This window comes from Amaranthus tricolor, chromosome 3 (genome assembly GCF_026212465.1).
Source record: "Amaranthus tricolor cultivar Red isolate AtriRed21 chromosome 3, ASM2621246v1, whole genome shotgun sequence".
NCBI classification, from domain to species: Eukaryota; Viridiplantae; Streptophyta; class Magnoliopsida; order Caryophyllales; family Amaranthaceae; genus Amaranthus; species Amaranthus tricolor.
Window position 1 is genome coordinate 36,142,120 of NC_080049.1, and position 70,865 is coordinate 36,212,984.

At 32.5% G+C, this 70,865-nt stretch overlaps 7 protein-coding genes across 23 annotated transcripts in view; 5 read left to right on the forward strand and 2 right to left on the reverse strand.

Moving 5' to 3' along the window:
• Window positions 1-8,687: 8,687 nt before the first annotated feature.
• On the forward strand, window positions 8,688-26,287 carry LOC130807527 (phosphatidylinositol 3-kinase, root isoform). 12 transcript variants are annotated; one of them, XM_057672762.1, is made up of 18 exons: window positions 8,688-8,866; window positions 9,174-9,310; window positions 9,968-10,064; window positions 16,814-16,907; window positions 17,474-17,632; window positions 17,846-18,055; window positions 19,132-19,307; window positions 19,816-19,963; window positions 20,104-20,199; window positions 20,443-20,578; window positions 20,660-20,781; window positions 21,756-21,950; window positions 22,113-22,283; window positions 23,412-23,549; window positions 23,715-23,869; window positions 24,796-24,939; window positions 25,075-25,222; window positions 25,312-26,287. In XM_057672762.1, exons 2-18 carry the CDS (start codon window positions 9,199-9,201, stop codon window positions 25,447-25,449), a joined length of 2,439 nt encoding a protein of 812 aa, XP_057528745.1. In that variant the 5' UTR covers window positions 8,688-8,866; window positions 9,174-9,198; the 3' UTR covers window positions 25,450-26,287. The 12 variants fall into 12 exon arrangements, with proteins under 12 accessions (XP_057528745.1, XP_057528744.1, XP_057528742.1 ...); XM_057672761.1 differs by having other exon boundaries at window positions 8,688-8,794; XM_057672759.1 differs by having other exon boundaries at window positions 8,693-8,794; window positions 9,959-10,064.
• A 1,810-nt stretch (window positions 26,288-28,097) lies between these two features.
• Window positions 28,098-31,881, forward strand: LOC130807530 (ADP-ribosylation factor 2-like). 2 transcript variants are annotated; one of them, XM_057672777.1, is made up of 7 exons: window positions 28,098-28,208; window positions 29,181-29,364; window positions 30,381-30,451; window positions 30,792-30,911; window positions 31,126-31,244; window positions 31,326-31,407; window positions 31,511-31,881. In XM_057672777.1, the coding sequence occupies exons 2-7, from the start codon at window positions 29,217-29,219 to the stop codon at window positions 31,514-31,516; spliced, it is 546 nt and encodes a 181-aa protein (XP_057528760.1). In that variant the 5' UTR covers window positions 28,098-28,208; window positions 29,181-29,216; the 3' UTR covers window positions 31,517-31,881. The 2 variants fall into 2 exon arrangements, with proteins under 2 accessions (XP_057528760.1, XP_057528759.1); XM_057672776.1 differs by having other exon boundaries at window positions 28,107-28,280.
• Window positions 31,882-33,071: 1,190 nt separating this feature from the next.
• On the forward strand, window positions 33,072-39,987 carry LOC130807528 (pantothenate kinase 2). The gene is made up of 10 exons (XM_057672771.1): window positions 33,072-33,667; window positions 35,452-35,661; window positions 36,114-36,163; window positions 36,455-36,571; window positions 37,047-37,166; window positions 37,319-37,413; window positions 37,657-37,750; window positions 38,429-38,560; window positions 38,763-38,875; window positions 39,501-39,987. Exons 1-10 carry the CDS (start codon window positions 33,511-33,513, stop codon window positions 39,748-39,750), a joined length of 1,338 nt encoding a protein of 445 aa, XP_057528754.1. The 5' UTR covers window positions 33,072-33,510; the 3' UTR covers window positions 39,751-39,987.
• LOC130807529 (uncharacterized) lies at window positions 39,844-43,365 on the reverse strand. Of its 4 annotated transcripts, none has more exons than XM_057672773.1 (6): window positions 43,002-43,365; window positions 42,362-42,499; window positions 41,649-41,813; window positions 40,946-41,068; window positions 40,623-40,766; window positions 39,844-40,509 (listed from the first exon to the last, which is right to left on the reverse strand). In XM_057672773.1, the coding sequence occupies exons 2-6, from the start codon at window positions 42,491-42,493 to the stop codon at window positions 40,072-40,074; spliced, it is 1,002 nt and encodes a 333-aa protein (XP_057528756.1). In that variant the 5' UTR covers window positions 42,494-42,499; window positions 43,002-43,365; the 3' UTR covers window positions 39,844-40,071. The 4 variants fall into 4 exon arrangements, with proteins under 4 accessions (XP_057528756.1, XP_057528758.1, XP_057528757.1 ...); XM_057672775.1 differs by lacking the exon at window positions 43,002-43,365 and adding an exon at window positions 42,798-42,963; XM_057672774.1 differs by lacking the exon at window positions 43,002-43,365 and adding an exon at window positions 42,631-42,963.
• Window positions 43,366-47,671: 4,306 nt separating this feature from the next.
• Window positions 47,672-49,786, reverse strand: LOC130807532 (glucan endo-1,3-beta-glucosidase-like). The gene is made up of 2 exons (XM_057672778.1): window positions 49,712-49,786; window positions 47,672-48,700 (listed from the first exon to the last, which is right to left on the reverse strand). The coding sequence occupies exons 1-2, from the start codon at window positions 49,779-49,781 to the stop codon at window positions 47,733-47,735; spliced, it is 1,038 nt and encodes a 345-aa protein (XP_057528761.1). The 5' UTR covers window positions 49,782-49,786; the 3' UTR covers window positions 47,672-47,732.
• An 8,080-nt stretch (window positions 49,787-57,866) lies between these two features.
• LOC130807533 (uncharacterized) lies at window positions 57,867-58,926 on the forward strand. Its single transcript, XM_057672779.1, has one exon. It carries the CDS (start codon window positions 58,001-58,003, stop codon window positions 58,679-58,681), a length of 681 nt encoding a protein of 226 aa, XP_057528762.1. The 5' UTR covers window positions 57,867-58,000; the 3' UTR covers window positions 58,682-58,926.
• Window positions 58,927-64,521: 5,595 nt separating this feature from the next.
• Window positions 64,522-70,865, forward strand: part of LOC130807534 (transcription factor bHLH90) — an 8,518-nt gene continuing 2,174 nt past the window's right edge. The window contains exons 1-8 of one of the 2 annotated variants that reach the window (XM_057672781.1): window positions 64,522-64,760; window positions 65,201-65,389; window positions 65,498-65,555; window positions 66,378-66,446; window positions 66,563-67,048; window positions 67,261-67,470; window positions 67,589-67,765; window positions 67,926-67,970. In XM_057672781.1, coding sequence (XP_057528764.1) covers window positions 65,214-65,389; window positions 65,498-65,555; window positions 66,378-66,446; window positions 66,563-67,048; window positions 67,261-67,470; window positions 67,589-67,765; window positions 67,926-67,970 — 1,221 coding nt within the window. In that variant the 5' untranslated portion in view covers window positions 64,522-64,760; window positions 65,201-65,213. Of the gene's footprint in view, window positions 64,761-64,799; window positions 65,076-65,200; window positions 65,390-65,497; window positions 65,556-66,377; window positions 66,447-66,562; window positions 67,049-67,260; window positions 67,471-67,588; window positions 67,766-67,925; window positions 67,971-70,865 lie in introns of those variants that run through there. The other variant, XM_057672780.1, reaches the window with a different exon arrangement.

The window sequence follows — 70,865 nt, forward strand, 5'->3', positions numbered from 1 at the left end:
AGCTTGGATATCATTTTCTTTTGGGTAATTGAAGATCTACTTCTTTGAAGCTTGGAACCTTGAAGACTTTCTCTTTTGGAGCTTATTTCCTTAAGTTCTTATTATCCTATTATTATTCTCTTACTTGGTTTAGCACCACCTTCGGAGGAAAATGGTACACATTTTCTTAACTCTCTCGTTATGTGATATTTATTTATGGTTATTCGATAATATAAAAGCATGATCAACATGATCTTATTTTAGTCATTTAAACTTTATATGGTAATATTAAAGTCATATCCAGTTTAGTGATATTTTTGTCAAAACAATAATACTTTTGGGACACTCGAAAAAAGAGTCATATATATGGAAATTTTTGATTAATATGATAATACAAATATATATGAATTTTACTAGTTAAATAAACTTATGTGTTTAAAATGATTCCATATCATCTTGGTGTTTTGATAAATTTTTAATCGATTTATTGGTAAAATAGTCAAACAAATTTGTTAAAATGCTTAGCATTGTTTTTCTCTAAAACTCATTTCATATAGATTTTGGACCCTTAATAATTTGTCGGATTATGTTATTTTTATAGTGATGATAGATCCGTTTTACTAGTTTACTAGTTATTTGATAAAATATGTTATTAAGTACTTAGAAATATTACCCTTGACTGTTATGATTATTTATGACACAATAATGACTTAGTTTAGCCTCAGGAATCTTAGTATAGCTACGAAAATTTGTTATTTAATTAATATTAATTTATTAGATACTAGTAATTTGTTTCTATTAAAAGGGTAGAATTGTCAAAAATTTGACTAGTGGAAGTTTGACTTATAAGAATGTAAACTATTTCGGTTTAGAGTCTTGTTTGATATTGCATGATATTGATTGTATGACTCTGATAGTAAGGTAACGTCGAACCATGGACCGACATGTAAAATCCCGGCGTCCGTGTTAGCCGGCACGTAAAATGCGGTGTCAGACAGGGGGTCCGAGAAAAACTCATCCTGTGAAGTCTCGAGCATAACAGTATTGAGAGGAGTGACGACTCCCACTACAGTTAGGGTTTAGGACTATGGTCCTCACCTAACCAGACCCTTACATATATCAGTTGTCATTATTGTTGTGATCTTGTGATGTGCTATGATGGTAAAGCTATGAGGCTTAATTGAACTTGATTAAATAAGCATTAAGGTTACCAAGTATTTAGTAGCAGTAATGAACTTCTGCAAGTATTAAGAATGTAACTTAATGGCTTAGTAAAGGTCAATAATGAGTAATAACCTTCTATATTGTGCTTGATGATTATTTTGTAAGCATGATTTAACTATCGCATCATAAGCTTGTTGAGAAAATTTTACTCGGCTTTATCGCTGACCGATTTAATCGGCTGTCATCCGTATTATGGATGACAGTATTTTGCAGGAAAAATTAGCTCAGGTTTCGATCCAGGCCGCAACTTTAATTATTCTATCGAGGACTTAGCTTCAATGATTTTACTTGATGACTATATTGTACTTATGTTTTTTTATCGTATTTAAGTAAACCTTATTTTATATTTTCTCAGTTGTAAGATATATTTTTACTTATGTTTTGAACATTTTTTTATTTCAAATGGTTTTTAGCAGTTCGGCGTTTTACACTTCCGCATTATTTATCTTAAGTATAATTATTAATGTTAATTATGTAACGAGAGTGCCGCTCCTGCTACAGTTATAACTATTGGTGTTTAGGTTATTTGCTGTAAGGGTTTATATTATGTACTGTAGGTGTTTAGGTTATTTACAGTAAGTATTTTTGTTATGTGCTGTAAGTATTTTTATTATGTGTTGTAGGTGTTTAGGTTATTTGTTGTATGTATTTATGTTATGTGTTGTAGGAATTTATATTATATGTTGTATGTGTTTGTTATTTGGAGTGAGAATTTATATTATGTGTTGTAGGTGTGTAACAGGAGCCGCAATCTCGATACATAATTAACATTTAATAATAATGTTTAATACAAAAATATTGCGGAAGTTTTAAAATGTCAAATTGTTAAAAACTTTAAACTATAAAAACTGAAACTGTTTAAAATAAAAGTAAAATATTACATGTGATAAGAAATATTGTTTGCTCAAAATAAAAAAAAAAGATATATCAACATCAAGTCATCAATAAATGTACAAAAAGCAGCTAAGTTATTGATAAATAGTACTTGTTGCGGCCTGGATTGGAACCTAAAACTAAATCCTGCAAAATGTTGCCATCCATGATATGGATGGCAGCCGATTGAATCAGTCGGCATTTAACGCCGAGCATAATTTCCTATCCAGCTTAAAAAACGAAAAATTATATGCTACATTTAAAAAATAATAATTTAAGTACGAACTTATAATTAATTAACACTACTGTATACTTTTACTATATTTCTTTTCTGTTCCATACTTTTAAGTTATTAAGATACCATTCTCAATCCTGACAAAAGTATGTTACTGCCACTTATACAATTCGGTAATCTTAACACTTAAGTAATTAAGTTCATTTTGTTAATACTCATAACCATACCATGCATCATAACATCACCACTAATCAATTTTATCACTGATCAACAAGCACAACAACATGACACCTGATATATGTAAGGGCCTGGTTAGGTGAGGACCGTAGTCCTAAACCCTAACTGTAGTGAGAGTCATCACCCCTCCAATACAATGATTATGCTCGAGCTCTATAGGATAGGTAGCGAACCCCATGTCTTATACCATATCAATATTATCTTACTATCAGGGTCATTCAATCAATACTCATTCACACAAGTACATCACATTTTTATTACTACAAGTTGACTTTGAATAACCTAGGTGGTAACTTCATTTATTTAATATAATTCTTAATCATAATGTTTAATTTACCTTTATGTCTTTATATGTTCATTACTTAATTTTTACACATTAAATTTTATTTATAACTTTATTTTAATAGCTTACAAAATTCACACTAATAACTTAATATTCTACTAATAGTCTCCAAATTAATATTTTCCACAAGTAGCTACTAAAATCTATTTCTCTTAAAAAAAAGTTCCCAAAACAAAAATTTTCAACTTTAAAATAAATGAAACTTTATTTTCTTCACAAAATCAAACATTCTAATTAAAATTCAAGTAAAACTGCATTATTTGCATAAGTTTCCAAAATTCAACAAGTCCACCAAAAATAATTATTTCAAGTTTGGAAAAACAAGTAAACTTATTAGATTTGCAAAAATCAACATTATAGTAATAAAACAAATAAAACTTATAATTTCACAAAAATCAATATTTCACACATAGTTTAAATGCAAGTTTACAAAAAATACTTTTACATCTTATTATATAAATTTTGGTTAACTAGTTAGCAAATAAAATGTTTTGCACTAAATAATAATTAAATGTCACAAAAGTTATTATTTTTTTATTTATGAAATCTCATATATTCAAGAAAATCACTTCACTATTTAATAACTTATAAAACTTTCTCAAAAATAATTTTCAAGATTGTATTTTAATATTATCACAAAATAGCTTGTAATAATATAAAAAAGTATATCAAACTCTTTTTCTTTTTAATATGATAATGGTCGAATTGGCCTATGAGTATTTTGGGGCCTTTTTCACCAAAAAATAACTTCATTAAATTTATTATAGTAAATCGTAGATTTAAATAATCAACACAATAACGTTAAAAATTTATTATAAATTTAAGGATAAACTTTAATATCAAAATAAAGTATAATAACAACATTCTTAGTATAACCATACATACTTAATAATAATAAAAAAAATATATTTATAAAATAACTTACCACCTTATAAATTAGTTTGAAGGCTAACATAAACATATTAATAAAAATTCTAACATAATTTTTTTGATATAACAACATTCCTATTGTAACACATAACTCATAAGCATACCAGCACTAGTTTATAACATAAATCATACTTAATGTCATAAGAATATAATTTTGTTTACCCAATTTCCTAAACTTGTTAAAAGATTACTAAATTAACATACTAAAAATACTTTTAGCATAAACATACTTGATAAAATCTTAATTATAATTTCACCAAACTAACCTCTTACTTAAATGTACACAAAATATTTCATACTTTGCATATTATAAAGTAAATGTAAAGTAAAATTCCACATAAAAAGTAGGGTAAGAAGTTATATCATATTAGCACCAAGGATTAGTACTAAGTACTAAGTACTAATTAGAAAAGTAATAAGAAATAAGACCTTCCAAGGTAGATAATAATGCTCCAAAGATAAGTAATCCAAAATCCCAAAATGATGATAATCCCATAAGCTCCCAAAATAAATAAATCTAGACTCCAAAAACAATGATACATTAAGTACCCGATGTAATAATTCAATAATGCTCCAAAATGATGATAATTTAAGCTACACAAAGAATGTTTTAAGTTCCATTTTCTTGAATTTCTTCAAGTAATAACAAAGGTATAAAGTTAGTAAGATGTTAATGAAGTGAAGATATAAGAAAGAATGGTAGAAAGATTTGATGATAGGGTGCAAGTGATCTCATGGATAAGTGGGGTATTTATAATGGGTTAGGGCAACTATATAGTTCATTATATTGTATGAATTAGAGCGTTAGGAGTATAGAAAAAGATTAACTTGTGTAAGTGATTTAGAGTGTGCAAACAAATGTGTAATAGTTGGAGTATGTAAGTGAATGTGTAAAAGTTTAGAGTGTAGAAGAAGGTTAACTTACGTAAGAAAATGGTGATAGCTTGTGTAAGTGATGAACATCATGGGTTAATGTATAAAGGATTTTGGTTCATCAAAATTTTATTCCAATTTATACAAGTGAACATGTTTTAGAATAATGGGTAAGTTTGATTATGAAAATATGATAGTTTACTTAGAAATTTTTGGTTAAAACTATACTTAAAGTCAATAATAAAAATATGGTTAATTTTTAGGTATAAAATAATTAAATCAAAGTTTTAAGGTTAAAAAGATAAGTAGTGAATTAGTTTAAGGAAATGAAATTAAAACATGACGTTTTTACAAAACCGTAAATATAATATTAAAATTAAACTTTTTATAGTATAAAATAATAAAATAATATTTTGGTGTTTATAAAGAAATTTAAGAATATATATATATATATATATATATATATATATATATATATATATATATATATATATATATATGTATGTATATATATATATATATATATGTATGTATATATATATATATATGTATGTATATATATATATATATATGTATGTATATATATATATATATATGTATATATGTATGTATATATATATATATATATGTATGTATATATATATATATATATGTATGTATGTATATATATATATATATATATGTATATATATATATATATATATATATATATATATATATATATATATATATATATATATATATATATAAGTTTAATATTTTGAAGAAATTACAAAATCGAAAAAAGGTATAGGAATTAAAGGTGATTTGAATTAGATAACTAAAGGATTAGGAATTAGAATTGAAAAATTGGAATAATTGATCGGAAGATTAAAATTAACAATTTTGAACATGTTACAAGGTGTTTTAGTGTTTATATGTCTCCTTCAATACACGGAATACCTACTAAAAATTATAGAAGGTATTTTGTAAAATGTGTGCATGTAGTAAGTATTTATTTAATGAATTGGGTTGGGCTTTGAGAGTCGTCTCTCAAGAGACCTATTGTAAAATCCTAAAAGGTACTCCCTCCTATTCATAGAGAATGAAACATTTGAGTTTTGCACCAAAACCAAGGAGGGGTGCGGGACCATTTAAAAGTGGGTGGAAAACTCTCTTTTTTCATAAAGAGCATTGATATTTATGTGTTATTCCGATCTTGGAATTTCCAGTCAGTTAGACGGCGGGTGTTGTCGTGGGTTGGCCGGTTGGGTTGCTGTTGGAAATTGGGTGGTATGTGTTTGGGTTTGTGTTTCGCGGGTTGTTTGGAGTTTGATGGGGATGGTAAGATGGTGTTAGGATATTTTTGTGGGTCACTGGGTGTGGGTTGTGTTTTGGGTAGGTATTAATTTTCTGAGGGTAATTAGGTAAATTCCGGCCATGCCCATTTGAATTGTATAATTAGACCTGGGAAAACGGTCGGTCGGTCGGGTTTTGGATCGGATCAATTTCGGTCGGGTCATTTTCTGGTCGGGTCAGTTTCGGATCAGGTCAGTTTCAGGTCGGATCACTCTGGGTTTCGGGTAGGTTCGGATTGACCCAACGGGTTACCATAAAACATTAGAATATCCAATCGACTAATTCAACATAAAAAAAATCATTAAAATGTCTAAAAAAAATCATTAGAGAAATTACATGTACGATTTTCAAAAAATAGTTGGTATGTCAGGTTCATTTATGTGCAAGAAAAATAGGGGAATTAATACTTATTTTGAAAGACTTGTAAGATACGCGCTTTATAAAAGTTATTTTGTTTATTATAATTGTAACGTTAGATAAAAATGACGTTAAAATTATCTTCACAATTTTCATGTTGGAAAGATATACAACTAAGTACTTATTTCGTTTTATAAGATACGCGTTTTATAATTTAGGGTAGCGACATTCGTTTTTTGAAAAGCTCATTCAAACGTGCGAAACGTTCGTATAAATTATATTGATTTGCTTACTGAAATGTAGAAGAATTAAAAACTTATTTGACTGATTTAACAAGATACATGTATTCAATTAAGATGATTATAACGTCCTATTTTTAAAGAAAAATAATTACGATGGCTAAAAAGACGTTAAATACGTGTTTTTTGAGATCTATTGATGAGTTTTAGGGTTCAAGTGATATACTCAATATGTTGAGATACTTTGAAAACTAAAATTTTATTTGAAATGAATTCTAACATTGAAATTACTCTAAAAATTGATATTAAATCTGTCAAAACGGGTCGATTTTCGGTCGGGTAATTATCGGGTCAGTCATGTTTCGGATTAAGTCGCTTTCGGGTCGGTCGGGTTCGGATTTTTCCGGGTCGGGTCCCGAGTTCATTTTCGGGTCGGATCAAATTTTCCCATGTCTATGTATAATAACCCTAAGGCACATAGTTTCTCCTCAATCTTCACGGCCCAATCTAAGGCCTCATCCATATTTGCTGGGTCCATAAGCCTCAATTCGGTTTGTATTTTCCATTCCAAAACCTTAATGAAATTTGCCGGCAAACATGATTCACTTACCTCTTCTTCTAGATTGGAAGCAAATTGGATGAAAATCTTTTCATACTCTTCGACGCCTCCCTCCTGCTTCACACTCATCCACTGCTCCATGAGAGAGCCTCCTTTGCGTCGCCTAAAGTGCCTCAGCAGCATTCTCTTCAGCATTCTCCAATTAGTGATGGTTCATCGTTTATTCTCCCATTGAAACCAGGCTAAAGCATCGCCTTCCAATCCCAAGCTTGCTGCTCCCATCTCACCATGATGTTTCCCGGCGTTACGCTCCATGGATTGTCAAAACTCCTCCAACAAACTCAAATTTTCAACTTCCCTCTGTCAGTTTTGCTCTACCTCAGACCTTTCTCTGTTACTAGTTGAGTGATTTTTTGGGCTTTTTTAATTGTGGGTGTTCGTCTTGGCATTGATCATTTTCACCTCAGCCATGAGTATGGTGATTGTTGCTATCAGACCTTTTTTCCCTTTAGTACACTCTTCCAGCTTCTTGTTTGCTCCATTATTGCCTTGGATTGAGATTCCTCAAAGTATCTTTTCATCTCATTAAATTTCTCCTCCACCGTCTCCTTTAAATCGGAATTTCACTTTGCAAGGCAGCCAAATCTTCCTCCAAACTATCTAAACGAGTCGCTTGTGTCGGAGCCATGATCGGCTTGGTCTGATACCACTGTTATGGTGGTGGTCAGCAGCCAAGTACTCGGCAAAAGTCAAAAAAGAAGAAGAAGAATTAGATCAGATTATAGAAGAATTAAGAGAAAAGAACAGTAAGCGTGGAATGCTTGTATTATGCATTAGAGAACGTGGCGCTCCCTCGAGCTCTTCGAGTGGCCCGATAACTCCTACGGTACAAGAACCAGATGATATTACAAGCATGAAGGAAATCTAATTCCCCCTCCACTATATATAACATGTAGAATGTAAAATAGATATCATATAGAGTACAAGATAAAGATAGCAATATCCTAAAATAATGCTAACTTTTCACAATTTTCCAACAATAATTTCATTTATTAATTAATCGTGAATAATCTAATTTTTATGCGGTATTTGTCTAGAGTAAACTTGTATAACATGATGACTTGCTATAATAGGTAATTAAAAAAAAAACAAACTAAAAATGAATTTAAATTTGGAGAAAAATTTTAAAAATTAACATAAAAAGTCTAAATAATAAAAAAAATCATAAATTTTTTTCACATTTTTTCGACATTTTATTTTTATTTATCTTTTTTATAAAAAATAAAACTTGCTATAGCAAGTTATCCGGTTATCAAATTTACCCTAAGAAAATACCCTTAAAATTGAAATTATTAAACCATCAATACGTAGAATAAAAATATAGATATATTGAATTATTCTAGATAATTTTTTCTATTATTAAACTGGTTAAAAAAATTAAGAGAGAATTTGATTTAAGAAGAATAAACCAAAAAAAATATTTATTTATCAAATTAAAAAGTTCTTTCGTTTCTCTATCTCTTTTATTTATATTCTACGCTATCTCTCTCTGCTCTTTACTTCTCTTTCTACCTCTGTATTTCTCTCTGCTCTTCAAAGAATCACATGTGAGTTTCCGAGCTCCGATTCTTCAAGATTTCATTTTCGATCTCGCTTGCAATTTCGCATTGTGATTTGATGTATGTTAACCTGATTTTGTTTACGCATTGAATTTTCTTCACTGCATCTCTCTCTTCAAACTTATTTTCGTGATCTTCGCCGGTAATCCACCACCGCCGATAAAGTTTGATTAATATTGCTGTCGCGTTAGATTCTGTCTATTTTCGACAAATTCAATTGTGGAATTGACAATATGATAGACTTTTTGACGAATTTGAAGTTATATTCAATTGTTGAAGTTTTCTCTGAATTCAATCTTCGCCGTTTACGGTTTGTATAGTATAAATTTCACTCCATGATTTACATGATTTGAATTTTATGTTTTAGGTTTACTGAACGATATTAGCAAGGGATGAGTGGAAACGAGTTCAGATTCTTCCTGTCGTGTGATATTAATCTTCCGGTTACCTTTCGGATTGATCGATTGGAGGGTACGTTACAACCTCTTAAATCCCTAAATTCAGGTACTGCAGCCTAATTATTTTTTTTTTTTTTTTGGGTATGATCAATTTTTTCACGCAATCATTGTTGTTATTTGTTTATTTTGTGTAACTTAAAGGGTTTTATTTCACTTGTCGGAAATTTGTTAACAAGGATGATGTTTGGAAATAAATTGCAATTTCATCAAACAAAATTTGAACTTTATGTTAATTTATAGATTTTTTAAAATTTTGGTAATCTTTCAGTAGTAACCCAATTCTTGAATTATAGTCTAAATTGTTCTGTACATGCGAGGAAAGTATTATAACCACATCATTAAAATGTAAATTTTGACCAGTGTTAATTTACAACTTAGTTTTGATAAATTATCCCTAAATGACCTGACTTTGTGTGTTTCGGTTGATTAGCGTCTTTAGCGAATTAGGTAGCATTTTTCATGACTTCCTCTTGCTGCTCTGTTGCAAAGCATTTTCATGATTCATTGATCATATAATGTATCAACTTTATTACCACAATCATGAGCAAAAATAAATCCCTAGCTTCAAGCGAATTCCCTAATCTTTTATACTATAGAAGGATTAGGGAATTTGGTTGAAGCTAGTGTTTTTTTCGTGTTGTTGGTGTTTGTGGTAATAATTGCGAATTCTTCTTGTGCGTTTTTTTATTATAAGATGGTGTAGACATTGGTTATGCCGCAGAGGAAAGGAGGGGAGAGCTCTTTGTTGAATGTACCTTGTATATTGATGGCGCTCCTTTTGGACTCCCTATGCAAACCAGGTTTGACTCTCTCAACAATCTCATCAAACAAATATAAGTTGTTCAACCCATTTCCACAAATATGAAGAATTGGTTGATTTGACACTGGGAATGTGAAGCTTTGCTTCATACTGTAGGCTTCTATTGATACTATGAAAATAATTAATAATGGTATGTTTATATGAAGTGATGTTCAATGTTTCATCAATATTGTAGAATGAATGAGTTATAACATTGTAGTTGTAAAATCACATTTGTTACTTGTTACACCCTTATTTATGAAGATTGTCTTTTCAAACTCAATTCCTTTATGAAACTCACCTGCTAGAAGCCTATTTAAGAAAATTTGATCCTACTACTTCTTCCTTAGTGCACAAATTATTGCATATTTAGGAAGCTTTAGCATTTGCCAAAGAATTGTAACAAAATTGTCTTACTTAGTTGCTTATTCTTGATAGACCTGCGACATAAAATATCAATTGAAACAAGTCAAACATTGTAAATTGCTGCAGTAGATAGCCTTGCCAAAAATGCCTGTCTTTGGCTGTCATGGATGGTGATCAGCCCAAGCCCACTATTAAGTACACATACTCAAGGAAAAGGAAGAATACGAATTAACAAAATTCTGTTATGCATTTCAATTACTCTTTTTAACAGAAAAGATGCTGTTTGTAGTTTGTTACAAAGTGTTGAGCTGTACTTTTGGATACATTCTAGAATACAGTACATGTTATATATAGTGGAGGGGGAATTAGATTTCCTTCATGCTTGTAATATCATCTGGGTCTTGTACCGTAGGAGTTATCGGGCCACTCGAAGAGCTCGAGGGAGCGCCACGTTCTCTAATGCATAATACAAGCATTCCACTCTTACTGTTCTTTTTTCTTAATTCTTCTATAATCTGATCTAATTCTTCTTCTTCTTCTTCTTCTTCTTCTTTTCTGACTTTTGCTGAGTACTTGGCTGCTGACCACCACCATAACAGTGGTATCAGACCAAGCCGATCATGGCTCCGACACAAGCGACTCGTTTAGATAGTTTGGAGGAAGATTTGGCTGCCTTGCAAAGTAAAATTCCGGATTTAAAGGAGACGGTGGAGGAGAAATTTAATGAGATGAAAAGATACATTGAGGAATCTCAATCCAAGGCAATAATGGAGCAAAACACGCAGTTGGAAGAGTGTACTAAAGGGAAAAAAGATCTGATAGCAACAATCACCATACTCATGGCTGAGGTGAAAATGATCAATGCCAAGACGAACACCCACAATGAAGAAAGCCCAAAAAATCACTCAACTAGTAACAGAGAAAGGTCTGAGGTAGAGCAAAACTGATAGAGGGAAGTTGAAAATTTGAGTTTGTTGGAGGAGTTTTGACAATCCATGGAGCGTAACGCCGGGAAACATCATGGTGAGATGGGAGCAGCAAGCTTGGGATTGGAAGGCGATGCTTTAGCCCGGTTTCAATGAAAGAATAAACGATGAACCATCACTAATTGGAGAATGTTGCTGAGGCACTTTAGGCGACGCAAAGGAGGCTCTCTCATGGAGCAGTGGATGAGTGTGAAGTAGGAGGGAGGCGTCGAAGAGTATGAAAAGATTTTCATCCAATTTGCTTCCAATCTAGAAGAAGAGGTAAGTGAATCATATTTGCTGGCAAATTTCATTAAGGTTTTGGAATGGAAAATACAAACCGAATTGAGGCTTATGGACCCAACAAATATGGATGAGGCCTTAGATTGGGCCGTGAAGATTGAGGAGAAACTATGTGCCTTAGGGTTATTATACAATTCAAATGGGCATGGTCGGAATTTACCTAATTACCCTCAGAAAATTAATACCTACCCAAAACACAACCCACACCCAGTGACCCACAAAAATATCCTAACCCCATCTTACCATCTCCATCAAACTCCAAACAACCCGCGAAACACAAACCCAAACACATACCACCCAATTTCCAACCGCAACCCAACCCACGACACCACCCGCCGTCTAACTGACTGGGAATTCCAAGATCGGAAGTTGAAGGGCCTTTGTTTTAGATGTGATGAGAAGTGGCGCGTGGGGAACATGTGCAAGAAGAAAGAATTGAGTGTTCTGATTGTGGGAGATGGCGAAGAGGAGGAAGGAGAGATTGAGGAGGAAGATAAACAGGGGGACGACAAAGAATTGGGGCCAGTGGGTATTTCACTCAATTCTGTGGTGGGTATTGATAACTCTAGATTTATGAAACTTGAGGGAAAAATTAAGGGAAGCAAGGTAGTGGTGATGATAGATCTAGGAGCTACCAATAATTTCATATCACCAAAAATTGTTCTACAGTTGGGTATTCGGGTGGAGCCCACCGAATAGTTTGGAGTGACACTGGGAACGGGGGAAACTCGCAACGAGAAGGGGTGGTGTAGAGAAGTGGATTTGGATTTAGGGGCCATTTGTATCAATGAAAATTTTTTACCACTCGAACTTGGACACGCAGATGTAATTTTGAGTATCGAATGGTTGGCAAAGTTGGGTACTATATCCACCAATTGGAAAAATCCCTTAATGCAGTTTTTGTGGAATGGGAGTAAGGTGATATTGCGAGGTGATCCATCCTTAGAACGATCCAAGGTCACACTAAAATCCATGATGAAAGTGATCAGGAAAACAAGAGGAGGGGTGTTAATAGAGTTGACTAGCTTGACAGGAGAGGAAAATGAAGTAACAGGAGCATTGGACATGCCGATGAATATTCCAGAGGTATTGCAACTAGTTACACAGCAATTTGCTAGAGTATTTAAGATGCCATATGGGCTACCTCCCTTGCGTTCTAAACAACATCAAATTACACTAAAAAGTGGGTCTAACCCAGTTAGTGTACGACCTTACTGATACCCGCACATCCAAAAGGCAGAAATTGAGAGACTAGTGGCGGATATGTTGCACGCTGGCATAATACAACCCTCTCGAAGTCCTTTCTCCAGTCCTGTTTTACTAGTGAAAAAGAAAGATGGTTCGTGGCGATTTTGTATTGACTATAGAGCTTTGAAAAAGGAAACGGTAGCGGACAAATTTCCAATTCCAGTCATTGAAGAGTTACTAGATGAACTATGTGGTGCAATGGTGTTTTCGAAATTGGATTTGAAATTCGGATATCATCTAATTCGGATGAAGGAGGAGGATGTATATAAAACCGCATTTCGGATGCACGACGACCATTACGCGTTTCTCGTCATGCCCTTCGGGCTTACCAATGCCCCGCAACCTTTCAATCTTTGATGAACGAGATTTTTAAACCGTTTCTCCTTCGGTTTGTGTTAGTTTTCTTTGATGATATTTTGATACACAGCTCCTCTTTGGAAGAACATGCTCAGCATTTGTCGAAGGTTTTGGGGTTGCTGGAACAACATCAGTTGTACGCCAACGCCAAGAAATGCGTGATTGGGCAAACTCAGGTGGCATATTTAGGCCATATTGTTTCTGGAGCCGGTGTAGCCGTGGACCCAGAGAAGGTTCAAGCAATGCAAGAATGGCCGACACCAAAGACTTTGAAGGAGCTTTGGGGTTTTTTGGGGCTCACAGGATACTACCGCCGATTCATTCATCGCTAGGCTCAATTGGCTGCTCCTTTAACGAACCAGCTCAAAAAAGACAATTTACGCTGGAATGACATGGCCACAACAGCTTTTGAGCAATTGAAATCGGTAATGCTTACTGCCCCAGTTTTAGCTATTCCAATTTTTTCTATTCCTTTTGTGGTGGAAGCGGATGCTTCGGGGAAAGGATTAGGAATTGTCCTTTCACAAAATAAGCATCCATCGCTTATTTTAGCAAGGCATTAGGTGTGCGGAGGGAAGTCAAGTCCATCTACGAGAAGGAATTAATGGCCATTGTCCTGGCAGTTCAAAAATGGAGACATTACTTGATTGGGCGACATTTTTTGGTTTAGACTAATAAGCGAAGTTTACGATTTATTGTGGAATAGCAGGAAATTGGAGCGGAGTACCAAAAATGGGTCAGTAAGTTACTTGGGTACGACTCCGAGGTGCAGTTTAGATTGGGGATTACCAACAAAGCTGTTGACGCCTTGTCACGCCACCCACACATTTTCCAGGCACACTTTAATGCCATAGTATCAACTTGCTGGGTTGATTGGGAGTCACTATGAGGCGAAGTTAGGAAGGATAAGATGTTGGGAAGGATATGCGCTGCCTTACATGACACTGGAGAAGGGGTGGCTGGATTCACATTACATCATGGGTGCTTATTGTACAAAGGAAGAGTAGCTATCCCTGCTACCTCCCCCTTGGTGGAGAAATTACTGCTGGAATATCATACAACGGCGATAGGAGGCCACAACGGCGAATATAAAACCTATCGCAGATTAGCCGAAGACTGGTTTTGGGAGGCATGAGGAGAACAATAACTCAATTCGTTCGAAAATGTACAGTTTGTCCACAACAGAAGGTGTCCCATCAACAGCCCGCTGGCCTTCTCCAACCCTTACCGATCCCTACTCAGGTTTGGGCGGATATCACGATGGATTTTGTGGAGGTCTTACAAAAGTCTGGAGGATATGATACTGTGTTAGTGGTTTTAGATGCTTAACGAAGTTTTCTCACTTTATTGGGCTGAAACATCCCTTTAATGCCATTTTCGTAGCGACTGTTTTCGTTCGTGAAGTGGTTCGCTTACACGGGTTTCCATCCTCCATTATTTCCAATCGGGATAAGATTTTCATGAGTCACTTTTGGTCTGAGCTTTTCCGTTTGCAAGGTATTGTTTTGTCACGAAGCACCGCTTACCACCCTCAAACGGATGGCCAAAGCGAAATAGTGAACCAAGCATTGGAGACCTATCTACGTTGCTTTATCAATGGGCAACCCAAACAATGGGTAAGTGGCTTCATTGGGCGGAGCACTGCTACAATACCACTCCACACATGTCCATCAATATGGCTCCTTTCAAGGCTATTTACGGTCGTTCCCCACCTTCATTAATACGCTTGGGCTATAACACCACTCCAGTTGATAGCTTGGATCAATTGTTGCGGGAGCGTGATGCAATCCTTGATGATTTACCTTTCACTTACTTCGAGCTCAACACCGTATGAAGAAATGGGTGGATAGGAAGAGACGTGAAGTTTCCTTTGAGGTGGGGGATTTGTTGTATCTAAAGCTTCAACCATAGCGCCAACAATCCTTGGCTCGAAACCTTGCGATAAACTCTCTGCACGTTTCTTTGGACCTTATGAAATTGAAGCTCGAGTGGGGGCTGTTGCTTATAAATTACTCCTTCCAGCTGAAAGCAAAATTCACCCCGTTTTTCATGTCTCTTAGCTCAAATTGGCTCGTGGAGCGACCTTCAATCCAACTGCACTACCTACCCAACTATCATCAGCATTAGAGTTGTAGTTGAACCTGCAGGATTGTTGGGAATTCGCAAAACTCCATCTCAACCTATGACAGCTGCACATTTCCTGATACAGTGGCAAGGCGCCTACCTGCTTCAGACGCCAACTGGGAGCACTATAGCAACATTGCAGCATTATTTCATGACTTCCACCTTGAGGACAAGGTGTCTCTCGTTGGGGCGGGTATTGTCGTGGATGGTGATCAGCCCAAGCCCACTATTGAGTATACCTACTCAAGGAAAAGGAAGAGTACGAATTAACAAAATTCTGTTATACATTTCAATTACTCTTTTTAACATAAAAGATGCTGTTTGTAGTTTGTTACAAAGTGCTGAGCTGTACTTTTAGATACATTCTAGAATACAGTACATGTTATATTTAGTGGAGGGGGAATTAGATTTCCTTCATGCTTGTAATATCATTCCGGTCTTCTACCGTAGGAGTTATCGGGCCACTCGAAGAGCTCGAGGGAGAGGGAGCACCACGTTCTCTAATACATAATACAATCATTCCACTCTTACTTTTCTTTTCTCTTAATTCTTCTATAATCTGATCTAATTCTTCTTCTTCTTCTTCTTTTCTGACTTTTGCTGAGTACTTGGCTGCTGAACACCACCATAACAACTCATCTGTGTGATAATTGACAGCAAGCATGCTATATTGGGAGCTGGTGCCTGGTAGCTGTGCATTGCGCTCCTGGCTCCATTTGTCACACGTGTCTATGTTGTGTTGCCTTTTCAGTTTTTTATTATTTGCATCGAGTTGCGGAACCTCGCATCTTCTACCAGTCGAGATCCACGTACATGTAGGATTTATTGCCCCAACATTTCTGGTACGCTTGTAAAGACAAGACAATGAGTTTCTGGTCTGATGTGGAATATTATGTGCATCACTCTGCTGGTGTTTCATAAAAGGGATTCCAAAATGACCTTGTAGGTTTTCCTTATTCAGTGTTCCACTAATTTTCTAAGATGTAGTCTCAAGTTTTTTGTTGCTAGCCTCTGTGAAGAATAAAATCTTTCTCTCACTCTCTTACTGCAAGTTTATAATGAGTTATTTTCTTAAATAATGACTTAAACTGCAAGTTGCTCTTGCTCTATGCTCATGGTTCTTAACAAATGTATAGAATGAGAGTTGGAAATTTCTTATTCTTTCCCATATACCTCTTTTATTTTAGGTTCTAGACTTTTATTGATCTACATTGAGATTCCTCTCAGTTATTAAACAAGTTTGAAACTCTTTCGTGTTATTGTTAATTGAATACAAATCAGTGTGGCATTCTGTTTGATGTTTACACGTTACAAATTGTCTCATGTTAGTTTATATTTTTGTGAGTTGATTTGTGATTCACTAATGAGTTTTAATATATTCTTGCAGGCTGGAATCAGGGCAGTCTTTTTCCTGGAGTGAGTTGATTACCTTGAGTACCAAATATCGAGACCTCACTGCTCACTCACAACTTTTGTTTACGGTAATAAGGATTTCCCTTTTTTAACTTCAACTTCTGTATTCCTTTTTGCTGTATCAATGCACTCTGTTGGTGAACATCTCTTACACTCTGTATGTTTTGGGCTTCACCAGAGCCACAAATTGATAATTTCTGCTTCATACCGTGTAGTTAGTTCATTTTTACCTTCAAGTCAAAACTCAAAAGATAATATACATAAAAAATTCAAGCACGACAGATTATTATCTGAGATCAACCTTTCACGTGTTGCTGTGTACAAAGCATGAGTAAACTTAGTGATGTTTCGGTAAAATTTGTCAGTTTAATAAGCATGTTCTTGTCACTGGTAGTGGCAAGTTCGTTATTGACTGTGTGAACTCTGAATGCATTGCTTTCATGCACTGTCCTGCTAGGATTTCCATTAGGGGTTTTTTCAGTGTTGGAATTTCTTTGATGCACTTCCTATTTTGGTTTTCCCATATTTTCCTTTTGGTTTCTTGTAGTTTTAATATTGGTTTCATTCTTTCTGTATTTATATGCTTCTGGCTAGAGTTCCCTTATCTAAGTTATATTTTGGCATTGAAAATCAGGTATGGGATGTTTCCTGCTGCAAAGAGGAAGGACTTATTGGTGGAGCAACCATTCTTCTTTTTAACAACAAGAAACAACTTAGAACCGGGAAGCAAAAGTTAAGGCTTTGGTTGGGGAAAGAAGCTGATGGAGCTTTTCCTTCTTCCACACCTGGAAAGGTATCAAATTCTTTCAGATTAGATAGATCACTAGTTATATATATATATATATATATATATATATATATATATATATATATATATATATATATATATATATATATATATATATATATATATATATATATATATATATATATATATATATATCGTTTCTAGTTAGGGGTTTACAAGCGGATTGCAAGCACTTATGACGCACAAAATCTACTGTAGGTCCCAAGGCATGAACGAGGGGAGTTGGAGCGTCTAGAGAAGCTTATGAATAAGTATGAAAGAGGACAAATTCCACGTGTAGATTGGCTAGATCGGCTTACTTTTAAAGCAATGGAGAAGATCAAGGATCGCGAAAGTTGTGGAAGCAGGAGTTCCCAATTATATCTTGTTGTTGATTTTTGTAGTTTCGAGCATCAAGTTGTTTTTCAGGTAATTGTCTGTTTTCCTTGCTTAATAGACGCACACATTGTATATTCCAAGTTTCGTTCCCTCCTCCTGATGTTACGCTGCCATATCTTCCACATTTTTGTTTCAATACTTCTTTCTGAATGGTCATCATGTCTTTTATTGAATAAATATCTATGAGGTTGCTATGGAATTTCTTCATGGGAATTTTTTTGCATCTTCATGGAGTTTACCCTACCAGAGTGACACTATAATTGCTTGCGTTAAGTTAACATACACTTGTTTGGATACGTTATATTTTATTTTCAAGGAAGCAACCATCCTGCTTTTAGATTACAATTTATAATTCTAGTAATTTGACACCATCTTGAACGTGTGTTTCCATGATTGTTTGTCTTTTCTTTGATTCCTTTGAAATGGGCATAAAAGTCCTTTTCGTTCTAGTATAAAGCTTGTCTTTTACGTATGGATCTATGATATAATACCCCCATTGTTTTCAAAAGCCGGGTTTTGATTATTGCGCTCTCTTGATGTATATTGACAAAAAATTATGAGAAAATAAATTTTTTAACACCATTATATTTTATTTTCTTGTTTTTTTCTTTTTTTTTATTTGCATTACTTTACCCGCAATAATTCTGTAGTGGCTTCCTCCTTGGTGAAGAAAGAGGCCGGGGGACTTTACACTGCCTTACCCTTGTCATAGCACAGGCTGTTTCTTTTTTTATTTATTAATTTTGTTTCAAGCGATAAGTTGTTAAAGTTTGACCTTAAAAAAATCTGAGTACTTTATTTTTTAATAAATGGAAAGGTTTGTAAACTGTCCAGTGTTTTTGGGTTCCTTTGGACTGCACCCAAACGTGACTAATATATTACTTTTATGTTAATTTTGAGATCTGACACAACTTTTGTCGTGATCTACAAAAGATGATGCATTCATATCTCTTATATGTGTTGCAGCCATCCTTGTAAACACCCCTTGTTCTTGTTTTCTATAATATAGGATGTCAGTAATTCACTGGTACCTGGATGAATGATTTTGTACTAGTCACTATCAGTCAGCTTGTCACGAATCCAACTGTATGTTTTTTTTTCTGTAGGAATCTGGACCAAATGTTTTCTTACCATCTCCAATAGGCGCGAATGAACTTGTTACTGTCTGGGATCCTGAAGTGGGAAAGATCAACCCTTCCGAACACAAACAAATAAAGCTAGCTAGAAGCTTGACGCGCGATATCATTGACCGGGATCTAAAACCAAGTTCTAATGAAAGGAAGTAAGTATTGGTTCTGTCTACTTTCACTTTTTTGAGCATTTTTTTCTTTTCTTGTTGTTATTGGCTCTTTTTTAATCTGAAGATAATGCAGTAATTGTTGTACTTCATAGCTTAGTCAATTGTTTCTGCTTAAGGCAAGAAATGCCGTTTAACTTACGCATTATTATCCTATTAACCATCTGATTCTTACCTATAAATGTCCTTGTAGTTAGCTTATAAGTATCATGACTTTAGTGATGACTTTTGTACTTGTCCGTGATGGAAAATTTTCTTATTGTTGTGCCATTGAAATAGTATGCTTCATTGTTTCTGGCCAGTTGCCAATACACCTAATATTACCTATCTTGATCATTTCATATTGGTTTCATTTTTTGTTTCTTATCAATAGCTTGTAAAGTATTTAATGTCCTGTTTGTTGCTAGTCTTTCGTCATCAAATCTTCTAAGCACAAAATTTACATATTTTAAGCTTCTTAATTTTGTCTCATTATAATTTGCTTGATGTCAAGGGCGATACATTGGATTTTGAAATACCCACCAACAAGGACATTAAGTGGAGAAGAAAAACAGCTTCTATGGAAATTTCGGTTCTCGTTGATGGCAGAGAAGAAAGCGCTCACAAAGTTTCTTCGATGTGTTGAATGGAGTGATGTGCAGGTTAGGACATGGAACTTTCTTGCCTTTTGCTGCCTAGATACTCTTTTGTTTCTTCTCTAGATTGCCACCTTGTACGATATTGCAAGAAGCTTCTGTGACAGATTAGTTTGTCAGTGTTGACATGTTTTTTGCATATTCAGGAAGCAAAGCAGGCAATTGAATTGATGGGTAGATGGGAAATGATTGATGTCTGTGATGCACTAGAGCTGTTATCTCCTGTATTTGAAAGTGAAGAGGTTTGTCATTCAAGTAGTTGATTTTAAAGAGTTATAGTGTCACTTGAAACAGTCATGTGTCTTTTTCAAAACTACTTTTATTGATAAAGCTATCACTCTTGCTGTTGATGCATTCTTGCATAAGTAGTTCCCTTAGGCTTTTCTTATTTCCTTTTCTACCTTTTCTCTGTTTGGCTGCTCTATGCTTCTATTTATTATTATTTATTTTTCTGAGCTACTTGTATAATTAATGTCGTCCAACAGGTTCGTGCTTATGCTGTGAGTGTGCTTGAAAGAGCTGATGATGATGAACTTCAATGTTATCTTCTTCAATTAGTACAGGCTCTTCGTTTTGAGCGCTCGGATAGATCATGCCTCTCTCATTTTCTTGTGAAACGCTGTACTTTCTTCTTATCTTTCTATTAATGTTATTTTTTTCTGGTACATTGACTTTTGATATGATTATGAAATTTATTTGCAGCATTACGAAATATTGAGTTGGCTAGTTTTCTTCGTTGGTATGTTGCTGTGGAACTTCACGATCCTGCATATGCAAAACGCTTTTATTCTACTTATGAAATGCTGGAAGAGAATATGTTGAAGGTAGACAAATTACAGCTTTTATGCCGTGACAAGAGACAATTACTTGTTTATTTAACATTTGCACAATTTGTTCTATATTAAATAGGAATTCTTGTTTTATGGCTTACAATGATGTTTTGAAAAAGGAATTAGGAAAAATAGCTTCTGGTGGTTTTGATAGTCTCTCCTGAGAAGAGTTTATGAGAAGCATATTAATACCTTCTTCTGACAAGTAATGATTGGTTTGTAATGATGCTTTGAAAAAGGAAAATAGGGAAGAAGGGCTTGTAATGATTTCGACGAAGTTTGCTCTGAGAAGAGCTTTTTAGAAGCATTTCAATACCTTCTGACAAGAAATGCAACCATCCAAAATTAAAATTTTTGTTGGAATTGACATGCTACATTTGCCAAACTAGAATTATAGTACTGTTGGTATAGTTAAAGGAATTGCTTATGATGTTACTAATTTAATGTAATCCAATACAGTTCCTCCATTTTTAGTTGTTTCGCTTGAATATTGACCACTATTATCAACTAATCTTGTCTCATTTGTGCTTATGTATGTTTTAAGAAAAAATATAGTCAAATGGAATCTTGTTGGATTCACGTTATCAAATATCAACTTTTATAATTTTAAATTATGTATAATTTGAGATATTAAGGCTCAAAGTAGTGCATTGGATATCGCACATTTATCAGTGTAATAACCAATAAAGGATGATAGTATAAGTTGATGTTCAAGCCTATGGCTTCCAGAAGGCTTAATATGTTGGCATCTTTTTGGAAAGTGAAATACGTTGCTGAAATCAGGCTAATGTCAAGTTGAAGATGTACGGAATTCTATTTTTTTTATTTTTTTTTATTTTTTTTTTTGTGAATGAGATCATGCGCTACTTTCATATGTAATTTTGTAGGTGACTGTTATTATGGCACTTGGCAAGCTTGTCTGCTTATTTACTCTGGTTGATTGTAACTGCATTTATAATCTATTGCAGCTCTCAGCTGCTGATACTGGAGGTGAAGATGGATTCAAGTTGTGGCAAAGTTTGGTTCGTGAAACTGAACTGACAGCTCAGTTGTGTTCTATAATGAGGGATGTTCGTAATGTGCGTGGTGGAACACAAAAGAAAATGCAAAAGCTTAGACAACTTCTCTCAGGTCTTCTTAGTGAGCTTACATATTTTGAGGAGGTATGAGTTGTTTCCCCTTGGGGTTAGATCTAAATTTCATTTTCTTCGTATTATTAAAAGTTTTTAGTAGCCATCAGTACCCTTATATACCGACATTGGTTAATTGGAAAGTTGGAATGTTGAATAGCCTTATATACTGACATATATTTTCTTTTGTTGAAGCCGATACGATTGCCATTGCATCCCAAAGTGCTTATCACTGGGATTGTGCCTAATGAGTGTGGATTATTTAAAAGTGCATTGCATCCTTTACGCCTGACTTTCCGAACTTCTACTGGAGAAAGTTGTAAGATTATATTTAAGAAGGGAGATGATATGCGGCAAGACCAATTGGTAACTTATTTATTTAAAACTTTTCAATGAACTTTGTTTTTCTTCATGCTCTTTTAATATAAGGAAAAATTACAAAAAACTTCTTAATCTATAGTACCTTTTGCAAAAAACTACCTAATCTAATTTCTTTTTGCAAAAAACTACCTTATAATATTTTGGATTTCAAAAGACTACCACTTGACGGAAATCGTTAGTTGACCGTCAAGTGGGACGTTGACTTTGCATGTGAGAGGCACATGACATACTGCCTTCTCTTAATCTTTACCTTTGGTTTCTTCTCCTTCTCTTTCTCTACATCCCCATTTTCTGATTTCCTTTTCTTCTTCTAAGTTCCACTTAGAACATTCTCTTTCTCTACATCCCTATTTTCTTCTTTCGTTTTCTTCTTTTGGGTTCCATCTACAACCTTCTCTTTTTCTTCTCCTTCTACAAGAAAATCCCCAAAACAATCAAGAACCCTAAAATGAAGCACAACAAACGAAAATCAGAAATTAATGCTCTTATCAGAAGAATCACAAAAATTAGGAGGGGGATTACCAAATAATTGGTTATTTGAAGTAGAGAATTTGTATAAGTTCTTAATTAATCTAAATCCTTGAGGAATTATACCAGGAAAGCTATGGTTATCAATCTAAACTTGCTTTAATTGGGTTGGAATTGATATAGTTTCAGGAAATTTAACTAGAAAATCTATTTGGGAAAACCCCACTAAGCTTATTAGAATAACAGACAAAGGAGTATTAGAATAGGTGATTCCAGTCCATATAGTGATGATTAAGTGAAGTATTAGACCAAGAAGAAAGAAAATGTGAAGAGTCTTTAATGGAGGACTTGAAAGTAAGAAGAATGTCAGATTTAGATGTTGTAGATGTATTGATTATGGGAATAAGAAGATTCAGAGAAGGGAAAAGGAGAATGACTGTCACATGCAAAGTCAACGTCCCACTTGACGGTCAACTGACGGTTTCCGTCAAGTGGTAGTCTTTTGAAAACCAAAATATCATATAAGGTAGTTTTTTGCAAAAAAAAATTAGATTAGGTAGTTTTTTGCAAAAGGTGCTATAGATTAGGCAGTTTTTTATAATTTTTCCTTAATATAATGATACACTTAATACTTTTATCTTGTAGGTGATTCAAATGGTTTCGCTCATGGACCGCTTGCTTAAACTGGAAAATCTTGACCTTTATCTTACCCCATATAGAGTCTTAGCAACTGGGCAAGATGAGGGCATGATGGAATTCATTCCATCTCGTTCTTTAGCTCAGGTATTGAATCTAATTGAAATTTTCTCAAACCTTTTTATTCAAGGAAACCAAGGTGTGGAGCACACACTATGCATTTGTGGCATGTTTTCCTGCTTATCTTGGGACCCTGAGACTTCTTTTGTTGCTTGAAAGTTGAAACTTATGCATATTCTGTTTGATCTCCAGATTCTTTCAGAAAATCGCACCATTATCAGCTTCCTTCAGAAATTCCATCCTGATGAGGACGGACCATTTGGAATCACTGCTACTTGTCTTGAAACATTTATTAAAAGCTGTGCTGGCTATTCTGTTATCACATATATTCTGGGTGTTGGTGATAGGTAATCTATAAACTTAAGAAAGATACCAATCCTGCATAATCTTTTTTTGCCTGTTTTTAATTGTTTTAAAGAAGTTACAAGTCACTGAATTTTCTTCCAGTCTTACCTTCCAGGACTTATTAATTTATCTAAAAGATGTTTAGTCATCAGAAAATAGTTTAGAGGACTATAATCTAGGGCATGTTTGGTAATTTATGCTTCCTTTGCTAATATTAAATCAACAATTTTCTTTTAGAATCTATCTCTGGGTATCTAAGAAAACATAGAAACTCCGGTTTCTCGTGTAGCTCATACATCATTCCAATTTCCACATAAACATGGGACGTGGGACATAGCCATGTTCCATGACCCCAGAATGTCCTTTCCAAATTTCCATGAAACGCGACTTGGTCAAGGTGTCGTCCCGGTTCAGCATACTTTTTTTGAAGGTATTATGGCCTCCATTTACATATTAAAGAAGAAAGCAAAAAAAAAACCTAGAAAACTGAAAAAACACTTCAAACAATTTTTTGAAGTGGAAAGAAACTATTTCATTTTCTTTTGTTATTAAATACTATTATCATCTATCATAATGTATATCTTACGCACTCGTTCCCAGGTCAATCTAGGTTGCCTTCCTGATTTATATCTACCCTTCTTTCAACGTTGGCTATGTTGTGAGGTTCTGAATTGCTTTATTAGTTGCTGAAGAAAAGAAGACGAAGCATTTTCTTGACTTTTCTCGTTGCTCCAATTCCATTTTCTATATTGAACAGATCAGCCTTTAACCATGAGCTGTTGGAACTGTAAATCTGTTACAGGGCCTTGACTAGTTGTGCCTTTTCTGCTGATTGTTCTATTTGGTTTTTTCTGTTTAATTGATTTTAATATGTCATCTGCATCGATAGGTGGGTCATATTTATAATTTTGTTGATTGTGGTTTGTAGGCATTTAGATAATCTTCTCTTGAGGGACGATGGACGACTGTTTCATGTAGATTTTGGATTCATATTAGGTCGTGACCCCAAACCTTTTCCACCACCAATGAAACTTTGTAAAGAAATGGTTGAAGCTATGGGTGGAGCTGAAAGGTATTAAAATACATATAGTGATCTGGTTATTTTTAGTTGTTGCCGTTCCATTTTGGATCATCCTTGAATTGGATTCTGCGTACTTCTCATGTGGTGCTTTTGGTTAACTTCTTGAACCATTCTTTATCCTTGCAGCCCATATTACACAAGATTCAAATCTTATTGTTGTGAAGCTTACAATATTCTTCGCAAATCCAGCAACTTAATTTTGAATTTGTTCCATTTGATGGCGGGTTCTAACATTCCTGACATAGCGTCAGATCCCGAAAAGGGCATCTTAAAGGTAACATCTGTACAATTCTTATGTACTTTTGTAAACCTTGCTGAATTGTTTCCTAGCAAAGCTCTGAAAATTTTATTGATTTTGTGAAGCTACAAGAGAAATTCCGGTTAGACTTGGATGATGAAGCAAGCATACACTTTTTCCAAGATCTCATCAATGATAGTGTAAGTGCATTGTTTCCACAAATGGTTGAGACCATTCACAGATGGGCTCAGTACTGGCGTTGATCTGTATAGTAACCCTAAAACCAATTCACCTTAGTTACATGGTAAGATTCCTTGACCTTGGATCATTAGTAAATGCTGATCAAGATTTCTTGCTTCGGCTCATTGGTAAGTTACGTCGAGTGAACAAAGATTTGCGAAACTAAAAAGACCCCCACTCCCACCCGACACCTGCCCAAATAGAGAATAAGGGTGCTAAAGAGAATAAATTGGTTTGGACCAACCGGCCAACGATCTCTGTTCTCTAGTCTGATGGACCTAAGTGGGTACGCATGTCGTAAGATCTGCTGTTTTATTTCTTGAAAATGATCCTGGCAAGTTGTTTGGTTAAAATAAAGTTTGCCGCTTTGATATATCTTCAACTGGTAATCATCCCGATTCACTTCGTGACTGGATCCTTGAAGCATTTTGTTATTCGAATGCTGACGAGAGCATTTTGTGCTTCATTAGACCGCGACTGCTTTTATGGGTTTCACACGGATTTATAGACGTCCCAACTCCCACGGCAAGATTTATCTTCGACGATTCCACGCATTTCAGTTGGGTGTTGGGATGCCAAGATTTATCTTCACAAGCGTTTTACTTAGACTTCTGTACAATTTCTTTTATTTACAGGGCCCCTTAAGTTGGGATGAAAATATATGTATTATGATAAGGTTCCTTTATTATTTGTTAATCTTTTGTAAGTAGGTATTTAACCCTTTTAAGACTCTTAAGTTATGTAATTACTTGTATATGATAGTATTTCTCTTTGAAATTATGTTTTTTGAAAAAGACTCTTCTTGGAAATGCTAATACTACCAAAACTTGGAGAATTTAGTCTTCTCTCAGTTGTAACTAATATAATCTTTTCCAGATAAGGTTATAGGATCGAATTTTACCTTACTCATCCTTTTCTCGGCTTACCCTATAATCAGAAAAATACTTTGCAAATTTGACCGTAGTTTGACTTATTCATTATCCACACCATCTTAACTGATTTTTGTTATCCATGTTTTAGCTAAAAACAAAATTAGATGGGAAGAAAAGAGAGTAATGAAATTACTTGAGCACATGATTTTTAAAAGTACTTTTGTCCCTTTTAATTTATATTAATTTTTATTTTTGATTCTTACCTTTAGGTGAGTGTAAGAGTAATTCTTAAAAAAAAAAAAAAAAGTGCAAGTAATTTTTGTTGGAAATAAGCTATAAATCACGGTTATGGTTTACCTCTAGTAACTAGTAACAATCAATTATAATTGTCACTATAGAAAATTTTTGATGATGAATTTGTTTGCTTGATTCATTTATATTGATGTTTTATTTTTTTTATTTAAATGCTCTTTTTTATATTTATTTTAATATACATGTATTAGATATACTCTAAAAATCAAAATATAGTGATCAATAATCAAATTTACGTACTATACTAGAGATGCAAATTTTTATATCTATTTTTTAAAAAAGTACATTTTTGTTTTTCACATTTGGATTAAAAGATAAGATGAGTTAAAAAATAGTTACCTTAGAAAGTAAATGGTCAAATAATGGAAGCATCTATGTAGATTCAATTTCAAAGAGAATCAAGGCTGATCTTCTCTTGTCACTATGTCCGACGTGGCATAACACTTATGGCTCTATGTCTCCACTTTCACACCACTCCCAAATCTCAAATTACCCTTTCTTGCACTCCAATCACGTTCACATTTATATTCTCATTGATCGTCGTCGACTCGTAGACCTATCAAAATAATCCATTGGGATATTTTTCACGTCCGCTAAATTTGACTCAACGGATCATAAATTTATTATTATTTTATTTAATTGTTAAAATAGCTATAAAATTTGAAATTAATTTTCCCGGATATTAGACCAAAAAGAGCTTTTTAATAAAAATAGTGGAATATTAATGCAAATTTAGCGAATAAGTTGTAGGTTATAATTCTAAACATATTGATATTAACTTAAAATTCAAAATTTAACCTTTTCTTTTTTAAATATAAATAAATTAGTTTCGTAATGGATTGTGTTGAAAGAATGAAAGCTTTTGACGTACTACATTGGAATGCGTGAAAGATAAAGACAAACTAATACTTCCTCCGTTCTGATATTGTTGCTACATTTGTATGGACACGAAAATTAAGAAAAGTGATTGAGCTACACTATAGCTGATTGTTTACTTTATAGAGTATAGTATTTTATTATTGTTAATTGAAAAAGAAAAAGGAAAAATAGGTTGTTAGGTTACTTTATAGAGTAGTATAGTATTTTATTATAAAATATAGAGTATAGAGTAAGATAAAAATAGGGGTAGGTAGAACTTTAAATGATTGTAAAATGAATTTAAATTGGAGAAAAATTTTAAAAATTAACATAAAAATTTTAAATAATAAAAAAAATCATAAATTTTTTTATATTTTTTCGACATTTTATTTTTATTTATCTTTTTTTAAATAAAATAAAACTTGCTATAGCAAGTTATCCGATTATCAAATTTACCCTAGGAAATTACCTTTAAAATTGGAATTATTGAACAGGTGAAATTATTATAAAAATCATAGATATGTTGGATTATTCTAGATAATTTTTTCTATTATTAAACTGGAAAAAAAATTAAGAGAGAACTTGATTTAAGAAGAATAAACCAAAAAAAATATTTATTTATCAAATTAAAAAGTTCTTTCGTTTCTCTATCTCTCTTATTTATATTCTACGCTATCTCTCTCTGCTCTTTACTTCTCTTTCTACCTCTGTATTTCTCTCTGCTCTTCAAAGAATCACATGTGAGTTTCCGAGCTCCGATTCTTCAAGATTTCATTTTCGATCTCGCTTGCAATTTCGCATTGTGATTTGATGTATGTTAACCTGATTTTGTTTACGCATTGAATTTTCTGCTTTTTAATTTTAGGTTTTTTTTTTGTGATTGATGGATTGCTTTGATCTGATGATTTTTGTGTAACTACTTTCGTATTTGTTGAACATCTTATCAGTGATCTGACGAAATCATGCACTCGCATTCCGATTTGATGTTCTAATTTCTATTAGCGTTATGAAGTTTTGCGCGGTTGAAAGGTTTTTAGTTTTCTCGCTTGCATTTAGGCCTCTTGTTTTTGCACTTCTTTTATTTGCTAACTTTTTGAGGCGATTTTACGAAATCTAGCATCCGCATTGTGGATTTAGGTTTTCAAACTCCTTGCTTACCATGGAGTTTAGGTTTGGCGTATTTTTTGGATTTTGTGTTTGGTGATCTGAGTAATTTGTGATGTTCAATCTTTGAGATCTGTTGAGTTTTAAGCTTAGTCCGTCGTTTGCGAATTACGTTGGATATTAGGTTGTGATTTGATTGTTTGTGGATTGAAAAGTTTTCTAATAGTTGAGATCTTAGCAGATGTGCAATTGTTCTGAAGTATTGAAGATTGAAGTTGCGTTGTGGTTGAATTTTGCATTGTTTTAGTTAAATCAGCTTATTTTTGTTAAGGTGATCCGAAAATTTTGCATGTATTGACTAATTGTTACACTCTTACAGATCCTGGATTTTATATCTAGATTTTAAATTATGAACTGTGAATTTTTGTTTGATGATGTGTTCATGCTAGTCTATGACAATGTGCAAAAAAATTTACGTGACTTTGATGTGTTGTCAGCCTAATTGTGCAGCTTAGATTGTGAATGACTGAATGAGGTGTGAGTCTGGTTTATAAAGTACACTATTGTAGGGGTTTTCTGATGTTTGGATATTATTTTACTGAGTGTAGATCGTAGCGGGTGGTGATCAAGTCAACTGAGGGAAAATGGGGCTTACATTCACAAAGCTGTTTAGCCGCTTGTTTGCAAAGAAGGAAATGCGAATTCTGATGGTAGGTCTCGATGCTGCTGGTAAGACCACCATCCTCTACAAGCTCAAGCTTGGTGAGATCGTGACTACTATCCCCACTATTGGTAAGTTCCTGTACTCTCATTGTTATCACTTGATTTTCAAATGTAATTATGTATTCTGTAACGTCTGCTTGGTGAGGGATTTGGTGTTGAGTTTATCATGGTGACTGACGTGTTTGGTTGTTGATATTAAATGTGGGAATGGTAATAATGATTTTACGCAATTTGCTAGAAAACCTATTTGTCATAGTTTATGATATGCTTATTCTTCTCTAATCATTTTTTAAAACAAATTCATCCTCATAAAATTATGAAGAAAAACACAATTTTGAAGGTGAGATCTGAGAGCTCTATTACCGTGGGAATGACATAACTTATGAAAATTGAAAATAAAACTCATTTTCCTTACCACCGTTTAATAATAATAATCAAACACCCCATTTAGTACTGAAGTCTGGAAAAGCTTTCTCTGGCGGATTTCATGCAACCTGCATCGTTTAGTTTTGACTTATGATGATTGTTTTGCGGCAGTGGAGACATGAAATAGTTGAGTTGATTCACGATTTTCTCTGTTTTTCTGTTGGACCCCAAAGATGCCACTTGATTGTAATAGCATGTGAGCCACCCATATAGTTGTATCGGGTTAATTGTTTTTTCCATATTGCTCGACTTTGTGGTATCATGTGTTTTAAATTTTCTTTAGTATCAATCAGATTGCCTTTTATTCTTTTCTTTAAAGGAAGTTTGTTTTGAGATGTCAACCATTGTTTGAATCTTAACTGTGAAATCATATCACTATTGATTGAGAAAGGAGCTTCCATGATAAAATGTGCCATTTGATAGGGGACCCTGTTTGACAAAGTGCTTCCGGCTGATCCCAGCAACAAAAGGGGATAATAGTTTGGATTTCATTATAGAAGGCTTCCCACCTCCTTAGGGATAAATATCACTATATCAGCAGTGCATTGTGCCCACAGTTTGCTGCTTGTATGATAGGATGCATAGAACATTTAGTTTCCGCAAGTTTTCGGGGTTACTTATTACTTGTATGCTGATGGAAAAATTGTCTGTTTTTCCAGGATTCAACGTGGAAACTGTTGAATACAAAAACATCAGCTTCACTGTCTGGGATGTTGGAGGCCAAGACAAGGTTTCTATACTGTCTTTCTTACAGTATTAGTTACTTCCTCTTTTTTTCCTTGCTATAAATTTATTATGGCTTCCCCAATTTTCTTTAAAATAATCACATTTGGTGGAGATATGGTAGTATTAAAAGGGCTGATGAAATATGATCAAGTTTGCATTTAGTATTACCTATATGTATATTACTGGCATGCTAATCAACCAAAAGAAGAAAAGTATTTCTTTTCCTCTGGCCTGTGTATTGTTAGAACAGTTAGCCAAATAGGGGATATTAGGGTATTCATCATTTTCCTTTATATAAAAATCATTCTTTCAGACCAGTGAATGACAAAAGTGGTTTTGTGCAGATCCGTCCATTGTGGAGGCACTACTTCCAAAATACACAGGGGCTCATCTTTGTGGTTGACAGTAATGATAGAGACCGTGTTGTTGAGGCTAGGGATGAGTTGCATAGGATGTTGAATGAGGTATGTAAGAATCATGTGGACTGATAATGCAATAGTAGTATGCTACTCTTTATCTTGTGCTAAGGTCGATGGTAAGAATTTATATTGCCACTTCTATATTTGACACTTTGCTTTTCAGCCACTGTCACATCTACCTGTCTGGGAAACTTGTTTTTCTGCCCTCTATTGTTTTACGCTTGAATTTGGCTCGAGTTGTGACAATTTCTTTCCTTAGGACGAGCTGCGTGAAGCAGTATTGCTTGTCTTTGCAAACAAGCAGGATCTTCCTAATGCAATGAATGCTGCTGAAATTACTGATAAGCTTGGCCTGCACTCTCTCCGACAGCGTCACTGGTAAATCTCTTAACGATTGCAAACTTCACTAAATCCTTTTTATAGGTTGTTATTTATGCGCTGTTGTTCGTGTATTTTCAGGTATATCCAGAGCACTTGTGCAACCTCTGGGGAGGGACTCTATGAAGGTTTGGATTGGTTATCCAACAACATTGCAAACAGGGTATATTTAACACATTTAAATTTTTGTTTGATTATTCAAGCTGCTCCGCTGGTTGAGTTGTAACTGTTGAATGACTATATATTCCTCTTTTAATGACTTGCAGGTTTAAGGAATCAGTGTTTTGTTACGGACTGTTAAGGTCCTGGATGCAGGGGTGAAGATTATCTAAGTCACATTTGGTTTATAGCCATCTTTACGTAGAGAACTGAGTTTGTGGTTGTAATTTTGTGGACGGGAGTTATAAGCTCTTTGCTTAGAGCTTCAGATATGGGTATGTTTCTAAATAGAGCGTTGTGTGTACGAGATTCAATCTTTGGGTTCCGATTTGTGTAAGGTAACATATGTAACTGAAGCTAGTACTAGGCCTTTTGCATGCGCTTGATAGTGACAATTCACTTGTATTGCTATCCTTGAATTTCGTCTCCAAATTATTCATTTGTCAACTAGTTTAGTTGGCCTCCTGATTTTGGATTATGGTTTATGCAACAGGAAGTATTAGGCTATTATAAGCTGCACTAGCTAATAAGCAGATGTTCTTTTTGTCCACCAAAAATTATGTCAAGAAATTTACTACTTTAGAGTCTATTTCCCTATGTACAGTTTTCTTTACGCAATTTTTAGGGTTGTTTATCAGCAACTGGCTCAATAAGTGCTTATTTGGTGCATATTTCCACCTATAAGTTGAACTACAAAACACTGTTAAATTATCCAGTTTGGTCTAGGTTTAGATCGGTTCATTCTATAGACTCCACTAAACACATGGTTCTTACTTGTCTATGGTCCTAATGGGTCTTGCTTTTAAATTGTTCTTATTTAACCATTTTTACATGTTGGGGTCTATTTAGACCTGTAAGAAGCCTTGGGTTGATTAGGTCTAAATTATGCACAAATAGATTCAAAATAGGACAAAAATGGGTCTAGAATTAATTATAAATGGTCATTTATTGCGTACAAAAAATGTTAAATCTAAACCTAGATTCATTTATTAATAATTGAATATAGTTTCGATTATTTAAACCCATTAGGTCTCAAAAACTATGACCCGGCCCGTATCCCAAAATAAGAATCAAATTTTATCTAGAATAATTAAACATTTCCTCATGTAATTGACTCTATGACTAATACTCTCCATTTCAGTCTGATTTATAAGTTTAAATAGGGTAAAATAAGATTTTATTTTATACGACTCTTAAATAGTTATTGATCAATTTTTAAAATATTTAATTACGTTAATTTAAAGATATAAAAGTTTGAATAAATGCATTGACATAGTTGTCAAACTTAATGGAATATATTGAAAGAATAAAGAGAATATTGTAATCAATATTTTTAACAAATCGTGCTTTTAATTATATTTCAAATTATTTTCCCTGAAATTACATCCTACTTGTCATTTACTACCGATTTGCAATTTACAACCATATACCTAAAAATCTAATACAATATGAGTTCATATATTTGCATAAAGTTAACTGACTTATTTATTAAAAATATATTTGGTATCCAATTTAAACCCACAGCCCACAATAGACGAAACATACACAAGCACCATCAATCTAAAAGACCAAAAAATTCGAATGTACAAATTTATTTTCACCATTTTTGAATAATTAAAAGTTTTTTGTTATATAAAATAAAATACATATTTCGAAAGAGTTTACAAAAAATTTATGCTCGGTAATGGAGTTATTTTTATTTTCATGAAAAAAGTTGGTTACCGTGACTGAACCACATAAATTTTCAAAAAGAATTTCTCTGCTTCTGTTATCAAATTTATTTTAAATTCCGATCAGATTTATCAATATTATTTCCTCTTCCGAAATCAATTTACAAATCAATTACTCTTTCACAAAAAAACAAAATTCTGTTAGCATGAGTAAATGAACAAAATGAACCCTTTAAAAAACAGTTTACCTTATCAAAAAAATAAAATAAAAAACAGTTTACATGTATTAATCGTTGTTACTGGTTAGCAGTTGATTTGATTAATAATTCTGGGTTTGTAATTGTGTGAGGGAAATAGAGTTTATTGGGTAGGTAAGCAATTGGAGAGCAGTAGGTAACCTAGTTGTTTATTCATCTTCTGCAAATTCCTCATTTTTGATGGAGCACGAGGAGAGAGAAAATGAGAGCAAAAAGATCTTGAGTTCATCAATGGAGGATCAAAACTGGAGGGTTGTTGAGATTGGAGAAAATTCCACTTCTAATTCTGATTTTGAGTCTTCTGATCATAATTCTATCTGGGCTCTTGATATTGGAGGTCTTAATTTCTTCCTTTTTCATCTCTTTAATTTGGATTGTTACTTATTTATTTGATACTTTGGGTATTTAGTTATTGATGATTATTTTGTCATTTCTGTTGCGTTGTGATAAATGGGATTTGGGTTTATGTATTTTTTAGTGTAATACATTGAATCATGGTTCGACTTTTGAGGCTACAAGATGCAAGTTTTTGGTTATAAAAGTAATTTTTTTATTGGGAAATTAAGTTGTTCAATTGATTTGGTTTGGTTTGGTTCGTTTTCTTAGCTTGAATTTGTTTTTTAGTAAAGTTTAATGATTTAGTCAATTTTGTTGCATTGTTTGCTTTGTGATGAATAGGATTTGGGTTTTCTTTGTTGGCTTTTGGTATTCTTTGTAGTGTAATATATATTGGATCATGGTTAGCTTTAAGAGGTTACAAGATGCAAGTTTTTGGTTATACACTTATTTTTCTAAGTGGGAAAGTAAGTTGTTTAAGATTGAATCAAGATTTGATTTTGTTTGGTTTGTTTTCATAGCTTGAAATTGATAATTTGTAGTAAAGTTTAATACATTGGTGGTTTTATCATTTTTTTTTTGCATTGTGATAAACGGGATATGGGTGGTTAGTGGTATTGTTAGTATAATACAATGGATCATGGTTAGACTTGTGAGGTAACAAGAGGCAAGTTTTTGACTATACACTTGTATCTTTGATTGGGAAACTAAGCTGTTTAAAGTTGAATTAAGGTTTGCTTTGTTTTCTTTGCTTGAATTTGGTGAATGAACTTTATGGATAGTGCTTACATTCCTACGTTAGAAAAGGGCCAAAGGCAAGTTTTGATCATAGTTTTGATCGGATAATTAAGTTGTGTTAGACTGAATTAGAGCATTCATATACTCATATCGGGCATAAATGAACAGTTCCATGTATCATTACTTTTCACCATATAAAAATGGAATACAAAATTCTGATGGATCTTGTTCATTAATAGTATATTTAGTATTGTGATTGTTGAAAATTATTCAATATACTTCTCTTTATTTTTACTCAATATGAATGTAAGACTCCTTCAATGAATTAAGAGTTTTGGTTTGCTTTCTTAGCTCGAATTTGGTAAGTTTTAGTTTAGTAAAGTTTGCTACTTTGGGCGATGGTTAGGCAATCTGCGTTTATCAAAGGGCAATGACAAGTGTTCATATGTTGGATCGGGAATTTTAGTTGTTTAGGATCAAAATAGGAGGTTCAACTTGTTCTCTTAGTTTGAATTGTGTTAATTTGTAGTTTAGTAAAGTTGAAGACATTGGATAATGCTAAACTTTCTAAGCTAACAAAAAGGTAGAAAGATAAGTTTAGTTTTATGTTTGATTGGAAGTTTAAGTTAGATAATTAATGAAAAGGTTTAGTTTTTTATCATTCTAAGTTTGAAGTATGCCTACTACAGAATAGAAATAAACTATTCTTACCATACATTAATTGAACACAATCGATATACTCATAATAAACGATCTTTTGACTTTGCGATATGATTGAATGAATTAAATGTCTCACGTAAGTAATCTTTGCTACCTTTAATTCTTCAAGCGTGAAAACGGGATCCTATCTTCAGAAAATTGGTGCATATTGTTGTCTGTTACATTGGATTTCTTTCGATATCCTTTTTCTTCTATGTAAGTAGCATATGTATGATAAGATGCTTTAATGCCTTTAGGAGATAAATCTCTATGCTTCCTATTGCCGTGCTTTAGTCAAAGGATATAGATTTAATCAAGCTACTTGCACGTCTCTGTATGTTGTTGTAGGTACCCTTATTAAGTTGGTATATTTTTCTAGAGAAGATAGCTCTTTGGATAACAACACTGGAAACAATGTCCAAGGAGAGGAGACTGTAAAGGTTACTGGTTCACGTAATTATCCAATTCTCAACGGCAAGCTTCATTTTGCGAAGTTTGAGACGTCCAAAATCAACGAGTGCTTAGACTTCATTGAGTCTAGGCAACTTCATGGCAGCTGTAGGATACCGTCTTTTACTCTTTTGTCCCTATTTCAACTTATGTCTTTTATATATCCTTTGCTTGTCCTTCAATGTCGATCAAATATGAACATGCTTGTACGTTCACGAACATTGTGCATCAACAATAAGTAGTTTAGAACTTTAGTGTGTTAGTTTAGTTAGATGTTTCATAATGCTCCTAAAGGTAGAGCTAGCTGAAATTTGGTTAGGCTTAGCTTTGTTGGGTTGAAACTGCTTAAGATCTAGCTCAGGTTAATAAGCTACAACGTTGAACTTTAACTTGACACTGATGATTTACTGTGTTTGAGGAAAGATCAACTTTGTTTAGACTTGTGAACTTTTCAGCCGAACATTTTTTTAGGTTGATGTAGACAAATCTTGATTCTTCCTTTGGATACGTGCTAGTTTGAATAATGTTGTTGAAGTTCTAATATATTAAGTTTTATCTAGCTTGCAGGAACCAAGAGGAGGGTTTAGAAAAAAATAATGCAGTAATCAAGGTAGGGATGTTCTTCCTCTTGCTATAGTGTATTTTTAGCTGTAACATGGACTTGAAAGGCTTTTCCACAGCGGAACTTTTGGTATTAATGTAAAAAGAAAATGGCCCAAGTTTATAAAACACATATAGTTATAGTTTAACTAGTTTAACTTTATAGTATTAGGCTCGAATGTTGTGCGCCTATGAGAATTAATGGATTATGGGTGAAAGGGTTATATTAGTTGGTTCAAAACTTCAAATCACCACATTGTGTTTTACATGGAAATATGCTTAGGATTTTTGTTGGCTGCAGGCTACTGGTGGTGGGGCCTACAAATATGCTGATCTCTTTAAAGAGAAGCTTGGTGTTATACTTGACAAGGAAGATGAGATGGACTGTCTAGTGGCTGGTGCGAATTTTTTGTTGAAGGTGAGGAATTGTGATTGCATAAGAGATATCGTATAACCTTTTTAAACATCTAGTCGATGCAACTTAACTTTATTCGTTTTTCTGTTTCTGTTTATAAGTGGCGATGCACTAGCACAACCCTGATTCTGTTTTTTATATTGATTTCATCTTGGACTAGACCAAAGCCCTAAGGGTTTTCCGCGAGAAAAATTAGAGGGTAGCCTGGCACGAGGCTTAACCCAAGTATTATGCTCGGCATATCAAGGCAGGGTGTTGGGGGTTGTGGTGGTGTATTGCCTCACCTTCTGGGCAAAGTCCATGAATGGGGGGTAGCCCAGAAAAAAATACACCTACCATATGAGTTAATAATGAACAAAGAATTTTTTTTTTTGTTTCTTACCGTCATTGTGGAGATTACTTGGGATTCCCAACGTCTCTGTTTTAGCTGTACACGTCTTTTAAACTTAATCTTTATGCTCTTTTATTTCTTGATTAGGCTGTACCTCAGGAAGCTTTCACATACATGGAAGGTCGAAAAGAATTTGTGCAGATTGATGGTAATGATTTATATCCCTATCTACTCGTCAACATTGGCTCTGGCGTCAGTATGATTAAGGTAGTTAATTGTATTGTTCAAACTTCGAAACTTTTAAACTGATATTTCTTTATGCTTTTTTTTTGCTTTGCAAAATGAAACCAGCTAGACATGATTTTTATCCTTATATATGAAAAAAAACCATAACTGACAATCTCATCGCTTTTCTGTAGGTTGATGGAGATGGAAAGTTTAATCGAGTTAGTGGAACAAGTGCAGGCGGTGGCACCTTTTGGGGCATGGGAAAGATTTTAACAAAATGTCAAAGGTAGTTGATACCAAATTTCTTTGGTCGTTTGATGTGTTTGAAGCTTTTGTGAGGGATCCTTCAGTACTTGGGTAAATATGTACTGTGAAACGTTTAAATCCTTGGGTTTGTGGTGGCTGGTTATCAGTGAGAAAATGAGATGCTTTATCATTGCTTCCAGATGATTAAGGCTTTGGTTTTAGTTCGATTCTTCATATAAGAACACAACGTTTTATTCTGAATATTAATTTTTTTGACTAGCAGCTTCGATGACTTGCTGGAGTTGAGCCAACAGGGAAATAATAGATCTATTGACATGCTTGTTAGAGACATTTATGGAGGTCATGACTATTCTAAGGTACTTATTTTGTAATTTGCAGTATCTGAAATTTTCTACATCATGTTAAGTTTTAGGTAGGTGGGTTAATAGAGATAAGGGATGTGAGGGGTCGGATTATTTACCTACATATCTGGTGTTCTTCATGCCGTTGCCAGTTTTCAGTTTTTATGAAATTAAGATCAAGAGTTTTAGGAACTAGAAACTGATAAAGAAGGTTCGAATTATGTTTAACAATCTTTATAAGTAGCTACACTAATCTCGAATTATTGACTATTGAGGTTTTTTCTGAGGATTCATTTGTGGATCTTTCTCGAGTTGAGAGACCCTTTGACCGTACTCTCCTTTATGGTTATGAGTTGTCGCCTCCCTTTCCTCCCCAGACCCTGATCATAGTTGCCTATGAGCGGGATACACTTGGTAATTGGTATGATGATGATGATAATGATGATGATGACACTAATTTCGAATTAATTGCTTTTAACTTTAGTGAAAACATTCGTAGTGTCAAAAGTGGAAGTTTCACCATTCTTTACATCGAAGGAACTCATTTCTTTCTACCCTTGTTGAACGTTGGTATTTCGGGAGTATTTTAGCCTCCCCCACCTTGATGTATTTGTTAAATGAACAAGTTCTTGACTTCAATTTTCCATTATTTTTCCCTTTTTAGTTGGTAAAATCTTTGTGCAACTATGGCAGATTGGCCTGTCAGCAACAACAATTGCATCCAGCTTTGGCAAGCCAGTTTCTGAAAACAAAGAGCTTGAGGACTACAAACCCGAGGATATTTCCCGATCCTTACTGCGGCTTATATCGAACAACATTGCACAGGTAAGATTGTCTAGAAATATGCAATTTTGTGGTTGTTACTTAAGAACATGTAGTCAATTCGGTGTTTATGTAGCAAAAACCTTTTCATGATACGGTTTGATATTGTATATAGTATGCTAAAATTGTTTAATGCTGTCGCTAGCTCTTTATATTACATTCATTATTGAAAGTTTCTCATGTTTTCCTTCCTTTTTCCTTTTAGATTGCCTACTTAATTGCAGAAATATATGGACTAAAACGGATTATTTTTGGAGGATTTTTCATTCGCGGCCATGAATATACCATGGACACTATATCCGTTGGAGTTCAATTCTGGTAATTGTCGAGATGCTTTTCTCCTTTTTATCTACATTTTTCTTTCCATATATCTTTTCATCTAGTTGTGTGTTCATTAACAAGGGTACGGTTGCGTACATCCGAGCCCCTAAACCCAACCTTAGGTGGGAGCCACTTAATGGCATCGAGGTAATGAAATGGAATGTTGTAGTTCTGTGTTCACTGTACTGAAACTAACCCGAGTGCTATTCATGCTATATCACGCTTGTCCCTTTCGTAATGAACCTTATAGATTTTGTTACTTTCCTTTTTCTCGAGCTTTTGGAATCATGATTGAATCATTAGAACTTTACGGTATGCATGGCCAAATGCGAACTATTACATTGACACTTGAAACTGCGTTTTCTGGAAAATTTTGTTCGAACAACCTCAAACATTTCCCGTTGTCTCTAAATAACTCCCTACTACTGCTACACATTATCCCATTTATGGGACGTGTTGTCCGAAAGTTGTTCTATTAACATACAAAATTTATTCAAACTAGTCACGACGTTTACAAGTGGGAATTCGGTCGACTTTTATCTTCGCGCCCTTCCCTCCTTTCGAGTTCCTCTTATCATCCTCTCTTTTTCTGCAGTCTAAGATTTCTGATCTATCTCCGCAGGTCAAAAGGTGAAAAGAAGGCCATGTTTCTAAGACATGAAGGGTTTTTGGGCGCATTGGGCGCCTTCAAGAGCTATGAGAAGCATGGCCTAGCTAACTTAATGGGCCACCATTTAGCCGAGCAGTCAGCTGTAGTGTCACCACGTCCTCGTACAGAACAAAAGCTTACCGATCCTTCGTTTGGTGAATCAGTTGATGCGGAAAGTATCGATTGCAGTGTTCTCAGTATAGATACCATGAATATAACCTGAACTTGGTTTTCCGGCACCATATATGACATCTTTCAGTTTGCCGTCTAGTTTACGTAGCAGTCGTCTTTTGTTCTAAAAAAGAAAGTCGGAAAATAGATTAATTTGCTATCGAACCATGTAATTCATCCTGTTGTTGTAACATCATTTTGTACATAGAAAATTTACATGAACTTGTGATCTATATTGTTCAATTACATAAAATCAAAACTAAGGGAAGATCATTGCCTTTTTCTTTTCTTTTTTTCTTCTGATTAATCAATACTCTACTGCTACAAATGCAGCAAAATTGAATAGCAATTTAAGCTTAGATACAAACATCCATTACTTCGTACGATGACGCAATGCATTTCTCCGTCTCAATGCCCATCTTTTCTTAATGTCGCGTACTTCATCTATCTTCAATTCATTATTCATTTCTTGATCAAACTTCTCATCCGGACTTAAATCCGTCAATGGAGAAATACCCTTAATCCGTGCAACCTCTTCGAGCAGATAATTCATCAACGTTTCTGAAGTTTTCGAGGTGATTCCTCTAATATACCATGAAAGCGGAGGGGGAGGGAGAATAGCTGGTTGAAGCAGTTGCTCTAAACTAACCCTTGATCCAATCCTTCCTTTTCCTCCCGTACATGAACGATATTCAGATAAAGTTTTAGGTTTAAATGGGTAGCAAATTTTCTCATCAACAAATACCGGATCTACTCTCCAACACCCTTCAAATTTCTTCATGAATCCTGTGTTAATCTGCTTGAATCTCATCTAAGGAAAAAACAAAGAAACAAATGAAGGTATGTTTTGATGATTTTGACAACAAAAAGCACACTATATAGCAATAAAGAGTAAAATTCAGAAGTCAAGGGTACTATTCTTACCGAGTGATCGTCCCTGTTTTGTTCTACTAAGACATTAACGGATATAGTTCCCGATAACCATAGGAACTTCCATATAGCCGCTTGTTCCACCTGAACCACTTGTCGAGAACCTTCATCAACCAACACCTTCCGAGACACGACTTCCTGATATACCACAATCAATTTCATAACCGAAGCAAGTCTAGGTATATAACTAAATTTCTTTTACACTAGGATATCCTAAGGACATCACCAAATCCAAACAGGGATGAATTAGCAGATATGTGTTGTAATAACAGCCAGTTGCAAGGCGTTCATGTAAGCGGAATTTTACTACCACTCACCTTGATGTTACGAAAGACCCTCTTACTATCAGGGTCAATAACGATGTTGTACACGGCATCTGGTGGCAACCCAGCGTCAAATTTCACGTGTAGGTTGCAAAGTGATCCTTTAGGTATAGTAACCTGTAAGAAAGCATCTCATAAGAACTGAAACAGTGCCACAACTTTAGTGTTGTCGAGTACAGAGACTAGAGGCAGATGGATGCCTTATCCGTATCATGATAAACGAGTAACTCGACAAAATGAAGATAAATTATACTAGCCTTAAGTAATTGACATCACTTAGAAAGCAGTGATATCCGTTGTAGGTTTTGCAAACTTATTGAGAATCTGTAATTGCCAAGCTTCATCGAGTTATGTATCCATTTTGCCGCACTACACATTGCACATACATATGTGCCTGCGCCCTTATTTCGACGGGACCAAAGATATCACGTCTTGATTTTCAATTATAATGAGTTATATCAAAATGGCTCATAAAACCAGGTGCATTTCTTATTTAGTTGACGTTGCAACTGATGTTTGTTACCAAGGTCAATCAGAAAACAACCTTTGTAATTACTAACATAACAAGGGTAAGATCGGATACAGCCGATCCCCACACTCCAAAAGCGAGAGCCATTTAATGGCATTGCGTAATGGAATGTTGTTGAACGTTGCACAAACCACTAAAACAAGTAAACATCTGTTGATTGATTCTCACCTCTATTTCAGGTGGTTGATCACTCCAATAAGGGTTCGCACGCCAAAGTTGCAGTTGTTTCTGCAATTCAGCCTCCCATTCGTTAGAAGATTTTTGTTCCCTTTTGATGCTATGCTGTTTTACGTCCTTTCTCTCTTCTACTTTCCCTGGTACTCTAATATGTGACTGTCAAGAAACATTCACAGTTTACATGAACCTCAACGAATAATATCTAAACCGTCAAAACACATACAAGAATACTATAGCCATAATGATCATGAATAAGAAACCAAGATAAGCAAAGCAAACACCAAAATATGTGTGATTTCGTAAAAGATGAAGACTTGTGTAGGCATCCATACTTCTAGCCCTTTCAGGCCAATAGACTTCTGTGTGGGGGAGGGGCGTAACAGAGTACATAACACATTTTGAAACCCTAGGATATTTTGGGAGGGTTTGGCAAAATAGTTTATTGGACAATTTAAGCTTATTTTGATTTTAACAGGGGGTTAAATGGTAATGTTTGGTAAACAACTAGTTGACATGGTTGACACAATGAATAAGCTATTTTTAAAAAAGCTAATCATACTCCTGGGTTCAAAATTCAGCTGGTCAAACCGGTTAATGAAATCAACCGATATAATCAGTTATCAACTACCGGCTACTAATTATCAGCCATTCGCCAAACACCCTTTATATACTATCAAATATTGAGTATAAGGAAAATTACCAACCTTGAAAAAATTCTGCAGCTTTTGAGGGGCTTGAATGAAAAACTTTGCAAATGCAGGATCAATCAATTTAGGCAATTGATTTCTATCACTGGCTTGGCTTGATGTAGATGTACCCACCTTTGTTTCTCCCATTAATGCCTGAATTTCAACAAAGATAACATTTTTGATATCTTGAGCTATTTTATCCAAATTAATCAAAAAATTCATATCATTTTCCCCCATTTCCCTCATATATTTTTGTTTTGTTATTACTAAAAAGGGTTAATCACCTAAGAATCACTCATTTAGGATGAAGCAAACAAAGGATCTTCTATTCAATTTCAATTGCCAGGTAAAACAATTCAATCACATAGAAAAACCCACAAAATATTTCATTTGGAAACCCACAATTCTTCCTCAAAAATTCAACTAAATTTTACAATAAGATGATCCGTACAATCTAAAACCCAGTTTATATAACCATTAAAAGACCAAAACTTTATTATCCAGATACAGAATTTCAGATTAAAACAGCTGCAAATGGTTAAATCATATTTTTACTCCATTATTGCAAGAAACACAAACATACAGAAAAACTTAAGAAGATAAGAGAGAGAGAGAGAGAGAGAGAGAGAGAGAGAGAGAAAATCAAGTGACTTACTGAATGGATTTATGTGGATAACAAATTGTTGTTGGAATGTTCAGATGATTAAGTAAATTTCAAAGATTTGAGCTTGAAAAAACAAAAACTTAAAGATAAATTCTCATTCATATTCCACAAAATCAAATAAAAAATTAGTATATGTTTTGGGTGTTTTATGGGAATTGAAATGGGCACGTGATATGCATTTGTTTTGTTAATTTTGCCGGCAATTTGTGGTTGATTACTTAGTTTTGCCTCCCTTATTAGTTGTTGGAAGGAAGAATGGACGGTACCTACGCTTTTGTAAAGCGACGAGACAATGTAGAGGTACACTAATACTTCTATTTAATAAAGTTGGAACTCTCTGGACTCGAGCATAATTGGACCTTCTCTGAATATTCAAGTACTCGTAGTCTTGTAGTCATTTAGCACAAAACTTGGACGAGAGAACGTCTAAATTGGGCCGTTCAATTTGCGTGTGTAATAGCATTGTACGCTTTTTTTTAATTTTTTTATTTTTGGGCATTTATCAATTTTGACCTTAAAATTATCAATTTCAACATAAAGTAAAACTTAAATAGACCAATTAAAATAAAAAATTTCAATTTGGACTCATAAGTGCTCAATTTTGACGTTAAACTGATCAATTTTTCTAAATATGGTTTTGTTTTCACAATTTTAGAACGAAGTTTAATAAAATGGTATTATTCTATCATTCTATGGATGAATTTCAAACAACAAATGAATGGTCAATAAAACTATCAATAATAGTAATAAAACATTACACAATGCAAATACTCTTATTCAATGCATACATGATTGTTTTAATGAAACATTAGAGTATTTGTAATCTTTAATCATGGGTCAAGAATAATTATATTGCTCTTTCCTTAACGGTTTCTGTTCATAATGGACTTGAAAATAAAGCTGTAAGTGTAATGTTCGCTTACCTTGGACGTGAAGGTGAAGGAAGTTTCGATTTCGAATTATATTTGCCAATTGATTCAATGAATGCTCTTGGAAATGACCAAGAGTTCAAGGCTTCTTTGTTATAAAAAATTTCAAATTTGATCTAAAAATAATCAATTCAAACTTAAAATGATTAGTTATGATCAGTTATAACTTATAAAAAAATTCAATTGTAACCTTAAATGTATCAATTATGACCTTAAAATATTAAATAGATCAAATACTGAGCGCATATTGAGAAAATTATAATTTGGCTGATTGAGCTATCCGTCTCATATTGAGACGGTCTCGTCCAAGACCAGCTGAAAATTCAACTCCTCTTGTATGAGAACGTCTCACCGTAAGATGAGCCCATACCGAAAGCCCACTATACTAAAAGATTATATTATTGGGCTATTTACACCAAGTATGGGGCATGTCTCACGGTGAAACCGTTTCATACAAGAATTTGTGTAAAAAATTTGTCTTAAAAGTGAGTAAAAATATTATAGCCAGTCTCTTGAGAGACCGTCTTAGGTAGGGATGGCAATGGGTATTGGACTCGACCCGGATCCGTATCCGTTTTCACGATATTGGTCCTATAAAATTGGACCCGTCAGATCCGTTTAAATTTCACGGGTCCGGATCCGGATCTGAGAAAAATACCCAGACCTGACCCGCGGATCTGGAGGACCCTTTTTTTTTTTTTATATTATATATATATATATATATATATATATATATATATATATATATATATATATATATATAATAAAAATAACTCAAAGCTGCCTCAAACCCTCACTGCCTGAAACCCTTCCCTCACTGCTCACTGCCTCCTTCTCCCTCACGAGTCAAGCCGTCATCACGACTCACTCACTGCTCACTCCTTCTCCCTCACGCAGCAGTAGCCCGGTAGCAGTCATCAGCATCACGCATCACTCGAATTTTCACAGTGACACTCGACAGCCGGCCACCGCATACTCCTCCCCTCTCCTCACAGGCGGATTTGAGGGTAATAAACCCTAATTTTGACTTAAATGGTGATTTTTGATTTATGTTGAGTGGTTGATTTATCTGAGAGCTGACTTTTTTTGGCATTGATTATTTGTTGGATTGGAAATTGTGATTGAATGTTGAAGAATGACCACAAATTGGAGAAAAATATGTATACGGTTTGTTGCTTGTAGACCGGTTTAGAATGGCTCAAAAGCCTCAAATGTAGGTTTTGACGTTTTTTATTACACATATAGATTTTGTTGTGTTTTGGTGTTATTGATTTAGATTGTGTGAATGTAAATTGATAAGAAAAGTAATTTAGGAAAGCAAAAATTACCAGCAGGTTATAAGCCTTTGGTCTTTTGGTTTTTCCAGACTATCTTAAGTTAGGAAAGATCATCAACAAGGTATCAAGAAGCAAAGCTATTGTCTATTTGAGAGTTTAGATATTGGAAATCTGGATTGAAAAATCTTCAATTTTCTTAAAATAAGAATCAAAGAATTATCTAGTCCACATATTCACACTGTAGTTACGATTCAGCTATCTCTCCTTTTGACACCATGTTCTACAATTGTTGGATAACATTGCCAACCTATAATCTTCATCTATAATTCTATGCCTAATTGGTTTTTTTAGGATAAACAACAATTTGTGTGCTCTCCACTTCAATAGTGAAGATTCAAGGGCATTTGGCCTAATGTTTTCACTCATAATTCTTCCAATTAAGGGTTGGTTATACAAGGATTTATAGGTGACAACATTAGGTTTGACACCCTTTTATTCTTGCAATAGTGATAAGATCAGCAGAGGACTAAGAGAAAAAAAATTATTTTGAATGTGTTTGTTTGATATTTTAAAGACAATTTTAAGTTGTATAATGTTTTTTTGGGTGATTTATTGTGAAATTATATATATTATTAACATTAGTCTATAAATATCGCTTTATTGCAATCTAAACACATTAAAAAAAAATTAAAACTGGACCCGGATCCGAATCTGGATCCTGTTCTTGAAAACGGATCTGGATTTGGGTCCACCTGGACCCGGTCTAGATCCGACCCGTTGTCATCCCTAGTCTTAGGTCTCTTAGTAAAAGACGTCTCTCAGACCCAGTCTATTAAAGCTTAATGGTACTCTTACTCTCATTTTCTTTATGAGTTGACTCAATCAGAGAGGGTCTCTCACAAAAATTTGTAAAAATACTGATAGAGCCAAAACCCAAACAACAATGGACCCAGGGCAAACTTTTTGAAAATGCGTGCGCAAAGGATTGGGAAAATTTGAAAAAAATAAGATTTTTTAATAACTTTAATAAAAAAATAAGCTTCGGTCAAACTTTATTTCCAAAATAAGCGTCTTTGGCCCCAAAGCTAGGCTCGGTACGTAATCGCTGTTACTAACAGCAAGTATAAAGAAATGGTTAAAAATTTAGTCAAGGGTACTGGTCAACTATAAAGTCGCTGTTAGTAACAGCGACCTTATACGTGCCTAAATACAGTTGTCTTCTTCCTCCTTCCTTATTTCACCTTTGGTTCAGTATTTAGGCGCGCATAAGGTTGCTGTCAGTAATGGCGACATTAAAGTTTGACCAGTCAACCCATATGTCGCTGTTAGTAACAGCGACTTTACTCTTAACTAAATTTTTTGATCATTTCTTTATACTCGCTGTTAGTAACAGCGATTACGTACCGAGCCTAGCTTTGGGGCCAAAGACGTTTATTTTGGGAATAAAGTTTGGCCGAAGCTTATTTTTTGATTAAAGTTATTAAAAAATCTTATTTTTTTCAAATTTTCAAGGATTGGATCTATTCTTTCTGGCCCGGCTTAACGAAGCACTCAATTTGGGCCTCCAACAAGCAGCCAGGACATTGCACAAATAGAATTTTTGAAATGGATAAGCTAAATTATATATAAAAAAAAGTACGAAATAAGTCAACAATCAACTTATATCCAAAAATAAGCGTCTAATTTTCAAACTTGAAGTTTGGTTCTGTTCGCAGTTACTAACTGCGAACAGGTGCTTAATTTTTTAAAATCGCAAAAAAGTTGTTCGTAATTACTAACTGCGAACAGAGTTGTTGACTTTTTTGACCCTGTTCGCAGTTACCAACTGCAAACACCATCGAGCATAATAACCGCCGCAGGTCTCTTCTTCACATAGTTAGTAACTGCAAACAAGGTCAAAAAAATCAACAGCCCTGTTCGCAGTTAGTAACTGTAACTGCGAACAGTTTCTTTGCATTTTTAAAAAGTTAAGCTGTTGTTCGTAGCTAGTAACTGCTAACATCACCAACCCCGGGTTTGGAATTAGACGCTTATTTTTAGATATAAGTTGATTGTTGACTTATTTCGTGTTTTTTTTTTAAATAATTTGGCTTATCCATTTTAAAAATTCGCACAAATATGATTCCTTAACCTTTGCAAATACACAAATGGTTGTACACAAAATCTCAAATGAGACAAAATTGTCGTAGACGTACCTCATATACGAACCAAACAATCCAATTAATACAAATTAAAAGGAAAATTAAAATATTAGCTTCTTACATTAAAATCATCTCAAGAATAACTAAATCAAATAAGCATTGATATCTACAAAAATAAAAGTAAAACTCTTCATCAAATATAACTAAGAATGAATGTTGTCAGATTAAACTATTTAAACTTTCAAATATTACTATAAAAAATTAAAAATATAAAACTTTTGTATTTTTAATAGAAGATTTCATACTCTAAAATATTCTCAATACATTATCAAATGAATATAACATATAATCCAATTCATTTAAGTACATAGTATATCACATTAAGCTAAAGCTAACATCATAAGCCTTAACACCATTCAATTGAAAAACCCCAAAATGCCTTTCATATTCAACCCCAAACTTCTCATTCTCATCAAACAAATCAAACAAGAAAACCTCCACACCAACACTAGGCCTTTTTGGAGTACCAACATCTCTTAATGCTCTCATAGCAACATTCCCATTATACACCCTTGCATTGTCAAAACTCGCCGCTTCGCCGCCATCGGTCGGCCACCCAGTCTCCGCCACCATCATCCGAACACCATTATAACCTTCCTTCTCCATCGCCGCCACGAACGAATCCAATGTAGCATCAAACAAGTTATCATACAACAACCCATTATTATCCAATAACACACCTTTGGTGTTAAACAGAGCATAATCTAATCCAATATCTTTTTTGTTAGTTATGTAGCTATAAAAAGGGTAAACATTAACCATTAATGGGGAATTTGTTTCTGTTAAAAACTGTAATAATGGGATGATTTGTTGTAAATGATCATGATTAAAAGACCCATTTGAAGGAGGGAAAGAATTTGTAAGAACAGAGGATGAAATTGGGGATGAAATCTTGATTATTTGATCTAAATCTAGGGTTTTTAATGCTTGATTAAGATTACAAATTGATGGATATAAATATTGGGAATAATATGGATCTTTTAAGAAAACTTCATTACCAACTGCTAAGTATTTGATCTGGGTTGGTGGGATAAAATTTAAGATGTTATCTTGAAGCCATTGAAGGGAGTATTCAAAAGAATTAGTTCCTAATGAAGGTAATATTTCATTTGGAACACCAATCATTAAGGAAATTTCTGAATCTGAGAAAGATTGTAATACTTCTGGGTCTGGTTTGAAGATTCTAACCATTGGAATTGAGTTTTCTTGGAGAAGAGAAACAATGGTGGATGGTGATGGAAGGTTGTTTGCTACTCTTCCATAGCATATTCCAACTGGTGCAGCTGCAAAACAGAAGAAATGTGTATCAAGTTTTTTTGCAAATTGTTGTGATGAGCTAAATATTCCGATTAACACAAATTAAAGAGAAAATAAAATGTATATAGACTTATTTTTTTGGGGTGTCTCTTAGAAAAACGATCTCCCAGTAGCTATAAGTTTTTTGGGGCAGAAAATTCGTATAGAATAGAAAAGGAAGTGAAAATATGGATCGTCTAGATGGAAAAATTAAATCTCAATTGTAACTGTAAAAGCAAAACCCACAACTACTAAAGTGTTCCATAAGTCTTTGTATATAAGTATTAAAATATACACAAATTTGCAAACGAAATGGTTTTAGGGTGAGATTATTTTTATTGAGTTTGTTTAATGTGCGTTTATAGCTTTAAAGTGATCACTTATAGCTTAAAAAGTAATCACTTGCAATCTTAAAGTGACTAATCATAACTTTAAAATAATCAGTTATAGCTATAAAATAATCACTTACAATATTAATATAATCACTTATAATCTATAAGTGATTGATCATAACCTAAAAATTATCATTTATTAAAAAGGACTAAAAAGTGCTTGTAATTAATGAATTATTACTGAATTCTCCGGATAATTTTTGTTTTAATTAATAAATCTTAACCTCAAATTGATTTTTTGTTTAATTTGTCGATTAAATTAGAGAGTAAATTCGTAGATGAGAATTAATTAGAAAAGTGATAAAGACAATTTTCATAAAATGAAGCAAAATCAATAGATTAAAGTAAATTGAAAAATGTACTAAGCTCAACGGTGAATATTATTAAATATAAAATTCTTGCATGATCAGTGGTAGATAATAATTACTTATCATTAATATTTCACATGTGAGTTATCCAAGGAAAATATAATTCTATTAAAATAAATGAGTAACATATAGTAAAGTAAATACAAAATTCTATCATATACATTATTTTTACATAGAGATAAAGTTAGAGAATTTCTTAGAGTCAAATTAAAATAAGCATCAAGCAATAAAAATTTACCATTAGATAGTGAGAATGGGACGAATAGGAAAAAACAAACAAGTGAAGAAATATTAGAATGTGTTTTCATATTTGTTAAATTACAAGCCTTAATGACGAGTTAAAATACAAATTTAAAGATGGAATTAGAAAAAATTAGGATGAATTTAGTTTGCAAATAGAAAAAGGGGTGTTAATTTAGGTTGAGTTTGGTAATTGGTATGATTTATAGTCAATTTTTTTAATTAAAATAAAGTGATCATGCATGATTAATGTTTTGTTTCTTGGGATCTGTTCCCACCAATATAGTAGTACTTCACTTCGAGCTTCCACATACTTCATATACTATTATTTATTTACATATTGAATTATATATAATTAAAAAATATAAAAATTAATATTATAAAAATATACATTTATATTCAAATACTCCCCTTGTTCTTTTATGTTCTTCCCCTTTGAAATATTTCACCTTAAGGAGAGAGAAATTTAATTAATATTTTTAAGACATCTTTAGAAGATAAAATATATTTATGTGAGATCACGTTAGATTCGTCTTAATGTATAACTTTTATTATATATTTTTTATATTTTTTTATTATATTTATAAAAAGATATTGAGACTATGCAAAAAGTAAATGAGAAGTAAAAAACGAAGGGAATGTATTTCTATTTAATTAACTTTTTACAAATTAATTGCAATGTATAAAATAAATAAATTCTAAGTAATAGAAAAACTCTTGTATAAAAAAAAAAGTAATTGCAGCTGTTAGAACTTCTTTATATCAAGTATCAACATATGGGGAGGAATATCTTTTGTATTGGTGCATGAATAAGGGGTTGGTCAAATTATTTTCAAAAATTAAGATAGAGATCATCTATTAACATAAACTTTATCTCTTATTTTTATGAGGATCATTTAGCATTGTTTTGCCTTTCTAGGTAAACATTTGTACATGCACGCGGAGGTTTTGAGCATGTTTAACATATTGTATTGTACAGGATTTTAAAAAATTAAGGGTTTTAATATTAAATTATGTAATATATATTTAGTATCTAGAGATACAAAGTTGTTAGAAAAATATTATAATTTTTTATATTGCACAGAGCCTATATAAATTTCTTTTATTTTTGCTCCGCCCTATAGATGTGATGTCTAATTTGTGTGGTTAAGTAGAAGTTTTTGTGCCTTTGAACAATTTCCTATCGAAAAACATGGTACTAATATTTTAAGTGTATCATTTGTTTGGTGATAGACTGATAGTTTAAAACGAGCAACGCTATTTTATGTACAAAAATTTTGAATTCACGTCAAAGATTATTTTTAGGCTGTAGTATATATTACTTTAAGTTGATAATTGAGGTACAAAAACTAGTAAGTGACATTTAAATTTGTGACATTTAAACTTGTGACCTCTTTATTACATTAGCTCTGATACCATGTTAAAAAACCAATTCAACTGAAAGTTTAAATTGATGATTAAGGTATCAAAAAATATTATACTTTAACAATATGCTTGCAATAGTACTTAAAAATAAAATTCAAAAATAATTTAAATGATTTTTGTTTTCAAAAAATGGAACCTAATATGACCTTTTACCTCTTTTCTCATGCTACTTTCAAACTTTTTGTAGTATAGATAGGTTGTGAAAAGGAGATTTTATACTCATTAATGATAGTCGTTGCTAGTAATTTCGTGCGTATTTTGAAGATTTATGCTATATTACTTATTTTGGTTATTCATGTTGATTTTGAGTGGTTTTGATTGTTTTAAGCATAATTCTTATGGTTTTAATGATGACATAAGGGGAATTTAGCTCGGTTGAAGATGTTCTACAAAGAAAATGAGCAAAAGGGTAGAAGAGTGTTTATAATGCAAAAGTTTTGAGGTGAAATTTAATATATGTCTACTCTTTTAGTCATAACTTTTGATAGGAATATCGTATTAATGCAAGATTTGCGGCATTGGAAACTAAATTTCAAGAGCTTTCCAACGGTATATTATATGTCCAATTCCAACAATTGAGCAAGAAATGGTGACCATTTGAAATTGCTGCGATTTTCCAGCACAAAACACCGACTCAACTTTCATGTTTTTTTGGTGCAGCCGACTTGGCTTTGAGTCTCTGTTTTGCTGCACGGGATTTTCATCCCTTTAATCTTTGAATTAGCTTTTAGGGTTAAGTCTTTATTAGTATAAATAGGCCCTTAAAAACTGATTAGGGCTTCCTCTTTTCTCTTCTTCCATCTCTTAGACTCTATTTTACCCTTTTTCAATAGTTTACTCTTAAATTCATCATTTAATTTAGTTTTTTATTAAGTTTACCATTAAACTTCCTTTGAGCATTGTAAGTTTTCTTTAGCATTTAATTTCATTGTCTTTAATTTCCTTGTATTAGTATTAAATCTTCCTATAGTGAACTTTAATTGTCATTATTAATCATCCTTTAATAAAAATTAGTTTTGTTCTTCATTTATTATTCTTTGAATTAATTGTTGTGTTCTTTGTTATTCAATTATTGCTTCTCTTGAATTTGTTATTATTATCATATTCATCCATGTCTAGTATCATTCTAGTATTTGTGTTTATTGCTTTCACCATGATTAGTGAGTAGATCCATTTTCTAGGGTTAGGGTTTGAACCTAAAAGTCAAGTATGATTTAATGATTTAAAGTGTCTATGAAATTAGAATTAAAGTGATTAAATTGTGCAAACAACCCTAAATTAAATATGCTTTGTCGGACTAGTCAATAGAACTAGCGTGTGAGATTAGGATAAACTTTGCTTTAGGGTAAATTTTAGTTAAATTCTTATTAATTTGTTCAATAAAACTAGCGTGTGAGAATTGAATTAGTAGGGTCTAACTCTAATAGTTAATCAATAGAGCGAGAGTTTGAGATTAACAAGATGATGTTTAATCACGTAATTAATCCGACATTTCATAGGTACTAATGAGAGTTGATCGTACAAGACTTCAGGTGATTCTCGACACCCTAGATTTCTTCATCATATAGTTTAAACCCATTTCTTATTGCGTTTTTAGTTTATTAGTCAAATACCAATTAAACATATTTTTTTTCTCTGAGCAATATAATTAGTAGAAATTAGCAAGTTTCTTGTCCTAACTTTTTTGTGTTCGACCCGTGAATTCACATACACCGTGTGCTTGCGATTAAATAAAATTTGCACATAAGTTGTAAATTAAGTTAAATGGTCAATTTTATTTATTTTATTTTTCAAACTCAACATCAATGACATCTCATTGAAAACTTAGGACCATATGGTAGTACTACGTACTAATGTTGACGATGAGAATCATGAAAAGTGGACCAGCACCTCTGAGCACCGGCAAGTCACTGAAGCAATGTTGACGATGAGTTTGTACTATCGTTTCGCATTATATTTTCTCCTTTTTACTATTAATATTGTTTTACTAAGAATTACTCCCTTTCTTCAACTTTCGTAAATAACACGTCCATTATTTAAATTTGTGCATTTTAACACTATTCTATTATCATTTATATGATTATATCTTTAATAATACATGAGTAAAAATTATGAAATTAATTCTATAAATTTAGGTATTAGACAAATCTGATAAAATCCTTTTAATTATTTTTTTTATACTCCCTCCAATTCACTATTAATGTCTCATTTACTTTTTGGACAACTATTTATCTCTTACTCTTAATTTGTATTTTATTATTAATCTATAAGTTAAAACATAGTCAAGTGAGATCTTGTTTGATTCGTCTCAATGCAAGGATTATTTATATCAACTTTGCATAATTTTTAATTATGTACAATTAGAGATATTAAAGATTAAATAAGTATATTGGATAAAATGCATAAGCAAATGAAACATTAAAAGTGAATTGGAGGGAGTATATCAATAACTATGAAAATTTTAGGTTTTTTTTGTTTTTGTTAATAATGTAAAAAGTTGCAAATGAAACATTAAAAGTGAATTGGAGGGAGTATAAAATTTTAGATTTTTTTTGTTTTTGTTAATAATGTAAAAAGTTAATAGCATAAATATTGCAATTATGGAATGATTCTTTTCTTCACTATGTATAAGATGATGATTGAAACAAGCAAAGCATATGGAAGAGGAGAAACCATTATAATTGTGTGTTTCAAATCTAATAAATTTTCCCAAGCCTAGCAAATAAAGAAGCCTGACTTTAGGCCTAATAATAAAAGAGATAAGATTGGTGTTAGTAACAGAATCACAATCATTTAATGAGATCACATAGGAAACATTACCTAAACCATCACAAAAAGACCAAGCTTAAATGCTTAATACAGCCTATTGCATGCTTCATCATCTAAGTTGTACTTTTATTACTAATAATAATACAACTTATCTCTTACAAATTGATAGTATGATACTCCTTTTACTTCCATGTTTAGTTTAAATTGGTTTTTGACATGTACGTACCAGGTATTGTATATTTGCATAAGTTTAAATATCTTGTACTTTTACCTTTAAATGAAATAATTAGCATTAGATATAAATATGATATGTTACGTTTACTTGTTAAGACATGATAAAATATGTAGCATATATCTTAAAGGCTCAATTATCCACAATTAAAGCTAGTTATAAGTACTTAGATACTCTATCCCTTTCAATTTGCACTTTGCATATTAGTTTCTCTTTCCTTTTTTGCTAATGGTTACACTCTCTTTCTTTTAATCTTGTTTACAAATTTATTATCTCTCTCAATTTCAACCACTCATTTTTATTTTATTTTTTTGGAAAACGAATATATCCATTGCACCAAATAAAGACAAAATACAACTGAAACAAGCAAACTACCACCCTTCCATGAATTGCATTAGTATGAAGAAATAGTCCACCACCTAGGACGGGTTGCTCTAGCTCACTCTTCGTGTACAAAGAAGGGGGGAGACACCTTTCAAAAATATAAAATAAAAACTACACAAGATGCAGAACTACAAGAACAAAAGCTTAAACCAGTTTTCAAAGAACTGGATATAACGCAGATATTCGACATTTCACCTCTTGTCTAAGTCTGTGTAACACAACATCAGGGGTGCTCAACTTGAAAAGCCAGACTGCTTCATTCCTTGCTCTCCATATGTGGTAGCATAAACAACAAAGACTAGTCATGATCACAATCCTTCGCATTCTTGACATTTTCCATCGCTTCTGGCGAGCCTGTCTAAATTGGTAAAGAATTTGATATCTAACCATTCAAAGAGACTAGCAAGACACTTAGCACTAAACTCGCACTAGAAAAAGATATGCTCCAAAATATCAGCTGCTGACCAGCACATTGGGCATCTATCATCCTGAATGAAACCCATACAGAACAAAATATCTCTTGTCTTAAGCTTATGTTCACAAGTAAGCCAGAGGATAAAGCGTTGCTTTGGGATTGAAGCTCTATTCCATAGAAACTTGGTCTAGGGGACATGAAGGGAATGTTGTGAAAACACCTTATAAACTGTTGCTATCTCATATTGTCCTTTCTGAATCCAAGGGGTCAGTTTGTTTTTGACAATATAGATTTTCCTCAGAGACCACTCATTTTTATTATTCACTTGTTTTTGTCTTATTCTCCAATCTAATTTTTTCATTTCACTAAATTTCACCCAGAAATATTAGGATTCTCCCAAGAATGAAAGAATTAGCTAATAAGTATTAGAGTAACTATCTTGCACTAAACATGCCTTATATATGACATTCATTTGCATCAAGTAGAACTTGCAACCATATTGAAAACTCACCTTTACATCAAAAACTTAACCTTTTGTCTTTTAATATGCACACTCTAGCAAACATCAAAACTGTACTAGATGTGTTACCCTGCTTTTACATTACTTTAAGCGTTTTGGGTAGTACTTCTTGCCCAATTTTTTCTATTAAAGGTTTAAATCCCTTTATTTTGTGCCACGTATAAATATTTAAGAGGAAAATATAATGTACTTGCTATGATCATATCGATAATAAGAGGCTATTATAGCACTTTAAAACATATTTATAGAATTTTAAGTTTTTACGATTTGACTCCACCGATTTCGATTCTATCTTATTATTGATCCTAAGTTGGATTCTAATTCTAACAATCTTGCATGATAAACTTATATAGTACTCCTTCCGTTTCCTAATGTTCTTCCCGTACGTAAACCTTTTGCATGGTTTTTAAAGTAAATTTTGAGCCTTAATATCTCTAAATACGCATCCTAAGAATTGTAAAAAATATAATAAACAAGTATACATTAAGACGAATCTAACGAGATCTCACATTGATATATTTTATCATCTATATAGGTTTTAAAAATCTTAATTAAATTTTTCTCTTCAAAGTAGAATATTTTAAACGGGAAGAATATTAGAAAACACAGAGAGTACTTTTCAGTCCCTTTACATTGACAACGTTACGCAAATAAAAATAAGAATTTTTGAATATTATACTGCAAATTCAACGAAACAAATTAACTACTATTATTTAAGAAAGTGTGCAAGAAAATGCTTTGTCCTAATTCCTAAATCTTAAACAAACAATACATATCTCAATGTGCCTTGACAACAGAGAATTGGTTGGATTCTTTTCTAATTGTTGAAGCATATTATGATAATAATAAAAATAATTAATGATTAACCCATAAAAACCCTGCTAATCAAGTAATCATCTTAATACACAAAAAATGAACCAAAAAGGTGAATTGGCATTCTGTCAAATCATTCACAAGAAAAAGCAAAGAATAAAGATTACTATTGATAATAGTTCGGCGTGTTAAGTGTTCCCTTTTGGTAGGCAAAAGCAAATCTCTTAAAAGAATATTGTCAATTTTCATGATCTAATATTAATTATCAAATTAATTTTAATTTAATAATTTTACAAATAACAATAATCCCCATATAATTTCCCCTATTTTTAGTCAAATGAGTAGGAATATAGATCTGAGTTGGTATATATTATTGTGGATTTGTGGTTCGGTTCAGTCAATTTCTTCTACATCTTGGACTAGTTTTCCGATTTTTCCCATTTAATCAAAAAATTGTCGCATAAAATAGTTAAATGGTAAAAATTTAAAAGGACCAAATCATATGTCATTAATAATATTGTGGTTTAGGTAAAAAAAAACTACATCGTGCAGCTAAATTTTCATTTAAATTAAAGAAATAGTAAACTTGAATTATTAAATCTAATTCTACCTATTTGAAAATCATGACTGATTTATTTAGTTGTTGAAAACTTCTTTTTCATCCTTATGCTTATTATAAAAGTTGTATTGTACGATGATTATTAGGAAAATCAATTCCTCATTTTCCTCTGCTATGTAGCCTCTACCCCGAAATCATAAAAATATTTTGCTTATTTATATTAATTATTTCTCACCAATTACATTATATATATTTCCTTCATCTCATTATACTTGCTATATTTAATTTTTTACGCAATCCAATGTGTTATTTTGATCATTTATATATTGAATTATACAAATTTAAAAATCATAAAAAGTTAATATTATAAATACTTGTGATTAGACGATTCAAACAAAATCTCACTTGACTATATTTTATTTTAGACGATTCAAACAAAATCTCATTTGACTATATTTTATTTTACTTATTAACCATAATATATAAAATAAACTTAAATGATTAATATTAGCGCACCATAAAAACAGAGCACTTATTCAAAAAAGCAAAAGGCTAATCATCAATCCTCCATAAATTAAAACACCACTTTTTCTCTTGAGGGGCATAGTGAGAGAATGTGAAAACTTAAAAATATTACTTTCTCTTCATACCAAAAGAAAAACAGCAGAAATTTATTAAAGAAACATTAAGGAATAATCTTTTACTTATAAATAAGCTAACTTCACATTCATTTATTTGTAGAATATGTTTTTCACAAATTTTCTACGATTTCATGTTGACAACTTAATACTATTTTAATTGATTTGGCCCATGTATATTTAGTCTATTATTATAGTGATCATGTATAATTTTAAAGTGATCAACCAGAAAATAAAATGCACTTATTGTAATATAAATCTATCTCAAAGTGAAATGATTTTATATTTTTTTCTATTAAAAAGAGATTAAAGCACTTTTTTGAATTCAAAAAAAATATATTTTACCCACATTTTACTACTTATAAACCATAACTTGTAAGGAAGAACAAATGCTAATAGCTAGCTAGCTTCTTCCTTTTAACACATTTACAATTTCCCATTTCTCTTTACTCTTCATTTTCTTCCCTTATAAACCCTCCTTATCTCAATTAACCTTCATAACTTGAAAAAAAGAATTGTTAGTTCGTTGAAAATGTCTGCTTCATTTCAAACTCTTCCAAATCCCGGGCCGCCTCAGCAGCCCGGAATTTACCCAACTACTACTTCCACTACCACATCCGCAAGTGATGATCCGAACGCAAACGGGTCGGATCATTCAAGTGGGTCATTTGGTATGGTTTTTATTGTCCTTGCGGTAATTCTAGTAATCTCAGCTATTGCATGTGCCGTAGGCCGATTTTGTGGTAAAAAGTCTAATAAATCCCACAAATCAAATCATCCAAAGGCTCATAAAAATAAGAGCCATGGGAAAAATGAATATAACAATAACCCAAACTACAACCAGAACCCCAACTATAACCCGAACCCGAATCATAACCCGAACATGAATGGTGGGTATAACCATAGCCACATGATGAACCACCACCAAATCAATAGCCAAAAAGGCGGAAATCCTTACAAGCAACAGGGTGGAGGGGGTGGTGGAAGTGGGCCGGGTGGGCGTCCAAAAAACCCGGATATGGAATTCGGGTATAGGTCCAAAGAAGGTGATATCATGCTAGGGTTTCAACCAAAGACCCGGACAATGTTTCCTAATAACAAAATTGCTAATAATAATAATAATGGTGATTTTAGAGTTGATAGTATGGGAAGAGGAGGTATGGAAAATCATCGTCATCATCATGGAATGGGGGATCCTAGAGATTTTCCTTAGATTTGATTATTAAAATTTATTTAAATAAATTAATTACCATTTAACTAGGAATATATATTGTTGAAGATCTCCTTCATAAAATAACTTTTAATTTTTTTTCTTTTTTCTTTCTTATATTTTTTAATTTAATGATTATATTATTTATGGTGCTAATTAAATTAAGTTTGGAGGGTATGAAAATGTGTACGAAGTAAGGTATATTTTACTATGACAAAACTTTTGTGTTATCAAATTAAGTTTTAACATAGTGTTTAATTGATTGATTTAAGTTTGGATGCTAATTAAATTCCAAGTATTTCAATTTGGGTTTAAATAATCCATATATATATATATTGTCATCCTAATAAGTTTTTTATTTTACGTTTTATATTGCGAAATTATGATTAGAAATTAAATACTACTACCTCCTATTCAGCTGAATTGTCCCATTTTTTTTTTGGCACTATTCACTTATCACTCTTAATTTGTATTTTACTCTTAATCTATAAGTTAAAACATAGTCATATGGGATCTTGTTTGATTCGTCTCAATACAAGGATTATTAATATCAACTTTTTATAATTTTTAATTAAGCATAATTTGAGATATTAAGAGTTAAAATGTTGCCTCGGCAAGTGTGAAAAGTCAAATGGGACAGTTCAGCTGAATAGGAGGGAGTATTAAATAATTATCTTCTAATTTAGCTTGTAAATCTTCTAGAGAAGATATTAAGATCAAATATAGATTACCAATATACATGGCTTCCTTAAAACAAAAAATTCTATTCCACAATTCCATAATCTCTAAATTGTCATACAATTGTAAGTAGGAAATTTTTATCTTTAATATCTAAAATTATTGATAAAACATTTTTAAAACACAACTCACTACCATTAATATTGATATAGAATTTCCTTTATTTATTGTAAATGATGATGCACTACCATTAAAACTTAGTGTTATGTTAGTAGTAGGTAGTACCAATATGTGTACAATTTACTTTTTAGGTACGGTGCTGGAAATGTGCCCACTGAAAAAGGAAAAGCATTGGATCAAAGGGACACCTATTCAATTAATATTTCAACCTTTTTTACAAAAAATCTTGAAACGAGCAATGGGTCAAAACATAAATGCATTCTTTTAAAGAATTCAAATTAAGATAAATTATAAATTTTTTTTTAGGAAAATTATAATGTTTAAAGCTAAGGAGATTTCTCTTTTTTAAATTTTCAACAAATTATATGTTATGTAACAAATTACTAAGTACTGATTAATTAGAATCATATAAGTCATTTTAATACTCCTATGTTATGTTTTAGATGCTATATTAGGACTTTGCACGAGAATTAAAAAATGAGTATTTTGTGTTAGAAAGACCTTTATAATTCCTAATAAATAGATTTGATGGAAAAAGGAAAATAAAGAATGAGTATGTTTTAGACCGTTATATCCAGCTTGAAGGTGATTCACTGACAGTCGTAAGAGTTATTGTGAATCGAGTGGAAGGCTTCTCTCCTATCCATTTGATCTATGACGATATCTTCTATCTTTGTACTAGTTTTTTGGATTTTGGTTGTAGTTTTGTTAGCCGCAATGGTAATATTTTAGCTCATTTAGTGGCTAGGTGGGATTCCGGGGCTGCTAACGAAAAAATTTGTATGAACCCTTTTTCCCAAGGCCTTTTAATCTCGATTGAGCTCGATTTATAATATGCCACAGATTTACCTAAGAAAAAAGAAAAATAAATATAAAGAATTTTATCAAGATCATAATTTGATTTTTTACATCTTCATTAACTTAGGATTTTTTTTGAAAGAAACATTCACATAGTATAGGAGTAATCATAGTTGTGATTTCTTTGAATAATTGATAAAGATTTTACATTTATAACATTTTGAACAGCATAAGTGATTCTCAAATTGTTGACAAAATGACCCAAAATATTTATTTTACGTGGTTTAGAATTTGAGAATTGCAATAAATGTTCAAATATTACAAAATAATTATGATAAGATGAATCAAAGTATTATTTAATTTTATTTTAAAATACTACAAATTTAATACTCTCTAATCTCAATTAAATGTCAATATTAGGAGTGTTCAAAATCGAATATATAATCGATTTAGATTTTGACTTCGAAATTTCAGATATTTAAAATCCTAATTCGGTTCCGATTCGACCAAATTGAGCATTCGAAATTCTAATATCCAGTTTATTACGAATCAGATGTCGGGTATCAATTTTTTTCAAACATTCTTTTTTTTAAAAAAAAATTTTGCGCTTTTGTACACCAGACATTTAAGCCCACTTCTCTTTCTTTCTTTAATCAAATTTACATTTTATATTTTGAAAACCAAGTCATTTTGGCAATATGATTGGGTAAAGTCTAAATTAATCAATAATTGATAAGCTATGTCACTTAATTGCAGTTAAAAATTAGTAAAACTTAGAAGATTTAAAGCATAAATAGAGTTTTTCTATAAATAAAAAATAAAATAATTAAAAAAAAAATGAAAACTTGGATTTTCAGTTTCACTGAAATCACGATCTGAATCCAATTTCAATATCCAAAATATCCAATTTTAAAAATCGAATAAACTATCCAATTTAAATATTAGATAGTGAATATTTCAGACTGGATAACATATCTCAAATTAAGCTTATACCAGAAATTTCTAATCAATCACCGTAATTTGTAAATATCAAGGACAAAACATTTTCAGTCGTCACTCATTTTCTTTTATGCGGGGCTCTTTCTTTTTGGAGGTAAAATAGACCACTTTCCTCTAGTCCTCCCTTTAAAGAAGTACGTGTATGAATTGTTCGTCACCTCCCCTCACCCAAACTCCGCCTTTGTGCGGGATATTGGGTACGATGATGATGATGGTGATGATGATGATGACAAAAGGACAAAACAAATACCAATAAAATAAACAAAACAAAAAAAATAAATTGAAATCCTAAAATCCCCGCTCTATTACATCCTTCTGCATAAGAGTGATTTGTCAATATTATAAAGAGCGGTTATTTACTTAGACTATCTCAAGTTGATACTAGCTAGTACTCCCTCCGTTCTTTTTTGTTCTTCTCGTTTACTTTTTGCACAGTTTTCAAGGTAAATTTTAAACCTCAATATCTCTAAATACACATGATAAAAAATTCTTTATAAAAAAAGTATAAATTTAGACGAATCTAACGACATCTCATATAGATATATTTTATCTTCTAAATATGTGTAAAAATATTTATCAAATTTCTCTCTGGTTCTGCTAGAATGAATTACCAGTAACAAGAATGAATTACGCACAACTTTTTAGAGTTCTCGGCTTCTCGCTCTAACAAGAATGACCCAAGATACAAAGATTGAAAAAAATAGAAGGTTATATATTTGAACAATAACACAAGTAGAATTTTAGTAAAAGTAGACACGTTCTTGTATGAATTTAGTAAATGTTAAAATAGGGTGCGACCGATCTTAAATTTTAGGATTATGGGTTAGAAATTGTGGGTTACTAATGTAGAGAAATTTTTATGTGGACTTAGTGCACACTAAAATATTATGAACCAAGTCTTAACACTTCTATTCTTACTTTCTTCACTCTCTTTACTTTTTACTACATACTTTAAAATAATTGAAAAAAAACTTTTTGAAAAAAATAATTTAAATTTTATTTTTTTAATTTTAATTTTCGTTTGTTAATTTTAATTTTTAAAATTTTAAATTTTTTTTATTTTTTTAATTTTTTAATTTTTAGTTTTTAAAATTTTAATTTGAATTTTTAACTTTTAATATTTAATTTTAAATATTTTAAATATTTATTTTTTAAAATTTTAAAAATTTTTTAAGAGTAGAATAGAGTGTAAGAGTTTAAGAGTAGAATAGAGTAGAGTGTAATGGAGTGGAGTGAAGTATAAGAGTAAAAAAGTGGAGTGGAAAAGTAACGTGGAATGAAAGAAAAGAATGTAAATGTTGGTCCACAAAAATATTAGTGTGGACTAAGTTTATACTAGACTTAATTTACTAATGTAATGGATGAAAGATGTAGGCTAATAAGCGACAATTAAGGAGTGATGTACAATAAAGTTATTATGCACAAGTCTATATCAAATTTATTCTCATAAATGTTTTGCTTGGATGAATACTAATATAGATAGTATATCTTTATCTACTAATCAAATTTCTATTTATTGCATTAAACAGAAAATTAGCAATAACAATTAACCATATATGCATGCGAATCAGAGAAATAAACGTACAATACTCTTTAACAAAGAAAGTCAGTTAAATATCAACACCACTAGGAGTACCCCAGTACTCTTTACCAATAATCAGCTTGATGTCAATTGTCATGGTACTATTTTTTGCTCATTCAAAAGAGAAAGATGGATTTTTTTTAAAAAAAATAGTAATAAATGAAAAGAGTATGTGCATGAAATTAAAAGAGTGTTAAAATGTATGGACTAGAATAAAAAAAAGTGATGGACCATTATCCAAAAATAAAAATGTTGCAAATTAAGTGGGACGGACCAAAATGGAAAATGATGCAAATTCAATGGAACAGAGGGAGTATTTTCTTTTACCCTTCAAAATATACGATACATCCTGCAACTGATATATTATATTATTCATCTTCGTTTTGAAATAAAAATATTTATAATTGATAGTGATATGTTGTATGTGAAAATGTCATTATCGATTATAATAAATATAATGAAACTGAGGTATAAATTAGGGGGTATAATGGTGGAATACGTAAACAAAGATGCAGGGTAGAATCAACACAAGAGTTTCAGTTTCATGAGCAATAATGTATATATTTATTGGGCCGGATCACTTTGAATATTGAGCTGAATAAATTAGGTTGTTCTAACAAGAAAAACTTAAAAGAGAAATTCTTAATTAAGACCGCTTATCATGAGACGACTTAATATGAGCTAATTTAATTTTTATTTTATTACAAATTAATGAAAAAAGCAGTTTCGGTTTAGTTATTTGTTGTTTAAGTTTAACTCAATTAATTATATTTTTATTTGGATCCATTCTATAATGAGACGGTCTCAAACAAGACTTATTGTAACTTGAAAGGAAGTAAGAACAAGTTCCTAATCAATGGTAGAAGGTTTAGGAGGCTCATGATTAGAACCGTGTAATGGGTCAGATAAAAGTTGAGTTGAGCTCAAATAAAAAAGAGTCGGATTAAGTTGGGCTCAAATAAAAAATAAAACGGACTCAAATAGGCCGGTTGTGTCCTATCAAGGCGCTCCGCTCGGTTTGACCTATTTTTTATTTTGTTCTTCTAAATATTCATTAAAATAAGCATGTTGGATTGATTAAAATTTCCTATAACTTAATTACTTACTTTTGCAATTATACTTTGAGTATTGAAAATTATAAATCTATAATATTGTATCTAAGGACCCATATATAGCCTTAGCGAATTTTATTTAAATGATGACCAAGTCTAATTTATAGATTTTAGGTTAGTTGGATTTTTTATAAGAAAGCAAGAGTTACAATGCGCTCTTGATACAAAAGTTTTGATTAAGATAAAAGGTAGTATTTCCTCCTTTCCAATATACATGTTACATATTACGTTTACGCAATATAATATGTAAGTTACATTATTTATATCTTAAACTATTTTTAACTAAAAATTATAAAAATTAGAGCAATTAAATGATTCAAATAAAATTCCACTCGACTATATTTATTCTTACACATTTATCGCGATATATAAATAATAATATCATTATGTCTAATATAGCAAATCTTTCAAAATAGATGAAGTGTATTGAAGTTGTTATCCCATCATCACTCACTATAATTAAATTATCTCAAAATAGAAAGTTTATCCAATAATAGAAAAACCCCTACAAAAATCAAAATGCTTCTGGATCCTCTTTCATGTTGTACTATTATCAAAGTGGTCCATAAATGCACCATTTTCATTTTTCACAACAATGAACTTCACCAATACTCCGCATGCTATGATCATCGTCGACAGAGTTTGTTTTCATTGAATCACATGAAAACAAAAAATCTTTGATCTTCAAATGCTTTAGGAATCTTTCTCTCTTTCTCTTTCTAGATCGTTACAGGTAGCTTTCCCGCTTTTTTGAACCTTTCTTTTGGCCGTTAAATCTCTCTTTCTAACGTAGTCAAATTGCCAGATGTATCTGACTCAATAATGATTTTGTACTGATTTTTATCATTACTATAAAACTGGGTTTTCAAAATTACAATTTGGGTGAAAGTAAAATTTTCATTGCAGAAGAAGATTTTATTAGTGAATACCAAATGTTTGATGAAATGAGTCAGTTAGAAAGAGCATTACATAGTTTAAGACCCTTAGTTTTAGAGTCTGATAATTGGGATTATTTTGTTGTTTGGAAGCTTGGTGATGATCCTTCTAGGTTACCCTTTCTATTATTTTACTAAATTTTTGTAATAAGTTTGCTAATCTAAAGATTTTGTTTGATGGGTGTGCTTTTGATTGAATTAGTAAATTTTGATTGATGCGTGTTTTTGTTTTTGGTAGGTTTATTGAATGGATGGGTTGCTGCTGTAATGGTAGTAAGAAGCAGGAAAATGGGTTGAAGAAGGTGAAGAAACAGAAGGCCGGTAGTTCAAACCAAGTTTGTAGGGATGATTCTTTTGTTCATTTAGCTAATACTAAGTCTTGTGAAGCTCTTGCTAAATTTCCTCCATTTTTGTCGGTTTTTTCTGGGTAATATATCCTTTATATGCTCTACAATTCGCTTATTTTTTGAATGAATTTGTGAATGAGTTGATTGAGGTTGAATAGATTCAATTATTTGAGGCAAATGAATTGCAGGCTTCATGGAGAAGTTGTGATTTCCTGTCAACCCCATTGGCTTTCGGCTGATTCAAAGGTTTTTATTCATTCTTTTGTTCTTTTATTCCGTTGCTGCGTCTCATGTTGTTTTAGCTCAATTGTTGCTGGTGCTAATAGGCTTATGTTGTGGACTGATTGATTTCTTATGAATTAACAGTTGATCTTTGTATGTTTGATGATATGCTTTGCTTTATTACTAAGTAAATGAATGTTGATTTTTGTGAAATAAAACATTATTCTCCATTTGTTTAGTTGTTACACGTTCTCCTTTTATCCGGGGCTTTTTGAAAGAAGTGTAACAATTCAAAATGGAGGATAGTAATAGGTCATATATGTATCTAGACTGTGTTACGACGTCTTTCGACGTCACCTAAAATACCCATGTTCGGTTCTTGAGACTCCGACGTGGGTGTAGACTGAGGATACTTCATTTTGGACAAAACAACACGGTATGTTTAGTATGGTCTTCTCTGGTTTAAGGCTATGCTATTGCTTAGTATGTCTCCCTATTACACTTATCTTTATCTAATTAGGCAGTATATGATGCTAATTGATGCCTATGTGATTACTTGTGTAAAAGTTGGAGTCCCAAGATTCATGAAGTTGTTCTATTCTATGTTATTCTCGACATTCGAACTTGTGTAGGACAATTGGACACTTCATTTTGGACCGAAAATTATGGATTTTTCTCCTTAAATTAACCGAGTCTGACACTTGGACAAAAACCGATATCTTATATGAGTTTTCAAGTTCAAATAATAATGCCATACTGGAAAGGTGTTTCATTTAGTTGCAAAGATGTTGCTCTTTCTTAGTAATAGTTATTTCCAGACTTGATTCCAACATTTTCTTTCTCCAGGAATCCTGTGGAACCCATGTTCTAATACCTGTGTTTGGTGGTCTAGTAGAGCTGTACTCATCAAAGCTTGTAAGAAAAAGTCCCCCACCCCATTAGATTTTCAATGTTTCAGAGATAATAAGATAGAACTAAATGCTAGATGTATACTCATTCTGCATTTTATGATTTGTTGTATGATTTGTTAGCTAGAACGAAATGAAAGCATAATAGAATATGTGGAAGCTCTGTTCAACATCAAGTCAGAACTGGAAACTATGTCCACCTCTACTCTAACATTTGATGGGCAATCCATCAACTCATACGTCGATAAGAGCATTAGTTGCATATCATCCCTAAATCAAGCGAACATTCCAACTTGGCCTCAACCTTTGATCCCATTAGCCCTTCACAGCAGTGAGACAAACTTAGATGGATCCTCTACTGGTTCATTTCCTTTAGATGAGCGCCCTTCTCCTGATTCCAACCCTTGTTCCGCGGCTCATCAAAAATCCTTAAAGCTGCTCACTGCCAATCACGAAAATTCTATCATCCCTGTGGACAGAATAGACAATAGACGTAAGCCTGAAAAAGGACAGTGCAAATCAAAGAATCTTATAACAGAAAGGAATAGGAGACAGAGGATTAACGATGGAATTCTTGCTCTTCGCGCTCTGGTCCCAAAGATCACCAAGGTAATTACAGTTGCTTTACGAATTATGATCATATGTTCTTTAGTTAAATTAATTCAATGCCCTTAAGTGGTTCCCACCTAAGTGGGGTTTAGGGGTCGGTTTTACGCAACCTAATCCATTATAATTCAAAACCAAAGAACTATACGTCTCTGACTGATGAATGATAAATGATGTATGCTGTCGATAAGTGATAAGTTTTCTTGTTAGCTCAGATGCACAAAGCTGCAACACTAGCAGATGCAATTGATTATATAGTAGAGCTAAATAATGAGATCAAGGAACTAAAAGGTGAGCTTAAAAGTTCGAGCGTTGAAGACTCTTACAGGAAGAACACTTCGACACTAAAAGTTTCCGGTTTGGATAAAAAGGTCAGGGAGCCGAACCAAGCTAACACCTCTCTTGCAGAAGGACCAAAACTAGAGGTATAGTTCGGACAGGAAAATAATGTTCTTATAACTGTGCGTATCTTGTTATATTTTCATTAACAAGGAAATTGTTTGGTTGTAACGATATGCCATGTTGGTTATTTGTACTGATTAGGTTCTTGTACAAACGAACAAGCTCAGTACCGGCAATTTCTTGCTGAGAATTGTATGCCAACAAAGACACGGTGTGTTCACAAAATTGCTTCAGGCTCTAGATTATCTGGATTTACCTGTAGAAGATGTCAATCTCACGACGTGCCATGGAAAATTATCAGCACTTTTTGTAGTTCAGGTAACAGAAAAACCTAAAATTAATACATCATACATGAAACTTGATGAGAACTATTTTGTGTGTCGCAATCGTTAGGATTTTCATGTATCTATAATCTGTACATCCATTATTGATCTGCCGTTCTCTAATGACCATAGTCTTGTTGCTCGATGTTTTATAGTCGAAAAAGGAAGAGATTCGAGAGGAGGACTTAAAGGACTCACTGGTAAGACTTGCTGCTTAAACTATGTTTCCATAAGAATATTATCAGAATACATCCAGCCAATTTGATGTTCCAACTTTGGTTCTTTGGGGTTGTTAGTTTAGTATATACGTACACAGTAGAAGTATATACCTTGTATTTTGTATCCCTGGAGGATGATTTTAGTTAATCAAATTTTATTTCGCCGTTCCTTTCTCATCAAGCGTCAGGTGAAAACAATATATGATTTTCAAAAAAGTTAGCTTGCATTCAGACCCTTTTAAACCTCGTTTAGATGAGCGTCATTTTACGCATTGAAGAAATAGATCGTTATTCTTGCACTTGTACCCCTTAGGTCATAATTGTTGCAAATTACAACAATTGCTCATAAATTGTTTTCGGCTTTTTAATTAGATTAAAAGAAATAAGCAAACTATGGTTATGACTACTAAATCTTAATACTTGTAGATTATGTAACAAATTATATGGTTTATAATCAAAAAGCTTAATGTAGTGTTTAGGAACAAGTATGTCATTTCAAATTATGAAATCATAATGAAGAAATTTGAAAAGGACAAAGTTTGGGTAATCATTCTCAAACTTTTAACTTTAACTACTTTTTTGATTGCCAAACAATAAATTTGAGTCAATTTCAGCTTTCCAAATGAAATTATTGTTCCCAAACATGACATAAAGGTTGTATCGCCATTATGTATTATACACTCTATCATCCTCAACCTTTGATTTTGGTAATGATCCAATGTATAAGTTACGACTCATACTGCTGTCCAAAACCATTCTTGTCCACATATGAGTTGTTCCATATCGAAAAAAAAGAATAAAGTACTTCCTCCGTTTCTTTTTGTTCTTTCCATTTACTTTTTGCGCAGTTTTCAATGCAAATTTTAAACCTCAATATCTCTAAATACACATAATAAAAAATATACATTAAGACGAATTAAAGGAGATCTCACATGAATATATTTTATCTTCTAAATATGTGTTAAAAACATTAATTAAATTTTTCTCTCCTTAAAGTGGAATATTCCAAATGGAAAGAACATTAAAGAACGAAGAGAGTAGTGTAGTAGTTTATAAATTTAAGAAGTATTCCTAAGTTTTATTAGTAAACCTTCTTTAAGCTTATAAGTGAGAATCTTTTCTTCATCATGTTTGGATTACTCAAGCTCGGTAAAACCACCTTAAACGAGAATTTTTAAAATCTATTCACAAGCAAACCCTCCACAAGATCGAGTATAGCATTTCAGCTTGGTCACTAACTGTCCAATTTGATTTATGGCCCATAGGACCAATTTCTTCAATTTACTTTAATTATTATTACTTGTTAGTTGTTAACTTGTTATACTATACTCCATATACATTTATGTGAATGAAGCTAGCAACTAGCAAGATATAGATTATCATTATAATTTTAATGGTTAAATGTAGCAATTTCAATGAAATAGATACTTTCTATCTCTATCTTCTCAACTCTCAGTATACTTATCATCTAATAAAGTTTGTAACAATATTGTTTTAATTTGCTCTATTAACTCCACAATCCCTCTTTATTTCTCATAATAGTATAAATTTATTTTTTTTGCAAACTCCATGGAACAAAAGTAGTGTGTATAATTTGACTATCGGAGGCTCACCCACCTCAAGCTTGGAGTCTACCTCATCGATGCAAAACCGCACCTAACAATCTTAGTAGTTATATTAGTAATAAACGTAACCTTTTTATTAAGCGTTTAAACTTTTTAATCCTCTTAAATGTTTCTCACAAATTTTGCCCCAATTACTATGTTTGGATATAAAAGTTGGTAATTGAAATGAATGCATAAAAGGAGTACATAATAAATGTTGCACATGTTGGTGTTAGGAAGAATGTAGGAATGTGGGAAATGAATAGTGAACTTTAGAGCATTGCACCAAATAGCTGTTACTGGTCAATTGTTGCCGGCCCTTTGAACGGTCAACTTTTACGTCTTAGTCAATGTTGACTAATATTTTCTATGACCGTCCTAACTCCTAACATAGTAAGGATGGTTCTAAAACTAATTCAAGACAATTGGGTTGTTGTTATTAAACGGTCATAAGAGCATTTTTTATGGGAAGAAAAATTTGTTCATTATAATTTAATATTTTTTTTAAAACTCTTAATACTGATATTTTTTTGTTTGGATGGTAAAATTTTCACCAAAATGTTGCTTACAATAACATTTAATTAAACAAATAAGTTAGAAAAAGATCCACATGTCATATATTGATTTGACATTTTTTTCTTTTCATCATATATATTCTTTTAATTATTTTACAAAATTCACAAATTATTTTCAAAAAAAGAAGTTTACCAAAAATCTAGAAATATTTTTCTCTACAAATAGAGATCCATTTTATGTAATATTTATTATTTTATTTAGACAAAAAAAATAGTTTTTTCAACTAGGGTAAGTGAGAAAAGATGGTGGGATTTAATTGTATTGTTTGCTATTATGAGAATGTTTTTCATTTGTTTATTTAGTTGATGTGGAGGATAGAGAAATAAGAAAAGGGGATGACGAAATTTTTATTTATGTTCACGGATAATCATGTTTTAAATAATGATAATTCTTTTATGGAATAGTATATTTTCATGAAATATAATACGTCATTTTTATGGTATTGAATTAATTATTATGAAGAAAATGAAATAATTATGTTGAACAAGTATGACCATTAAACATGTCGAGATTAAAAAAAAATTTCATCTAAATTATGCTAAATTTTCATTACCTTTTTCATCATTTATAGTTCATATGGACAATCAAATGGGTTGTTGTTTAAGTATCCAATTGGCCATTTACAATTATGTTTAATTGATTTTAGTTGTTTTGTATTCTTGGTTGCATTTGATTAAAACAACTTTACAATTTTGAT

Excerpts from the sequence above, each read along its gene's own strand:
- LOC130807528 (XM_057672771.1), top strand. The coding sequence starts at position 33,511 with ATGGAGCACGAGGAGAGAGAAAATGAGAGCAAAAAGATCTTGAGTTCA. Across the intron at positions 36,164-36,454 it reads AAAATAATGCAGTAATCAAG|GCTACTGGTGGTGGGGCCTA; the intron begins GTAGGGATGTTC and ends TGTTGGCTGCAG. Across the intron at positions 37,167-37,318 it reads CTGGCGTCAGTATGATTAAG|GTTGATGGAGATGGAAAGTT; the intron begins GTAGTTAATTGT and ends GCTTTTCTGTAG.
- LOC130807532 (XM_057672778.1), bottom strand. The coding sequence starts at position 49,781 with ATGAAAACACATTCTAATATTTCTTCACTTGTTTGTTTTTTCCTATTC. Across the intron at positions 48,701-49,711 it reads CCCATTCTCACTATCTAATG|CTGCACCAGTTGGAATATGC; the intron begins GTAAATTTTTAT and ends TCTGTTTTGCAG.
- LOC130807530 (XM_057672777.1), top strand. The coding sequence starts at position 29,217 with ATGGGGCTTACATTCACAAAGCTGTTTAGCCGCTTGTTTGCAAAGAAG. Across the intron at positions 29,365-30,380 it reads GACTACTATCCCCACTATTG|GATTCAACGTGGAAACTGTT; the intron begins GTAAGTTCCTGT and ends CTGTTTTTCCAG. Across the intron at positions 31,245-31,325 it reads TCTCTCCGACAGCGTCACTG|GTATATCCAGAGCACTTGTG; the intron begins GTAAATCTCTTA and ends GTGTATTTTCAG.
- LOC130807529 (XM_057672772.1), bottom strand. The coding sequence starts at position 42,592 with ATGAGGGAAATGGGGGAAAATGATATGAATTTTTTGATTAATTTGGAT. Across the intron at positions 41,069-41,648 it reads ATCAACCACCTGAAATAGAG|GTTACTATACCTAAAGGATC; the intron begins GTGAGAATCAAT and ends GCTTTCTTACAG. Across the intron at positions 40,510-40,622 it reads AAAACAGGGACGATCACTCG|ATGAGATTCAAGCAGATTAA; the intron begins GTAAGAATAGTA and ends TTTTTTCCTTAG.
- LOC130807533 (XM_057672779.1), top strand. The coding sequence starts at position 58,001 with ATGTCTGCTTCATTTCAAACTCTTCCAAATCCCGGGCCGCCTCAGCAG.
- LOC130807527 (XM_057672759.1), top strand. The coding sequence starts at position 9,199 with ATGAGTGGAAACGAGTTCAGATTCTTCCTGTCGTGTGATATTAATCTT. Across the intron at positions 19,308-19,815 it reads CCAAGTTCTAATGAAAGGAA|GGCGATACATTGGATTTTGA; the intron begins GTAAGTATTGGT and ends CTTGATGTCAAG. Across the intron at positions 23,550-23,714 it reads CATCTCGTTCTTTAGCTCAG|ATTCTTTCAGAAAATCGCAC; the intron begins GTATTGAATCTA and ends TTTGATCTCCAG.